Genomic DNA, 72,089 nt, shown 5'->3' with positions numbered 1-72,089 from the left:
TAAAAGTTCCTACGCCATGATAGGTTCCAAAAATAGGTTCCGTGCATGCTAAAATGCATTGGATTTGAAATATAAGTATTCAATTATTCAAAATATTTTTACAGAGCGAAGTTCTATCAAGGCAAGATAGTACACGTCAAACTAAACTAAATTGTACGTTAAATATTGAAATTTGAAATCTTATATGTTTTCAAACAGAATTCTTCTTTTTCAACACCTGTTAAAAAGACCAAAATTGTTTTGAATTTCTAATATTAACCGGATAAATTGGTTTTTCAAAATTGTGCGTAAAGTCAAAAGAAGAGGAGCTACAAGGCCATAAAGTCGCACTTGTAATGTCGCATAAATCTGACCGTCTCCTTCTGTCTACTTAACTGTGAGAATAGATTCTTGCACAATTTTTTTATCTATAACTTTGAGCACTTTGCACTTTAGACTTATCAAAATTACCTGTACTCAGTGCTCGCTTCAGTTCAAATTTGCAAGTAACACAGTGAGAACGACAAAACAGTTCTGTTTTCGTCGTTTTTTATCTAAAAATGTCGCTCAATTGTTGCACAATATATTAGTTAGAACTTGTTGCAACATTTATTATTTAGAACTTGTTGCAAAATGTATTATTTAGAACTTGTTTAAGTAAAAAATATAAAATTTTGACCTCTGCAGTTTAAAGAATTTGAAATTGATTGCAACCCGCCTCTCTTAAGGTCTTTAAGAGATGAGAAATGAATATAAATATTCCTAAGTAAGAACTTTATATGACAGATACTGGATATGGTATATGTAGATGCACGTTATACAAAATACAGGTGTCATGTATACCGGACAGATAAGTCGATGTTAAACAGGAAATCTTTGTGTTTTGGTTGTTAAATGGAATTTGAAAACATTTAATAACAATTGTTGAGTAATCATATTGTGTGCTTTTTATTATTAAATATCATACTCTAAGTATTTTGTGTTTATTTAATATTCATAATTCAATTTTTAAAGGGACAGACCGGCTATGTAAGGTAGTTAAACTGAGTATGCAGTGTTGTGGACAATTTCATTAGGATTCATTTGAGACATATAAAACTTTTTCACGATGTATAATTACTGAGTTTGAGTGCATAGTCGACGTTCAAAACCATGAATTTGGGTGGGTACATTTTCAGAATCGGTTTTTTTTAAATTATTAAATAACGACGACGTAAAATAAAGTAAAAAGTATACAGTAAACTAATTTGATGGTTATAAGGAACATATTTCTCAAAAGAAATTATAAATAAAACAATGCTCGAAACAATTATTTTGTTTTTCATCAAAGCATTATATTGAGCTTTTTACTTTCTATGAATTTATTCGCAGATTTCTACAATTTCTTCAAATGTCGTCATTTCAATAAAAAATCAGGAAAATCTGCAGAAAATCTTTGTGAAAAATGAGAAACTAGAATAATGAAAAGTAGAAACCAATATGTGAACAAGATTACTTATTTTCGATGATAAGATTAATTTTCATTTTCTCAACCTGTTCCTAAACAACTAATTAGTTTGCTGTAGAGTTTTGTTAACATTTTTGTCGTCGTTATTTAATAATTAAAAAAAAAACAATTCTAAAAATGTATTCACCCAAAAGTACGATTTTGAACGTCGACTGAAGCTCAGGATTTACAGATCTTTAAAAAGTTTTATACGTCTCAAATGATTCTTAAAGAATTTTTCCACAACACTGCATACTCAGTTTAACTACCTTACATAGCCGGTTTAAGATAAAATGACAATACTGTGTTTAACGAAAAAATATCGAGATCAAGTGTTCAATTAACTAAACTCCACACAAATGTTTCGACCTGCACAGAATTGGCTTTATAGCAATATTTTCATAAAGCTTTTAAAACTTTTTAGAAAAATTAGTAAATGCTGATTTATGATTTCAGATTTATGAAAAATGCAAAAGCTAGTTGTAAGTACAGTTGGGTTTTTCCTTCTCATATTATTAGGTGAGTATTCCATTTTGTTTCATCATGTAATTTTGTTTGATCAAAAGTAAAAAATTTCGGGATAACTTTTTATCTTTCTACAGGGTGTCCCAATAAACATGGGAATTCAGAAACGAATTCGATATCGTCTTTTTAAATATTTCTTTGAGTTTCGTCTGCTATGTTCACATTTTGTTTGTTTTTGTTTTGACTGCATACGGTTGTACTTAGTAAAACATGATAATTGCAGTATACAAACAGAGTAAACTTGTCCGTCTTCACTGTTCATCTTGCAGAGACATTATAGACACACCTTTACAGTCTTTTACAGATAAACAGAATGTTTGTTTAGTTGAGGGAAATCCTAGACAAACGTCATCAGAGGACAAACTTTTTGATTTAAAACAAGCAGGTTTAGTAGGTAAGAAAAGTCTGCATGAATATTAGAAATCATATGCTCACACTTTCGTGTAGTTAAACCCCTGGTTAGGATTGTATTTCAACTCCTGTGGCTGAATTTAATGAATTTGAGCGGCGCTTTAAATTTAAGCCGCGGTTTAAATATGGTTGACTCCAATTAAAATTGTATTAAATGTTTCAAGATTTAAGCCGGCGCTTAATTTAAACCGGATTTTGGCGGATTTAAACCGCGGCTCAAATTCTTTAAATTCCATCTCGGAGCGAAAAAAGTAAATCAATAGACTCTCCCCAAAGGTCGGCTTGTGCAAAACTGAGTTCAAAAATGCTAAAAAGGGCCGTTTTCTTTTTTTAAAATTAAATAAATTTTTACACATTGATCTAAATTGACTAAAGTGGTGCAAAAGATTTCAATTTTTTTGGGAACTCCCAAAATCCGTTAACATTAAATAAAACAGTATCACCCTTATTTAAATGTTGAATAAGACATTTTATGCTAAAAAAGGATTTACATTTTTGTCAGTTTTACACGTTAAAAGTATCCCGGAGCACATTCATCTAAAGTTTATTAAAGGGACTGCAGTAGACTTAATTTAAGTGATTTCCCATTTAATAAGTGGTATGCTCGGTTTGTAATGGTACCCTTTAAACCTTTATTCGAGTCAGGAGGGTGTAGTTATCCTTATTCTTATAGCAGACATGAGAGTTCCAAGAGACTTATGGTTAAAGTGTACTCTTGTGTTGAACGGTCGCTAATTTCCTTACTTATATATGGATTAAATAGGTTTAAAGAATTTAAATAAAGAAAATAAATAATTTAAAGAAAATCCCAAAGCACCCCTTTCAAGTATGGAAACAATTCTTCTTATCTTATACTCTTTCTTTTAAATGTATTAAACCAGTTCTTAATTCTGATTTGAGTCAGTTCTTAATTCTGATTTGAGCCAGTTCTTAATTTTTTTTGAGCTAGTTCTTATTGATTTATAATTTCAGGAATTGAAGTTTATGAATCCTTGATAGAAGATTTGTCTGAGGAGTTTACTATCGGAGGAATAACTATCTCCCCCTCGCTAGTTTACATAGGAACAGTACTCCCGGAGAATGTTATAATTCACTTGATACAGAACGCTTTCAACTTTATTACATCTTCAATAGCTTGGGTTGCACTCATGGTGGTTACACAGGTAAAAAGATTGCCCACCATTTTGAAAACACAAGTATTACCCAGTTTATAAAATTCTGTGTAAATGATGCCCAAACCTCACAGAGTAAGAAAAGGGTGTTTGAAAATAAATTTCGGTCTGGGTTGACCCTCTTCAGTTCTTGAGATTTGTTAAGAACTCAAAACAAATTCAATACCCAATATTTCCGGAAGTTGTCATACAGCTGAATGTTCAATGCTGTTTGCAAAAAAAATCGCAAAGCTTTAACTTGTGAATATCTAAGTTTCTATGTAAATCGATTGAAACTTGAAAAGTTTGCACAATAGTTTTTGTGATTGAACATAGAAGATTCTGGGATAAATCTGATCTGTGTAGATTGCGAAAGGAAATGAGTTCTCTCTTAAACTCTGATTTTTTAATCTAATCCATATAATGTTCATAACACGATATCAAACTACAGGCCTTTGATATATCTGTACATATAGGTCTGAAAAAACAAAGGTTTTAAAATCAGATTGAAAAGATGTAGGAATTACAAAATTAGATTTAAAAGCAAACACTTTTTATTATTTCTTTTATTTTTATTCCATTTGATACTTTTAATGACTCTAATATTATATTGCTATGTATTAAAAGAACCTTTGTTTTATGGATTTTGCAAACGCATAATCTGATGTAAAGATATTTAAAACTCTGTTTGTTAAAGAAATAAAAATACTAACTCTAGGACAATTGAACCAGTTTCATACTATAAAATTCATGATTCGTTTATGGGATATTTCGTTTTAAATGTCGGTGAAATTTTTTTGAAAGACTTTTTTTATGAAAGTTCACATACAAGAAAATGCATTGAAGATCTTATATAAAAGTGATTTTGTTTAAATGGAACCCGGTTTTCATGAAAAAAAATGTATATCTGGAAAACTTTCAAATTATTTAAAAATCAGATCTTATATTAAATCTAGAAAAAATTATTATGAGGTTTATTTGCAAAAAGAATTATTTTCTATAAAATAATTCTTGAAAATCATACAAAGCATTCTCGGAAAGTGTAATAATTTCTTTCCTTTGAAATATTGACAAATCCATTATGATATCAAATCTAAAATTCAATGCTGAGAAGAGAAAAAACCAATATCGAAAATTAATAAATCATTTTTAATAAAAAATGGTTTTTAATGGTTCAATTGTTATAAGAATATTTTTAATAATTGGTTTGACTCAATCTAATATTTTTACTTTTTGATTTGATTAATTTGGCCAGATTCAATTTCATTCAACAAATCGATTTTATTAATTTCAATGTATATATTTTCTTAATTAATATGTAAACTAAAACAGACAATCACAATAAACAAATTTAGTTGTCATACATAATCTTCATGGTTTCCAATAGAATCCGTAAAATTAAGAATTCTTCTGTTAGGTTTTATCTAGGGAGTGTATTAATAAGATATGAAAGTTTCAACGATGGAATTCTTTATTAGATGGACCCCCACCACCATTTTATACTCATACATATCAACAGTTGTTTTTAATCTCCATGACAGAACCAATCTCTAGGAATAATAATTGTCTTAAAACATTCTTTAAAAAGTGAATTTGCAAATTATCTTTTTTCCATCTCATGATATGAGTTCGTTTCCCTTTTCTCCATTTGACGGCCCATTTTTTTAAAATAATCTTTTAGTATCTTTTTCTTGTGGTTTTTAACATTTTTTTATTTTCGATTTGAATGGTTATCGTTAGAACTGACGAGGGTCAACCCAAACCGATATCTATTTTCAATAAAATGTGGAACTAAAATCTACTTTATTTACTCTACGGAGGTTTGGTCCATACCATCATCGAATTTTAAATAAGATGACGAAACTGGTTTGGAAGTTAAACAATACGAAAAGGTTAATTTGCGAAATAAATGAAGATATAAAAATAAATTTTTCAGTAAGTAAATTGGTTTAATGATATACATGTATTCGCCGTGCTATTTTAGTAAATATGTTGGCTAATATTAAAGATAACAGGTTTAAAGTACCCGGTTTATCCATTCTCAATATTTTAAGTTTCCCCGCCTGGTTAATGGTGATGGTGTATACCTTATCCAAACTGCGGTCACATTGTCACTTTCATTTAATCAGTAATTTGAACTTAATCCATTTTAAACATTTGAAAACTTAATTGCTCCTTATGTCAAGTATTGGGCTACTTAGAGACTAATGATAAAATCTAAACAACTTTTTTTCCGTTTTTTAGACACCTTGAAGAAAACAGTAGTCGCAGATAAGATAACAAGAATTGACCATAGAGAAAGGAAACGAAGAGGTAAAGCTTACCTCAGATGCACACAACCTCCCTGTTTATTACTTAATAGAGTGATCGGTTGTATACATTATAACGATATGTTTGTTCACTTGTATAATGAGTGGTCGTATTCTAAGGGGGATTTTATGGAATTGATAATTTTTTAGATTTTCTTTCTTTATATCAAGATAATTCGAGAATGCTGACGAGGATGTTTATCCACTGCAAACTTTTGACAAATTTCAAATATCTTCATTTTAACAAAAAGAAATACGATCACTCTATATAAAAGTTTTCAGTGTTTGATACGGAAACATATCGTAATGTACACAACCGACCATCTCTATTAATTAATTAATAGGGAGGTCGGTTTTGTACATCTGAGGTAAGCTTTACCTCTTCGTTTCCTTTCACCTATGGTCAATGCCATTCTGCCTATTATTTAAATCAGGGGTCAATCTAATCATTTTTAGAATCAAATTTGAGAAACAAGTTCTGAAACATTTTAAAATTGATTTAAATGTTGACTTTTAGAGAGGAAAATGTTCCAAGAAGTTGTAACTCATGCAATGATTATTTTAAGAGAGAAAAGATTTTGAAGATTGATTTAATTGATTTCTACGTGAGCTCGTGAGCGGGTGTTCGAGAAGTATAAAAGCATGCAACATGGACGCTAGGGGAGGAACGTGTCTCAGATACAGTCCGGAGATACGAGAACTCAAATTCTTTATCAGACCTTGAGAAATAGTAGAGTCCTTGTTTTGTACTTTTCTATCAAGGCACGGCATGGTACTGCATGGTACAACATGGTACTGCATGGTACAACATGGTACTGCACGTTACTACATGGTACTGAACGGTACAACATGGTACTACTTGGTATAACACGATGCTATATAGTACAACATAGTTCTGCATGGTACAACATGGCACTGCATGGTAATGCATGGTACTGCATTGTACAACATGGTACTGTAAGGTACAACATGGTGCTCCATGGTACAAATTGGTACTGCATGGTACAAAATGGCACTACATGGTACTGCATGGTATACTTTATGGTACAACATGGTACTGCATGTTAATACATGATAATACATGGTATAACATGGTACTGCATGGTACTGCATGGTAATGCATGGCACTGCATGGTACAACATGGTACTGCATGGTAAAACATGGTACTGCATGGTACAGCTGTTCTGCGGGATAAATCAACTTGTATAATCAAAATAGAATTGAGAGGTTTCGTGACCTAATCTTACGGTACAAAGTTGACAAAGTAATTCAAGCTTTCACTAATTTACTACGCGCAGAATATCGCATAGTTTTTAAAATGTTACTAATGAGTGTATGGCCGAAAAAATAGAATCTGTATTGTCTAACTGAAAGACAAAATAAACTTAAGACACATATCTGGTGTTTTATTTTATTTGCAGCATTACTATTTCAAGCTATCCCGCATTTTAAAACTCATTGTTTCTCAAAACCTCCTGAGAGGGTTTAAGTCCCAGAACGACAACATGGTACAACACGGTACTGAATGTTACTACATGGTACTGCATGGTACAACATGGTACTGCATGTTACTAAATGATACTGCATGAAAATACATGGTAATACATGGTACAACATGGTGCATCATGGTACAACATGGTACAACATGGTACAACTGGTACTGCATGTTACTACATAATACTGCATGATAATACATGGTAATACATGGTAATACATGGTGCAACATGGTAAAACATGGTTATGCATGGTACAACATGAAAACTGCATTGTACAACATAGTACTGCATGATAATACATGGTAATACATGGTAATACATGGTGCAACATGGTACAACATGGTTCTGTATGGTACAACATGAAAACTGCATTGTAAAACCTAATACTGCATGGTACCACATGGTACTGCATGGTACTGCATGGTACTGCATGGTACTGCATGGTACTGCATTGTACTGCATGGTACTTTACACAGAAGATTTCACCTGGATCTGTAATCAGAAATCAGAAAAAATGGATGATCTTACAACAGGAACAACAAAATTGTTGAATTAGAAGACGACATTTAAGCAATCGTATATGTATTTTGTTATTAACAAAAAAGTTTAAAATCACATCTTGAGTCTAACAGTCGTCTTGTTATTCCACAGTTGTATGGGTCTCACTGTATTATATATACAGTATATCCACGTGGGTCAATTCATCAAAAAGTGATTTAAATATAATACACTTCATTTTCTTGATAAGTAGGAATTAGTAACTCTAAGTTTGTTCTCAAGCCACTGAAAACATGCCTCAAATGCTGATTTTTTAACTCTTATCTTATCTTTGCAACAGATTGATGAAGAGTAAAGATTTGGTCTTGATTTTAGTTCATTTTGTAAAACTATTCTTGCTGAGATTATAAATCATTTTAAAGACACAGAGTTGCTCACAAGGGATGAGATTTCAGAGAGGCTCAGTTTCATTTGCCATAATATCTTTGCCATAATTACACTTGCCATAATATCTTTGCTATAAGTAACACTTGCCATAAGTTACGCTTGCCATAAGTCACACTTGCCATAAGTTACACTTGCCATAATGGTTACACTTGCCATAATTACACTTGCCATAATTACTTTTGTCATAATTTTCTAATTTTTAAAAAGATATAAATCTCTCTTTTTTATTGCAAATGCGGGAAATTTTACGATGAAAATTCCCAACTTTAGTTTTCTCATTGTTTTAAAACAGACTAGTTGACTCAAGTTCAGCTCCATATTTCCTCACAATGGAGGACCGTTGAGACCACAAGTAAGGGTAAACCAATAGTTCGAGACAACAACAACTACACCTATGTAGACAATGCCTTGTCTACAGAAGTAAATTATTGGAAATGTTCGGCTAAAATGTGCTAAAATACAATTCGACCCCGAATTCGAACTGTCTCTGAATTAGATTGTAATTTGTATTTAATTTGTAATTAAAAAATATATATCTATATGTTTGTTAATTCTAACCAAATTTTAATTATGGCAAGTGTAATTATAGCAAGTGTAATTATGGCAAGTGTAACCATTATGGATAGTGTAACATATGGCAAGTGTAATTTATGGCAAGTGTTACTTATGGCAAATGTATTATGCCAAATGTAATTATGGCAAAAGTATTTATGGCAAAAGTATTATGGCAAATGAAACTGAGCCTTCAGAGACACCTGTACTGTTCTCTTTCCTTATGTTCATGATTCCCTGAAACTTTAAACTTCCTTTTTATTTGCAAATTATTAAATAAGCCATTTAAAGACCAGATTCAACGCAGAAGACTCAATTTAAACTTGGGATCGTCTTATCTTATCTTATCTTACCAAATTTGTAAACCAATTTTGTCATTTTGTTTTCTGTTCATTGTTTTTCATTATAAAATACAGTCAACAAGAGTGTAAAAACTAATTTAAAGTTTTAGGATTAAACTTTAACATTTCGTTGTGTTGTGTTTAATGTAGCATTTTTAAAGAGGAGTGGGGGGATGGGGGGTATAAGTGGGAAAGGGAGGGGAGGATGAGGGAAATGAGGGATGTGGGATGAGGGATGAGGTATGATCAGAAAAACGTTAAAAATCTGCATATCTCTGGAATGTTAAAAAATATAAAACTATGGTGACCAGTAATGATGTTTTCCATTACAAAAACTATCTAATCGATGGTCAAATTCTACAGGGTGTCTCGAAAACAATTTCTCATTTAAGAATTTCTTAAAAACTTCAAACATATTAACTTCTGTAAAATTTCTCAAAGATTCGTAGAAATCAGGTTTTCATATAAAGGCTACACACTACCCAGCACCGTCACACGGACCTTTATATATAATAAATTAAGAGGTCCGTGACAAGTTTTTGAGAAGATTTGGGAGGAAAGTGATTTATCCAGGAAAAAGGAATGGGAAAGGGGGGGGCTTCAAGTTGTAAAGATTAAAATAATAATGTCTATTCGATAAAACTTTTTAATTAAACAACAATTTTAGAACTTGTATCCTGTATATTAGAACTCCCTGTATCCTGTATTTTAGAACCATCAGTATTCTGTATATTATCTCCTTGCATCCTGTATATTGGAACCCTCAGTATCCTGTATATTAGAACTTGTATCTTGTATATTATATCTAAGCTGGCCTTTCCGGAACCAAATTGATTCGGAAAAAATGTTCAAACCCTGCCACTAATTATGTATATTTAGGGAACTACTAAACGACGAAAAAGACGATCCATCGCCGATTATGTGGCCGGACCTTACGTAATAGATGATAAGGTATTTATTTATTTTAAAACTTTATTTCAGGAAACTTTAAAATTTTAATATATATATATTTTTTCATACTTTTCACAGGGTGCTTAAAAAGTGGAAAATGTTTTCTTCTATTAATTGTGAAACGCTGCCAAGGATTTTAATAAACTGTTTCTAAAAATGGGCTCTGAGCTGAGAACTTTAGAATGAGATATCCCTAATCCCGATTACTTAATCTGAGTATCCAATGGACACACTTTTGATTTTCTTCTTAAATCATTCTTTCTTGGATATAGTAGAGAAAAATTAAAAACCGGTTTTTTTAAATTAGAGAGTTCCCCCCGTTTCTGTATATTTATCTTAAATGGCGCGCAAAATTTCAAATTTATCGGCTTCATATACGCGGCTCTGATCGGTTGAATTTTATACACTTTTCAGGATACAAGTACAAGATTAGGTTAGTCTCGATATTAAGAAAAAAAGAGGATCAAGCATTAATCTCGATATCCGCCATTCTAAAGTTTTCAGCTCATGACATTTAAGAATATATTTACAAGAATTAAAACCAAAATATCCTCAGCAAAATATAAAGTATAAGAAATATTGAAGACGACATTTAATCCAAAGTTTTTTGTATCATACAGTGGTAGTCGATTATATCAAAACAATAAAGACGACTTTTTTATTTTCAATTGATACAAGCTTTTTTTAACAGCAAGATTACAAGTTTAAAAGCTTGATATAAATCAAAATTGAAATCGAAAGTCGTCTTCATTGTACTGATACATGCGACGACGACTGTAGTTTTTTTTTAACTATTTCTGAAAATTCAAAACAAATGAAGAACTTAAAGATTTACATGAAAACAAACAAGACTGAAAAAAAAAACTGCCGAAGCCAAAGAAAAAATTTTGGAAAACAGAAAAAAAATAAAATGAAAACATTTTTAAAATTTGTTTTACAAAAACACACTTCATCATTATTTTATTTATTTTTTTAAACATATATTTTAGACTGAGACAGTTTTGGATTCGATAAATGTAGATGGTGATACAGTTGCCTGGGTTCTAAGGAGATTTGCAGACACGGCTGAACACTATAAAAGGTCAGAAATAAATATCTTATTTAGGGGAGAGTGGATTGGTGACCCCCCCTCCCCCCTCCCCCCCTAAAAACCTTAGAAGGACGTCCCCAGCCCCCCCCCCTAAATGCTTTAAACACGCCTAGGCCGATAACTTTAAAGAACCAAAATCTTAAAATGACGTTTGCTTTGCGTCTTTATCAAATTTCTTTTTTCGAAATACTTAGAAATTTAACTTTTCTTTTAAAATCAGATCTTTATTTTTCTATTTAACTTGTTTAAGATTATATTTTATATATAAAATATAATCCAAACTAAAATTATCTGTTTTTAGGTTGAATGACGAACTTTGAGAAGTCCTGACATTTTCCTAGGTCATTTGTATATATCATAAACAAATCAAACTCGAATCTCTCAATCAAACCAACATCAATCAAACCAACATCAATCGATCGACCCATTAAACTTGAAAAATGAGTTTTTATCTGTAAATACGTCAATTTAATATTACTTAAATGTACAGTAATCCTGCTTTTATAAGGTCGGATTTGATATTTTCATGCTCTGAATGCCAACTTTGAATATCGTCTTAGAAATGTCAAATACTGACAATTTAAAGCTGTGTGTGGTATTTTCACATAGTTCAGGTTTTTTATTTAAACAATTTTAAATTTTTACTGTGTTCAAATATAAGTCCTTAAATCTTTAAACATTATCTAATGATTTCAAAGATCGGGCATTTTTTAAATTTAAATTTTTCAATTTTGCGGAAGAATATATTTCGGAAGATGTCATATAAAGTTGTAATTTTTATCGGACCAAATGAGTATACTGCAGGTAGTTTCAATATAAACATGGAGATATGAGTATACTGGTTGTTGCCGGCTAGAAAACGAGATTCTCAAGATGAAATGATAATAGGCCCACTGGAATCAGTCGTTGAAGGATATATATTTCCCAACAATATTTCCTGATTGCGACAGCAGACGCACAACCCCCGTCTCAAAAATGATAACAAAAATTCTCTTTATTTCCTGAAAAAATTACATATATTGATAACGTGTACAAATGTTCTAATGAATGTTTATAATGAAAAAATCCTTACGATCTATTTTCGGGTGATAAAGGGTTAACAATGGTTGAACAGTACTAAAATAAGATGACAATTGATTATTAATGAAAGTCACTGATTCTTGATATGAAATTATTCTTTGTTTAACTTTTGAAAATGGATTCCAAATACGCGAGGTTTTGTTTATGACTCCGTCAGGGAGAACAAAGAAAAGGGGGTTAAAATTGTTTGGTTTGGTGTCTCTGAGAGGGGACCTAAGTTAAAGACGACTTTACACGGAGACCTATTGTTAATGGTTGAAACTGGTTGTTTCAATAAACATGGAGATATGAGTAAACTGGTAGTTATAATAAAAATGGAGATATGAGTATACTGGTAGTTTCAATAAACATGGAGATATGAGTATGCTGGTAGTTTCAATAAACATGGAGATATGAGTATACTGGTAGTTTCTATAAACATGGAGATACGAGTATACTGGTAGTTTCTATAAACATGGAGATATGAGTATACTGGTAGTTTCTATAAACATGGAGAAATGAGTATACTGGTAGTTTAAATAAACATGGAGATATGAGTATACTGGTAGTTTCAATAAACATGGAGATATGAGTATACTGGTAGTTTCTATAAACATGGAGATATGAGTATACTGGTAGTTTCTATAAACATGGAGAAATGAGTATACTGGTAGTTTAAATAAACATGGAGATATGAGTATACTGGTAGTTTCAATAAACATGGAGATATGAGTATACTGGTAGTTTCCATAAACATGGAGATATGAGTATACTGGTAGTTTCTATAAACATGGAAAAATGAGTATACTGGTAGTTTAAATAAACATGGAGATATGAGTATACTGGTAGTTTAAATAAACATGGAGATATGAGTATACTGGTAGTTTAAATAAACATGGAGATATGAGTATACTGGTAGTTTCTATAAACATGGAGATATGAGTATACTGGTAGTTTCTATAAACATGGAGATATGAGTATACTGGTAGTTTCTATAAACATGGAGATATGAGTATACTGGTAGTTTCTATAAACATGGAGATATGAGTATACTGGTAGTTTCTATAAACATGGAGATATGAGTATACTGGTAGTTTCTATAAACATGGAGATATGAGTATACTGGTAGTTTCTATAAACATGGAGATATGAGTATACTGGTAGTTTCTATAAACATGGAGATATGAGTATACCGGTAGTTTAAATAAACTTGGAGATATGAGTATACTGGTAGTTTAAATAAACATGGAGATATGAGTATACTGGTAGTTTAAATAAACATGGAGACGGCAATTAAAACAAAACCATTGGTAATTGAAGTTTTTCCAGATTAAAAAAATATGTTTTTATGATTATTAAAATGTATAAGGACACAATTGAGCGGCGGAGAGATGAAAGCAAATAAATGGTCGTCATCATGTTTACTGAAACTAACTGAAGATAAAAGGGATAGAAAAGATATTGAAAATGTATCTATTTGTTGAGTGTTTTTGTATAACCTGTTGTGCACTTTGTTATGATTAAAAAGAAATTTTATTTTATTTTTGTAGTTTTTCGAGCAATATTCCCATGCATATCATTGTATAATATGGCAATTCAATACAAATGTAAAAAGGTTTCATTCCTTTTTTTGTTACTATGTATTTACCTGGTAAAAGAGAAAAATATTAATGAACACAAATGCTCTAAAATGTAAAATGTCTCTTAACATTTCTTTAAAATGGCTTCAAATTCTATAATTTCTGCAAATTTCATCTACAGAATTTTATCAAAACTTCTCTAAAACCTCTCTAACAATGGTTCAAAGATGGTTGAAAAATGGCTCAAAAAATTCTCTAAAATGTCTTAAAGTCTAGAAAAACATGTAAAACTTGAAATTTTTCGCTTGGATGAAAAACTAAAAGAAGCTCTTCACAAAAAAGGGCACTTTCTCTTGAAATTGAATCTAAAATTGATCCTGTAAGCTTAATCTTTTTATAAAAGAGCAACTATTTTTAAGCCCACAGCGAAACAGGTAGAATTCATTGTCAATTTAGAATCAGCTGTGCAGGTCAAAACAATCTTGACTTGTAAATGTCAATTTTATGATGACATGAATTCCTTGTAAAAATTGTTTCGTCTAACCTTTGTGATTTGTGATCAAAGGTTACATAAATTATTGTGAGAAAAATCCACCTTAATATTTAATATTTAAAGAAATTAAACTTTTATTTCAAATTTATTGACATTATTTTAAATACTTAAAGTATTATTGTTTTCTAATAGTATGTAAAATGTATGAATGTGTATATATATATTTTTATGAATAAATTTATTAAGTACTCTGTTAAAAATGGGAAGAAATCAGTCCAAGAACGATTATGCAAATTTGAAATTGCAATATTGTAAAATTCAAATTTGTGCAGATTTAAATCTTTCTTTAATATCGGACAAAATGGCTTCAGTGAAAAATTGTTTTTTTCTAAAATATAAAGAAAATAATACTTTCTCTGTTTTTCATAGTTTTTATGTTCAATTCTTGATTTTGTTAGTATATTCTTGATCTTTCCCATTTTCAATCTTTTTTAAATTCTTGATTATTTTCATAATCTTGATCATTTTCATAATCTTGATCTTTTTCACTGTCTAGATATTTACAGTTTTCTTCATGTTTTAGATACATTTTATAATCTATTTCTGTTACATGTTTTAATGTTTTTCATATTCTTTATAATTTTTATGATCTTGATGTCTTTTATTTTCTTTTTTTATTATGTGCTATGTAGGTAATTCGTATAATAGAAGATTTTCGAAATTCCAATGGTCTTGAATATTCGCTAATGTTTTCAAAATATATTAATTTTTCTGCCATATCCCCCCCCCCCAAATTTTATTCTTGATCTGGTTCCATGGATCCATTATTGGTTCAGTTTTTCCGATTCCTTTCCGTTTCTCTACCTCATATTTCGGTTTCTGTCTCTTTTTCAATTTTTGTTTCTTTAAGTTACTTTTCCAATTCTTATCTTTAAGTTCCTGGCCATTATTTCTAGAAGTTACTCCATTAAAAAGTTAGAAGCTCAACTTTCACTGTAAACATACAAAAAAAAGTGTACTTAAAAAATAGTCTTAACAATATAAACACTGCATAGTGTGTATACTGTAGCAAACACAGAAGCTAGTGTTTACTACAGTATAAACACAGAAACTAGTATTTACAATATAAACACAGAAACTAGTGTTTACAATATAAACACAGAAACTAGTGTTTACAATGTAAACACCGAAACTAGTATTTACAATATAAACACCGAAACTAGTATTTACAATATAAACACAGAAACTAGTGTTTACAATATAAACACAGAAACTAGTGTTTACAATATAAACACAGAAACTAGTGTTTAAAATGTAAACACCGAAACTAGTATTTACAATGTAAACACAGAAACTTGTGTTTACAATATAAACACAGAAACTAGTGTTTACAATATTAACACCGAAACTAGTATTTACAATATAAGCACAGAAATTAGTGTTTACAATATAAACACAGAAACTAGTGTTTACAATATGAACACAGAAACTAGTATTTACAATATAAACACAGAACCTAGTGTTTACAATATAAACACATCAAATACTGATTACAATATAAACACATCAAATACTGATTACAATATAAACACAGAAACTAGTGTTTACAATATAAACACATAAACTAGTATTTACAATATAAACACAGAAACTAGTGTTTACAATATAAACACAAAAAATTATGTTCACAATTTAAACACAGAAAATGGTTTTAAAAATCTAAACACATAATAAACGCACACAAAAAGTGCTTCATATAAATATTTTATTTCAGTAATTTATATATTTGTCAAATAATAGTATCTACATTATTTAGCTACAATATATATATATAAAGGGTTAAAATCTAAAACCTAGGAATGGAGAAACCAAATTCTAAGTAAAATTAATTCGGGGTTTCAAGCATCCTTTTTTTAATATTTTGATTAAAATTACATTTTTCTTGAATATTAAAGATGGCAATTGAGCTCATCATTATTCATTAAGATCTAATTCATAATTCATTATTCATTATTCATCAGTCTTTATAATAACTTTTACATATCATCTAAAATGCAATTCTGTATGCATACATTTTTTATTTAATTTTGACTATTTTAGCTGCTTTTTTAAATCATTTTTATTCCTTGTAAAGAAACTTAAAAGTTTCAAAGTCAGTGCTTTCTGCTTGTGTTGTGAATCCTGGGGTCAAGCATTGATATCTCCAGTTTTTGCAAATCTTCGAATTGATCTAATTTCTCTTAGATATCCCATTTTTGTCATTCCCTGAAGGACAATAACTCTAATTGAAGGATCTATTAAACTAAAAGTTTCCATATTGCATATCGAGATCAAACTTTTAAGATTAACCATACTCTAAATTCTAAAAGTTCCGATTTCTAGCTGCGCACATATGTTAATGTAATGATAAAATATATATGCCAATTAGATACTGTTGTGTTTTTAATATTTTTTTTTACATTTTTAACATTCTAAAATATCTGATTGTTATTTGCTAATAATAGATAATATAAGCTAAAACTTTAATAATAAAACAAACACCTAGCTATAACCTATATGATCAAATTAACAAATATTTTAAGCATAATATCACAGCTAATCGTAAATATACATGACACAATGTTAATTTTTTTCTTTTCTGTTCGGTTGAAATTTAAATTTACAATCATAACTAGATTGAATATTTCTTATTTTATGTATTTCGTTCAATGAACTGTAGATAGAAAAATGCCGTCCTTTCTTTTTATTAAATCTAGAATGATGTTAACAATCCGTTGCGTGTCCGATGTACTTTTAGAACAAAAAAATCTTCATAAAGTTCCATTTTTTCAACTTTTTCTTTTATTGTTTTTAACAAAAAATGCCTCACATGTTTAGGACAAATCATCATTAGGTAATGGCTTTTTTAAATGTTTTTTTTTTTACTAAAAGGGACTGTACGCATTAGTTCTAGTGAGAAGAGACACAATATGCAAAGACGGCGACTGCCCAATTTACAAATACCCTTTTAATTTTTAACTGATCATCTAGGGCGGAGTACTCCGTTTGTTTATCTCTAAAAATGTGTTAAAATTGCCATTATTTTTGAATGCGCATTTCTTAAAGTTTTGTAATGAGAATAGGGGGGAGGTACAACTAACATAATTGTCCTATATATTTCAAGATTATATAAATGAGGGTAAAAAAGCTACTTTATAAGTTCTATAAATTTATCACTTAGGACTTTTATCTTATCATTATTCTACATCACGTTTTCTTGATTAATCACTTTTCACAATTTATTTTGTTTTATTGCGATTTCTTTTTAAAAGCTTCTTCTTTTTCAATATCAGCTGATGTAAGGCCTCCAGACCTTTCAGAAAAAAAATACTTTTTATAAAAAAAATTTTGGTTTTTCTTGGGAAAAATTGACTGTATTTCAAAAATACAGGATGAGTAAAAAAAAATAGGGATTATCGATGCTTTGGACATTTTCAACATTTTTGTTTTTTTTCAGATTTAATGCATTAAAACGATCAAATGCGCAGAAAAAAACAAATTCAAAAATATCATTGGAACACTGAAAAAAACCTAAAACATTGTTAAGCAAATGTTAACTTTATTGTCTTCAAAAATTTCATAAAAATTCATTAAAAATTTAATAAAAAAAACTCTACAATAAGTGGTGAGTGAAAATTCGCAGTAAATATTATCTAATAACCTTAAAACTGTTATTACCTCAAAAATGAAAGTAATTGGCGGTCATTTTTCGTTATATCTCATTCAATTTTCGATGATTTTTTTTAAAACTTCTTTAAACAATGAAAAAACCATTTTCCCAACAATTTGTTCAAAAAAATTTGGTTTCGTGGCTTTTTTTTTAATGTTACAAACACATTTTTGAATTTATTTCTTTTATGCCTTAAATACGAACAAATCAAAAAATTTGAAGATTTTGTCCAAAACATCGATAATCCTTCTTTTTTTACTCACCCTGTATATTATTGTTAAATATAAGTATATTTTCCTGTATCTAATCCCTCTCCAGTAATACTACATGTAGGCTCAACCTTCAAACACAAATTTTAAAATTAAACAATTCCAATCTATTCCATTACAAACTATTTTATTCCAAACTATTCCATTACAAACTATTCCATTTCAAACTCTACCATTCCAGACTATGCCATTCCATGCTATACCATTCAAAACTATACAATTTCAAACTATACCATGCCAAACTAGGCCATTCCAAACTATTCCATTCCAAACTTTACCATTCCAAACTATACAATTTCAAACTATACCATGCCAAACTAGGCCATTCCAAACTATTCCATTCCAAACTATACCATTCCAAACTATACCATTCAAAACCATACAATTCCAAACTATACAATTCCAATCTATACCATTCCAAACTATACCATTCCAAACTATACAATTCTAAACTATACCATTCCAAACTACACCATTCAAAACCATACAATTCCAAACTATACCATTCCAATCAATACCATTCCAAACTATACAATTCCAAACTATACCATTCCAATCTATAAAATTCCAAACTGTACCATTCCAGACTATGCCATTCCATGCTATACCATTCCAAACTATACCATTCCAAACTATTCCATTCCAAACTATACCATTCCAAACTATACAATTTCAAACTATACCATTCCAACTATACAATTCTAAACTATACCATTCCAAACTATACCATTCCAAACTAAACCATTCCAAACTATACCATTCCAAACTATTCAATTCCAAACTATACCATTCCAAACTATTCCATTCCAAACTATACCATTCCAAACTATTCAATTCCAAACTATAGCATTCCAAACTATTCCATTCCAAACTAGGCCATTCCAAACTATTCCATTCCAAACTATACCATTCAAAACTATACCATTCCAATCTAATCCATTCCAACCAATACCATTCCAACCTATACCATTCCAAACTAAACCATTTCAAACTATTCAATTCCAAACTATAGCATTCCAAGCTATTCCATTCCAAACTTACCATTCCAAACAATGTGAGAAAAAGATTTTAAATATTTTTTGTGATCGCAGCAAATTTTTTCGAAAAATTTTAAAGAACTAAACCTGCCACAGTGAACTATTGAGGTCTCTTAACCCTAGCACCTCTTCGATCTAGGATATTATTGTTATTATTGTTACTATTTTAATTATCAATATTATAATTAGTAGTAGAAGGAGTAATATTATTATTATTCTTATTATTATTATTATTATTATTATTATTATTATTGTCATAATGAGTTTATCCAATAAAAAGATTAACTGCTGACCTGGTGAGCGGAGACAGCTGATGTAAGATCCTGTTTGTTTGCCAGGACTAGCAGAGGAACTGATGAGTTATCCTAGAATATCAATTATTTGTCAAATACTTATTTCTAGACCCACTTCACGCCATCTTTGATTTAAACTTTTAATTAATGCTTTTTCTCAATTTGTTTCATGGATTTTTAATAAATTAATTTTTTTAATGCAATTTTGTTCCATTTTTTCATCCATGAACCTTCCCTGGGATTATTTAGGTCCGATCAATTCAGCCGTATTAACTTTTAACGGTTAAAAATAAACAAACGAATAGACAATTATTTTTCAAATATCAACTATCTGTCAAATATCAACTATTTGTCAAATATAAATTATTTGTCAAATATGAATTATTTGTCAAATATCAATTATTTGCCAAAGATCAATTATTTGTCAAATATCAATTTTGTCAAATATCAATTTTTTGTCAAATATCAATTATTTGTCAAATATCAATTATTTGTCAAATATCAATTATTTGTAAAATATCAATTATTTGTCAAATATAAATTATTTTTCAAATATAAATTATTTGTCAAATATCAATTATTAGTCAAATATCAATTATTTGTCAAATATCAATTATTTTTGAAATATCAATTATTTGTCAAATATAAATTTTTTGTCAAATTTTACAATATAAATATTTTATTGCAAAGCGTTTTGAAAAATAAAACTATTATATGTACAATTATTTGGGAAGAATTTTTTCTTTTTCTCAATTTTTACAATGCTAGTCTTTTTTGTTTAGTTGTGTACACTGTGCACAGACAAAGGTCTATATTTAGTAGAAATAAAATATACATGTAATGTTACTAAGAATAAAGAAAATAAATATTTTCTGTATTCAATAGAATATCATCTTGATTTGTCAGGTCATTAATATACAATAAGAAAGATATCTTTGTACTTTTTAACCTTTATCCTCTTCCCATCTATTCATACCCTACAGGGTTATTAACAAAAAAAGGCTTTCAAGACGGTTTTACGACATTTTTTCTTTTCTTTTTTTTTATTCATGTATTCTACTTTAAAAATGAATTTAGATTTAATTTTGTCATATTTAAATAAACTAAAGGGACTGTACGCGTTATTTCAAGTGAACCTCCATGCAAAGACGACAATGCCCGATTCACAACCTGTATCTGATAAAAATGAGGAAGATATTGTTGTTTCTCGAGATTTAAAAGGGTTTATTTCTGATAACTTCATGAGTATGTTTTACTGCAATAGAAATGCTCAAGTCACTCATGTAAAGAACCCCTGTCAAATTGAAAACAAACAGTTCTCAAAATTTGAAACAATTAGATCTAATTTATATTAATCAGACAAAGCTTTTTAGGACATTATTGTGAACCGGGAATTGCCATCTTTGAATTACACTTACAGTCCCTTTAAGTCTCATACCCCGGAATTTCCTATGATACAAAAAAAAATTTGGCAGCGTACATCAGACTTTCAGAGAAGCAACAACTGGGTATGGCTCAGCGCTTCTAAAAGTACTTAGAGATACAGGGTGAGAGAAAAAAATGGCAAAGCAAGAGAAACTTTAGCCAGGGATGTATATCCCCCGTTAACACCGCTCCACACAAATGAAAAAAAGGCCTGCAATAATCTTTAACCTGGAGAATGGAGGTTTTTTACCTTGCTGCTTCCAGATTTAGCTACTGGAAGCTTTTAATATACTCCTTAATAGCTGTTTTTAAGTATCCAAACTCATTGGAAAGATGTCAATTCTTTTGATTGAATCTGGTTCTATGTGTAAGCATCAAGGGAGCTTAGAACAGTCTGGTTCTTATAAAACGCTGTTCAGTTTCTAGTGGCTGAACAGAACCCTGTGTGGAATAACATGGCAGTACACCCTACTTGGAAAAAAAAGAAAATAATAGTGCAGAGAAGGAGGGGTTTCTCTTTGCTTCTCTTCCCCTTCCCTCTTGCCAGAAACAAGGAAAATGGAAACATAGAAAGTAGAATTCTGATAGGTTTTGCAACATGCACTATGATACCAGTTTAAACTCTGCCAGCTGCAAGGAAAAGATTGCTGTAGACAAGGCCGTATTCTGTCCAAGATGAACTTACAATAATCAAGAATTATTTTCTCGAAAATATCCAATCTATTCAACCTTTCTTATCCCATTATGAAGGCGGAATTCTGACAATGGATATCCTCAGAATTTTCAAACCCCGCTTAGTGCAGAGACTTTATTTTTCAACCTGTAAGAATTTTGAGGAAATTATGTACTAAGCTAACTTTCAACAGTTGCTGAGTCAGACATTCCTGGGTCAGAAAACAATACTGAAAACTGCAAATACATCTGATATCTACTCACGTACAGTAACTTTCTTTTATACTTAATTTGATATTTCTGGCGCCAAGATACCAAATAAAAGAATAGTATGAAAAAGAAAGTTTGCCAAAAGGGAGCTGCAGCTCTGGGAAAATGCAGAATATTAGGGAGAAACAAAAGCCGAAATTTGTGTCAAAATGCATATTTCCTTTGTCTATAAAGGATTCGAATGCGTAGATCAACAAAAGAGGAACAGAAAACAGATGTATGATCAGATAAAAAGAAGATACAGCAATCGGAGAAAAAAATCGCTGCACTTTTCTTTAAATTTTGTTAAAAAAAAAGAATTTTATTTAAAAATAAATTGTTAAAAAAAGAAATTTTTGGTTTTCTCCTGTGTTAATCCAAGTGAATCAGGATGCCAGTCTGCTGTCGTGCATATATCCTCATCCTACAACCCCCCTCCCCTCTATCTCCCCCCCCCTCCCCCCCTCTTCCCCAATAATCCTACTACCCCCCCCAACCCATCCATAAATTTCCCCAACACCCTTTACTTTTCTTATTTTGAAATCGCGCAAAAAGATTTTACACTTCTAACTGATATTTCGGGGGCGGATCAAAAACACAGAAAAGAAACGTAACTAATTAATGATTAATGATATAAGTCAGCTAGCCATGTTGGAGATAGCGAGTAAAAGATTATATTCCTTGTGACGTCATTTCCGGGAAACTTCAAAATACTAAAAACATGGCGTCAGGTGAATAATCAGTTGTGTGTGGGAGGGGGTCATAAAATATATTATTTGTTCTAAGATCAGATTTAATAACTCATGAGATGTAGTTAAAATAGTTAAGGCTAGTTGAATAATTCAACTTTCCGCACCGAGCTCACCTAATTCTCACAATATCTTAGTTTTAATCGCTTCACCCAATCAAAATTCACGACTATTTATACAGTTATAAAAGAATATATATTTTCATCTGGAAAATAATTGTTAAGATTTGAACCGAGTGAAATCTGATCTGTTCGTTTAAAGAATACAAAGCTACAATGTTTAATCAGCACTTGTAGATAAAATTGAGAGGATGATCTTTTATATTTTAATATTTGAATTCTGATCAATTCATATATAATGTTTTAATTGGTTGGAATAAGATTTTATATTATAACATTTTGTATAAAATATTATTATGTATGTTTCGTAATAATGCAATTTAACTTTGAGTAAAAATTTTAAACTTGAGCACTGAAAATCAAACAATAAAAATGAGGGGAAAAGAGAGAGGCATATTGAAATAAATGAAGCGGTAATTTCCGTCTGTTTGTTTGTATATCATAACTCAGAAACCCCTTTGTCGGTTTGCCCCACACCACTTTGATTTGGTAAATTTGCTCAGTGTTTAAAAAACGAAATTGAGTAGGCTGACATTTAGTTTCCAAGCATAGCTATAAGCAAGTTCATAATGCAAGGAAAGTTATTACAGAGGTGTATCTTTTGTTCTGAAGTGTACTGTCTCTGAGACTCGGGGCGGACGTCGAAGCCTGACATGGGATCCATCTTTCGCATAAAAAAAATCAATGAAATATTCTGGCCATAAAAAACTATTATGTGAATTATCAATATTATCAAAAATTAATGCTAAACACTTCCTCGGATACTAAACGAAAACTGATGCATCAATTCTTGTTTACAAATTCCACCAAGAGAGAACTGGTTTCAATATGTACGCGGAGTATACGCAACTTCAATTAACTTTCCTTGCATTATAACCTTGGCTAGAAGGAACTGAACCACATTAATATCAATAGGAGGTAGTCATTAATTTGACGTACTGTCCCTTTTTGCTTCCTATAGTCTGTATTTGTACTGTACTGCTTGCTCTGGCTAGTTGAAATTCGGCCCGGTACATGAAATAAACTGGATTGTACTCAAATAGATCATCAAGTACGATAGGTGGCAACATATAAATGAACCAATTATACACAACGTCACAAGAGTCAAATATAACAAGGAAAACGAAATTGTCTCACATTTGTTGACATGTTTTCCAAGATTAAAAAAAAGTGTTAAAACAGAGACTAAAGAACACATTAAATTGCACTTATTACACTGTAAGAAAAGCACTTTAATCTAAAATTATCACTATTATTGATGATTTTGTCGGACACAAAAACTGAATTGACACTTGTGACGACAGAATACAACTGTACTGTGAGTGTGCAAATTCTACGTTGCCATCTATTGTACTAGAATCTTTTTGATTGTACTCCAATTTTCTATGATATAGTATCCCTTTGATATTATGTTAGAGAAGAAAGTCAAAGTTAAAAATATGACAGATCTACGCCATCAGGTTTCAAAGATATGGAAAATAGAAAATTGGAGTTTGGCACCGGTGTTTTGTTCCTCTTTAGAATGTTTATTGTTTTTACTTTTCATGTATTGGACACACTTTTTGTAAGATAAAAAATAATAGTTTAGAGCTTTGTACATATTAACTTTTGTTTAACAGAGCTGGGAACTTTTGTATTGTGGATATCGAGATCAATGCTTGATCTTGATATTTTGTTAATCTCAGCCTAATTGCACCTTTATTCGATTATCTGCACGGTTCTTGTGCCTAGTCAAGGGTTGAAGGGAGGAATAACTAAAATGTAGATACGGAGAGGTAAAGTTTTTAAAGATACTTAAATTAATAGTGCCCACAATAGTGGATATCGAGATCAAGTGATCGGGTTTATGTGTAACCAACAAATAATCCAAGCTCAGGCATATGCTCGAAAGTGTATCATCATTAGCTAGAAGCTTTCAAACTTTATCCTTCCTAGCTCAGCGTATGTAAATGTTTATTGTATACTACATACAGTCTACAGGGTGTCCCTAATAATGCGGGAATTGAAGGACGGCTCAAATGTTGCCATATTTTTCAAAATTAATTCTAGCTTTCAAATGTTTCTTTTTACTACACTCTTTTCCTTCTTACACCAAAATCGCAGATTCTCCTGTTTTCACTGTTTGATTTCCAAAATTTTCAAAATGTTAAAATTGTTTGAGGTAAGATTTATAAATTCTGCCCCACAAAAAACCTTCCCTGAAGTCATTTAAACGTTCACAACAAACCTGGGGTTCATCCGCTTGGTGTTCATTACAGACCACATTTTGAAAATCCCAAGACTACAATTTTTGGTATTATATACATATAAAATGAGTTTAACAAGAAGGAGAATATTCATCTGGTGTACTGTCCTGGTTTGCTATACATAATCTGTAATTGAACTATACACCTTGCTCTAGCTGGTGTTGATCCGGTACTTGAAAATGAACCGGAGTTTACAGTGATATAGATGGCTCCAATAATTAAGTAAACTTTTTCCCATGGAAATCACTCGATATAAATTTTTTGGGGACACCCTGTATATTAAACTTTATAAGGATATACGAGGACATAAAAATAAGATTGGCTATGTTTCTACTGCATAGTCTTCTTAGATAGATAGATAGATAGATAGATAGATAGATAGATAGATAGATAGATAGATAGATAGATAGATAGATAGATAGATAGATAGATGGATAGATAGATAGAAACCGACCTGATATCTCATTGTTCTAAAAAGTTCCATTTTTGCTTCCTCGAAAGAATCTGAGTTTGCAGAATCCACAACAAACACTATTCCGTCCGTACACCTGTACAGTATAAAATATAAACACTATTCCGTACGTACACCTGTACAGTGTAAAATATAAACATTATTCCGTCCGTACACATGTACAGTGTAAAATATAAACACTATTCCGTCCGTACACCTGTACAGTGTAAAATATAAACATTATTCCGTCCGTACACCTGTACAGTGTAAAATATAAACACTATTCCGTCCGTACACCTGTACAGTGTAAAATATAAACATTATTCCGTCCGTACACATGTACAGTGTAAAATATAAACACTATTCCGTCCGTACACCTGTACCGTGTAAAATATAAATACTATTCCGACCGTACACCTGTACAGTGTAAAATATAAACACTATTCCGTCCGTACACATGTACAGTGTTAAATATAAACACTATTCTGTCCGTACACCTGTACCGTGTAAAATATAAACACTATTCCGTCCGTAAACCTGTACAGTGTAAAATATAAACACTTTTCCGTCCGTACACCTGTACAATGTAAAATATAAACACTATTTCGTCCGTACACCTGTACAGTGTAAAATATAAACACTTTTTCGTCCGTACACCTGTAAACTGTTAACAATATAAACACTATTTCGTCCGTACACCTGTACAGCGTAAAATATAAACACTATTCCGTCCGTACATCTGTACAGTGTAAAATATAAACACTATTCCGTCCGTACACCTGTACAGTGTAAAATATAAACACTATTCCGTCCGTACACCTGTACAGTGTAAAATATAAACATTATTCCGTCCGTACACCTGTACATTGTAAAATATAAACACTATTTCGTCCGTACACCTGTACAGTGTAAAATATAAACACTATTTCGTCCGTAAACCTGTACAGTGAAAAATATAAACACTATTCCGTCCGTACAGCTGTACAGTGTAAAATATAAACACTTTTTCGTCCGTACACCTGTAAACTGTTAACTATAAACACTATTTCGTCCGTACACCTGTACAGTGTAAAATATAAACACTATTCCGTCCGTACACCTGTACAGTGTAAAATATAAACACTATTCTGTCCGTACACCTGTACAGTGTAAAATATAAACACTATTCTGTTCGTACACCTGTACAGTGTAAAATATAAACACTATTCCGTCCGTACACCTGTACATTGTAAAATATAAACACTATTTCGTCCGTACATCTGTACAGTGTAAAATATAAACACTATTCCGTCCGTACACCTGCACAGTGTAAAATATAAACACTATTCCGTCCGTACACCTGCACAGTGTAAAATATAAACACTATTTCGTCCGTACACATGTACATTGTAAAATATAAACACTATTCTGTCCGTACACCTGTATAGTGTAAAATTTAAACACTATTTCGTCCGTACACCTGTACAGTGTAAAATATAATCCGTACATTTTTACAGTGTATAATATAAACTTTATCTGTACATCTGTACATCTGTACATTTTACATTATATACTATATTTGTGCATCTGTACAGTGCACAGTACAAACTATATCTTTACATCTGTGCAGTGCACATTAGCTGTGTACTATATAAGGTATATCCGTACATCTGCACAGTTTACAATATAAACTATATCTGTACATCTGAACATCTTTATATCTGTATATCTGTACTGTGTACAATATTAACTATATATGTACATCTGTACAGTGTATATCATAATCTTTACATCTGTAAAGTGTACAATATAATCCGTACAGCTGTAGAGCATTTAATATAATCTGTTAAGTGTAGTGCAAAATATAAACTATATCTGTATATTTGTATAGTGTACAATATAAACCATATCTGTACATCTGAACAGTGTACACTATAAACTATTTATGTACAGTTGCACAGTTTACAATATAAACTATATCTATACATCTGTACACTGTACAATATAAACTGTATCTGTACATCTGTTCAGCTTACAATATAAACTATATCTGTACATATGTACCGTGTTCAATATAAACTATATCAGTACATCTGTACAGTGTACTATTTAACTACATATGTACTTATGTACAGTTTACACTATAAACTATATATGTACATTTGTACATTGTTAAATATAACTCCATATGTACGTACAAACGTACTTACATACAGTGTGCAATATTAACTTATTTTTATATCCCTACAAGAACAGTAAAATGAGTTACAATAATAATAAAAATCCATAAAAAAGAAGGAAAATAAAATCTTATTATTTCCCTTCTTGTTAGCGTTGTTATTCTTGTAAGTGTGTACATTATTGGTAATATTGCCTTTCCACGACTTACGAGTTACAAAAATATTATCTATTTCTAATCTTTGCCAATAAATATATATTGACTAGGACCGCCATCTTTACAGCGTCAAATCTGCGTACTGCAGTGGGAGGAGATCAAAACAAAGAATCCAGGGGCAAAACTTATGGGGGGGGGGGCTATGAAGATCATGAGACTTAAAATCGTGAAAATTTAAGCTTTCAATGAAGGAAAGAGGAATATAACTAACAAAAACAAAATTCAAAATGATTTATTGGGATATTTATATATACTGTCAAAACGCAACTTAAAAATTATGGCTGGTATTTCTTAAGCACCAATTGGTTTGTTACATCGCTCCCAGAGAGTTGTTTTTGAAAAAAAACCTGTTGAAAAATACTCAACTTTGGTTAGAATCTATATAAGAAAGTCACAGGAAAAAAACCTCTGGAAAAAAAAACCTGGAAATAGAAACGTTGGTACAAAGTCTCAATTTTCTGAAGTCCTAGGACAAAATGTCACTGAAAATAAAGTCCTGGGAATTTTTTTGCCAAAAAAGTCTTTAGAAATAAGATTACAGAAATTAAAGTCCTGAAGAAAATTAATCAGAAGAAAGAAAACCAAGAAAAAAGTCTTTAGTCTTGAGAAAATGAGGTCAAGTCTGAGATGTTTTCATTAAAAGGACTTTTTTCCAATGCATCTGTATATTGAATATAGCCAGGGGTGTTTTTGATATCTTAAGCCGCTTTTTCCATGATTGTAAACACCCCTTGTTCCCATGCATTTTCCACTATTTATGAGCACTTTTTTCCAGGGACTTTATTGCTTAAAATCATACTGAAACCAGAAAATAGTCATAGAAAATAAGGTCTCAAAATAGTAGAACTTTATTTCCCGGGACTTTTTATTTTAAGGTCTTTTTTCACAGGACTTTTTTGGTGCCAAAATTTAGGACTTAATTTTTCCAAAAACTTTTTTTAATAATGAATATTTCAAGCTACAAAACGACTGTTATCAGATAAATAAAATTACAATTTTTGAAACTCGTTTTTCAATATAACTAGATATGTCTTATGTTTCATAATCTCCTTCTTTTTGTTGCGTCATTACATTTCAGATACAGACATGCAAATCAGACATGCAAATCAATTCTGAACCATTTTATCTACATCCCAAAAAAAGACCAGATCTTAAAACATTTACAAAATAGATATATGTACATTTTTAGAAAAGAAATCTTTTACAATAATCAAATAATTAAACAAGTTTTGGTTTCTGATATTAATATTTCATAATAGAAGTTTCAGTGTGATTTTTCAAATTTTAAATAAGTTTTGAGTAGTATTAAGTCTCAAAATATATTTGTTCCATGTGATAAAATGAAAAATTGATTCATTTAAAATCACGATATTTTACACCATGTGAGTTACTTTTGCATAAATATTTTCTCAAGTGGCAACTTACCAATTGAGCAGCTTCCAAAGTCTGTCCTAGCCGCAGCGCACGCCCTCCCCCCCTAGCGTAATATAGCAGCACCGCTTGGTCCCATAGCGCATCATAGCCGCAGCGCTCGGCTTCGTTGCAGCAGCTGAGGCGCCTCAGTCGGCCTAACTCGCCTAACCTAACCTTGGGAAGTCACGATGTCATTTAATGCCAACCTTGGCCACCAATTGAATAAAGTTTCTAGCCTACCTAGTGTATGATCTCCAGAGTGGGCGTATCTTCTCCTGCCCGCCCACATCCCAGATAAGAAAGGTTAAGCCTCTAGTTTTACCCAGTGTACCCCTGTAAAGACCAGCTAGTCGAGTTTACTACAAAATCTTTAATTATCTGTCTATCAAGTGTCTAGCCATAGGAGAAAGGAAACGAAGAGGTGAAGCTTACCTCAGATGTACACAACCGACCTCCCTATTAATTAACTAATAGAGTGGTCGGTTGTGTACATTACGATATGTTTACGTTTCCAACACTGTACACTGTACACATAGAGTAACTAACCTTCGTCCACTTATTTTACGATTGTTTGGGTCTCGATGTATTTGTCTAGATGAATTTTGTTAACTTTCTAGTGAACTAGCTTTCTAGTTAATAACTTACGAAGCGGGCAATTACAGCTGCCTTGTTTTTGTATTTCTAGATGTTTAGAAAACTAAATGTTTACTTGTCTAGTTCTCTAAATACCTATCTATTTTTCTTATAGTGGTGAATCTGTTTAGTTCTCTAAATACCTATCTATCTATCTGTGTAGTGGTGAATCTGTCTAGTTATCTAGTTGTTTGTCTTGTTGTTTAGTTGTGAAGATGACAATGTTATATTTGTCTAATTAATTGTCTAACTTTATTATTGTCTATTTGTCTAACTGTATAGTTGTATTGATATCTTGCTGTCTAAGTGCCAACCTTTTTAGCTGTCTAATTGTCTTGTTGTCTAGCTTAATAGCTTTCTTGTTGTGTAGCAATATAGTTCTCTAGCTGTTTGTATAGATGTAAAACTGTCTGTCTAGCTGTAGATCTGTCTTTAAATTAGCTATTTAATTGTCTGGCCGTCTAGGTTTATTTTTGTCTAGTTGTCTAGCTGTCTAGCTTTATTATTGTCTAAATTTTTAGCTAGTTGAACTAGTTAGCTAACTGTTTGTGTAGCTTGTGTGTGTCTAACTATCTAGTTTTCTATTCGTCTAGTTGTCCAGTTTTCTATTCCTCTTGTTGAACAATTTTCTATTCTTCTAGTTGTCTAGTTTTTTATTCGTCTAGTTGTCCAGTTTTCTATTCGTCTGGTTTTTGCTAGTTTACTATTCCTCTAGTTGTCTAGTTTTCTATTCGTCTAGTTGTCTAGTTTTCTATTCGTCTAGTTGTCAAGTTTTATATTTGTCTAGTTGTCTAGTTTTCTATTCGTATGGTTGTCTAGTTTTCTATTTGCCTAGTTGTCTAGTTTTCTATTCGTCTGGTTGTTTAGTTTTTTATTCTTCTAGTTTTCCAGTTTTCTATTTATCTAGTTGTTTAGTTTTCTATTTATCTAGTTGTTTATTTTTCTATTGGTCTAATTGTGTAATTATTTAGTTGTCTAGTTGTCTAACTTTCTAGTTGTCTAGTTGTCTTAATGTCAAACTTTATGAACTGTTGAACTTTCTATATCTGTCAATTTGCTTAAAAGATATTTTCCAACCTTTGAGATGAAACAGATATGTTTTAATTTGAAAGGTAACCCATGACTGACTTTGACTTTCTGTCAAAAATTTCTTTTAACAGGGCGACCTAGAAAATATTATTATTGCTTGAGGGCTTTTAGATTTCCGGGAGAAGATTGAAACCTTTCTCTGACATGAAATTTTATTATATCAACTGATATTAACCATTAACAGAGAACGACTTTTTTTTCGAAAATTTAGTGACAAGAACTTAAAACCCCAAATTTACACCTTTAAGGACCTTTACACGTTAATTTTGATTAAAAAGATTAACGAGATTAGCTGCCTTATTCTTTCACAGTTAAATCCAATCGTTGGAACAGTATTTATGTACTGATTGAACTTCATCCTGTACAGTGCAGTACTCTTCCCAGCTCCATCCAACCCTGTAATTATATTTATGTACTGATTGAACTTCATCCTGTACAGTGCATTACTCTTCCCAGCTCCATCCAACCCTGTAATTATATTTATGTACTGATTGAACTTCATCCTGTACAGTGCAATACTCTTCCCAGCTCCATCCAACCCTGTAATTATATGTATGTACTGATTGAACTACGGTGGTAGGCGAATTTATTGATATAAAGAAGACGAATTTTTATTTAAGTTTTTATTGTTAACAACTTTTTTCGAATTGTAAGTTTACTAGCTTAATTAATTAAAAGCTTCTCTTTTTCCATGTTTTCAGGTATCCATGCTGTTCATAGCTTGATTTAAATCAAAATTTAAATCGAAAGTCGTCTTCATTATATTAATAAAATCGTGTACCACCGTATGATGTATATTAACAATAGATAAATATATAGATAGAAAGATAAATATATATGGTATTACCTGTCCTAACATAATAATATAAAATTTTTAAAAAACCCATCATTTCACACATTTTTTCTCACAAATAATACATTTTTGTCCATTTAGTCCTAACATCCTAGTAGACATTTATACTATTAATTTCATTATGATGATCAGGTAATAATTAAGAGAAAGTTTTTTAAAAACTTTGTATTATCATGATTACAAGATAAAGTATATTTACTACTGTATCACGACAATACAAAGTATATTTACTGACCTATCATGACAATATTAAATATATTTACTGACCTATCATGACAATCTGAAGTATATGTACTGACCTATCATGACAATATTAAATATATTTACTGACCTATCATGACAATCTGAAGTATATGTACTGACCTATCATGACAATATAAAGTATATTTACTGATCTATCATGACAATATAAAGTATATTTACTGACTTATCATGACAATATAAAGTTTATTTACTGACTTATCATGACAATATGAAGTATATTTACTGACCTATCATGACAATATGAAGTATATTTACTGACCTATCATGACAATATAAAGTTATTTACTGACTTATCATGACAATTTGAAGTATATTTACTGACCTATCATGACAAAATAAAGTATATGTACTGACCTATCATGATAATATGAAGTATATTTACTGACCTATCATGATAATATAAAGTATATATATACTGACCTATCATGACAATATAAAGTATATTTACTGACCTATCATGACAATATAAAGTATATGTACTGACCTATCATGATAATATAAAGGATATTTACTGACCTATCATGACAATATGAAGTTTATTTACTGACCTATCATGACAATATAAAATGTGTTTACTGAACTATCATGACATTATAAACAATATTTACTAACCTATCATGACAATATAAAGTATATCTACTGACCTATCATGACAATATAAAGTATATGTCCTGATCTATCATGACAATATAAAGTATATTTACTGACCTATCATGATAATATAAAGTATATTTACTGACCTATCATGACGATATAAAGTATATTTACTGACCTATAATGACAATATGAAGTAAATTTACTGACCTATCATGACGATATAAAGTATATTTACTGACCTATCATGACAATATAAAGTATATTTACTGACTTATCATGACGATATAAAGTATATTTACTGACCTATAATGACAATATGAAGTAAATTTACTGACCTATCATGACGATATAAAGTATATTTACTGACCTATCATGTCAATACAAAGTATATGTACTGACCTATCATACCAATATAAAGTATATGTACTGACCTATCATAACAATATAAAGTATATTTACTGACCTATCATGATAATATAAAGTATATTTACTGACCTATCATGACGATATAAAGTATATTTACTGACCTATCATAACAATATGAAGTATATGTACTGACCTATCATGACAATATAAAGTATATGCACTGACCTATCAAGACAATATAAAGTATATGTACTGACTTATCATGACAATATAAAGTATATTTACTGACCTATCATAACAATATGAAAATCCTCTTTGGAAAGGTTGGGTAGAGTGTCCAGTAAAGCAGTTGTACCTTTTCCAGCCTTCAGTATGTAGGGACCAAAATCAATTTTATTCAAAAAAGTATTTTCGTCACAAAAAAGGGTTATTTTTGGTAGAAACTAATCAACTATTTGAATTTTGAATTTTGAAGACAATTTGAAGTGAAGTAAGCTCGTAAAAAGTCTTTTAAAGTCGACTTAATGTCGGAAATATGTCGACTGTTAGATACTAGTCATGAACTCGGCATCAGAAACTCATATTAAGCTTTGGCTAAGTTTGAACAAAACTGATATAATACCGTAATACGTCGAGAATATATCGGCTTTTAAATACCAGTTCTGAACCAGTCATGAACTTGGAACAAATAATCGTAAAAAATCAAGTTTTTAATTCATGTTTTGGCCAAGTTTGAACTGGGAACAAAACGAGTAAATTATTTCAAGAATATCTCGAGTTTAGAATACCAGTGCTGAACTAGTCGTAAACTTAAATTTTAACATTTTGAATTTTGAAGACTTTGTAGTCAGGTTTAAGCCGAGTAATTATAGTAAGGAATTAGAATTGAACATCTTGTGTTTGATCTGCATAATTCCCTGATTAATCTAATCTTGGAAACCAACTCAAGCCATGTCAAACCAATGATATTGATTTTATTCTTGTTGAAGCAATTAAAAAAAATCTTTTTAAAAATACGGAAATTTCCTAGCATACGATTTTTGGATACACCCCCCTCCCCCCACCCCTCCTATCAAGGATCTTGTATGTAAGACATGGATATAATTGACCATGTGGCCGTAGCGCCCGGCTCCCTAGCATGTCCTAGCCGCAGCGCTCGGCCCCAAAATTATCTTAACCTAACCATACCCTAAAATAATAACTTAAAATTAATGGTCATGTAAAAAATTGAAAGGAGAAGGGGGGATGGGAGAGGTCCAAAAAAACAACTTTGAAGAGAGGAATTGTTATTGAATTCTCAAAGATGTCAAAGGGAATTTTCTCAACCTAATAACCTAAAAATGAAAAAAAGCATTTTTAAAGTTTTTTTTGGACTTTATCCATTTTGGTTTAATAAACACTTTTGGTTGATTTGGTTGCAGATTAGGGTTATTATAATTTTCTTGAATAGTCCCTTTCCTTGTTAACCATCCAAGACATAAAGGATTTGACGCAACTAGGAACAGCTGGAGGTTTGGTTTGGTTTAGATTCGCGTAGCTCGGTTCATCAGCACTCATACTACAGCAGCCAGCAGTCCGTTCATCTTTACCCCCTAGACAAAAGATTAGCTGGGTTTATTTGCACTCATACTACAGCAGCCAGCAGTCCATTCATCTTTACCCCCTAGACAATAAATTAGCTGGGTTCATTAGCACTCTATACTACAGTAGCCAGCAGTCCGTTCATCTTTATTAGCTGGGTTCATTAGCACTCTATACTACAGTAGCCAGCAGTCCGTTCATCTTTACCCCCTAGACAATAGATTAGCTGGGTTCATTAGCAATATATACTACAGCAGTCTGTTCATCTTTACCCCCTAGACAATCGATTAGCTGGGTTTAATTGCACTCATACTACAGCAGCCAGCAGTCCGTTCATCTTTACCACCTAGACAATAGATGAGCTGAATTTATTGGCACTCATACTACAGTAGCCAGCAGTCCGTTCGTCTTTACCCCCTAGACAATAGATTAGCTGGGTTTAACAGTGATCTCGTAGATCCTCTAGTTTTGTATTTTAAGCACAAGTATGGAGGATTAAAATTAAAAGAATATAAAAATAATTCAGAATATTATTGTTAATTTGAGGAAATATATCTGTTCCTATTCATTTACAATCCCTTTAAGCATCGTGGTATTCTGAGGAAATTCTATTCAGTGCCTGCATATTTTCATACATACATAATTAATGCTGGGTGCAGTAACAACATGAAAACAGAAACTTTATTCATCTGTGGAAAACGTTTAATCATTTGATTTATCTTGACAGTATTTATTGTTCAATTTTAATTTTTTTTTAACTTTTTGAACCTTTTTTCCAGAAATTCACTGATTAAAATAAAAGTATTTTAAAACCCAAGTTTGCTTAAAGGAAGTGTTTAAGATTTAGTCATAAATCCTTATCTAATATTAGAAACAGTTCAAATACAAGTAATAACGAGAACACAGAAATGTGTACAAAATATTTTCTTTGTCATTTCCGCTAAAATCACAAGTTTTGATAAGGTTCAGATGGTCTGTTGAAATTTAAGTTTTTATAAACTTTTGAAATATGTACCTGCACTCTCCTCATAGTGGTAACTGTGGCCTACAAATTATGAAAAAATAAATATTGATATTTTGTATTTTGAAAATATTTTGATCAGCTGTAGGTATGAAGGAAGTTTTTCAGGAAGTTTTTCATCTTTAAATATATTTTAACGTATTTTACAGCATAAAGTACTGATCTCTGTTTTATATCTAATCTAAGATTGGGTGAATCAGTCTGTATGATGTTTTATCTATGGTTGAAAATATAATTCCTCCGTTTGATATATAATCTTTGGTCAAGTAGTTGAGTTAGTCTCAGTATGATTTTTAATCTATATACAGTATGTAAGTTAGTCTGAGCATGATGATTAATCTTTAGGTGAGTAACTGAGTTAGTCGGTGTTTGATATTTAATCCATGGCTGAATATTTAAATTAGTCTGTAATTGATATTAAATCTATGGTTCTATCTATATAATCAATATAAGTTTGAGTCTGTAAAAATCAGTCTATCTGATAATTAATCTATGAGTTACCCTGTGAATTTAACGAGTTCTATGATATAAGATAGATCTCTCTGAACCCTTTGTTTACGACTTGAAACTTTGTTTAAAACCCAGCAGGGAAGTGAGGGGGGAGGATTGGGCAGGATTTATCCATTTGGTTCAATAAATACTAGTTTAGGATAACCATGTAATTAACCATGTAATTAACCATGTAGTTATGATGCAAACTAAAAATCTTAATCCCATTGTGTTAGTGGATAAGGGAGTGCTATTTTATTGAATAACCCTCTGTATTACAATATGCATGATTTATGAATACCCCTGTATTCCAAGTTGTATTAATTGCCCCCGCCCCCTGTATTCCGAGGTGCATGAATAATAAACCCCCTGTATTTCAAGATGCATGAATAATGAACCCCCCTGTATTCCAAGATGCATGAATAATGAACCCCCTGTATTCCAAGGTGCATGAATAATAAACCCCCTGTATTCCAAGGTGCATGAATAATAAACCCCCTGTATTTCAAGATGCATGAATAATGAACCCCCTGTATTCCAAGGTGCATGAATAATGAACCCCCTGTATTCCAAGGTGTATGAAAAATGAACCTTCCTGTATTCCAAGGTGCATGAATAGTGAACCCCCTGTATTCCAAGGTGCATGAATAATGAACCCCCTGTATTCCAAGGTGCATGAATAGTGAACCCCCCCCCCCAGTCATTTCGAAGTGCATAAATAATAAGTCCCCTGTATTCTAAGGAGCATGAAAAATTAAACCCCCTGTATTCCAAAGTGAATGAAAATGAATGTACATACCTGGTGATGATGGTTCAGATTTTGGATTAGATTTCATCTCCCTAAAATATAAATACTATCTATTAAAACAATATTTATTTATATATATGTATATAAATATTTACAAGCTATGTTCGATGTCTTTACGGTTTTATATTTGGTACTTAAGAAACTTATTTAAGTATCTTTAATTCTTTTAATAGGTGGGATTTTAATAACATCATTAAAAATATGGTAATGTAGCGATAAATAAAGGACCAAACAAACGAATTGAGGTAAATATTTTATATCAAATATATTTGGTTTGGTTAGTTGAGCTTCATGACTGGAAGAAGATATCTACGGATCTAAACAGGAGTCCCCCCAGCATCGAGGTAATGAACTAGATGAGGAACTTGATGCTTATTTCGAAATTCTCTTAATGGGTTCCGACAAACTAGGAGAGTGGTAGAATGCTGAGGTGAGAAACGAATTCATTTCTCTTCATCCTCATGGCTCTCTGGAGAGGTATTGGAGAGTCTGGAGTCAACAAAGCCAGAGTCAACAGAGCTGGAGACAAAGGAGTTCGGATCAACAGTGTAGGAGCCAACGAAGGTCTTCCATTTTAGGGAGGTTGTTGAGAGATTACAGGTTGATCAAAGAAAACAGGTTTAAGCCGGTCCACGGTAACGGAGTCAGACTTGGAACCTATTTGAATTTGGAAATACTTCGGATTTTGGGAGAGAACTAGGTAGGGTCCTCTGTACAGCGGAAAAATAATTGGTTTAGATGAATCTTCCCTGATGAAAACATGTGAATAGGATGTTAAACTGGAAGGAATCTGATCTGGTTTTAGGACTGGAACTGCAGAATGATGAGAAAGAACTGTTGTGTTGTTCTTTTGGATTTATTGGATACTCCGACGCTGGCAGCTCCAGACTATCCAGAAACTCTCTGGGTAGAACCAGCGGAGAACCAAAAAGAGCTTTGGAGTGGAGAAAGCAGAATCCTCTCTAGGAAAACTCCAGAGACCAAGTAACACCAGGGGTAGATGATTGAACCAGTCTGTTCCAGACGATCGAGCTCTCAGAGACACTTAATATGACAAAGGTGGAACCTCTCCACCAAGCCATTGGACTGTGGAAAGATGTGGTTGGAGAGTGTGTGATTCCAAGGAACCAGCAGTGATTAATCCAGATAGAGCTTGTGAACTGTGCTCCATGATCTGAGGTGATCACAGATGGAATTCCAAAGGTTGGGATCCAGGACCAAGAGTAAAACCTTGGCACATTCTTCTGCTGTTGTAGACTGGAGAGGAATTGCTTCAGGCCATCTACTTGTTCTATCAACTATGGTAAACAGGAATGTATGTCCACAGGATTGAGGAAGAGGACCAACCAGATCTATGTGAATATGTATAAGAAAATCTGTCCAGGAACCGGTATCTGTTGGATGGGAGACTTGATATGGGTTTGAATCTTGCTCTGTTGGCAATCTAGACAGGACTGAGACCATAAATTGACATCTTTGGAGAGCCTTCCCAAACAAAACTTCTTGAAATTAGTCTTCTAGAAGTTCTAGAAGTGTATAGATCTGAACTGTAGTTGGATGAGTTAGATGAAATGGCGGGTATAGATTCAAGGCTTGAGGAGTCAAGTAGGCGGGAACCTGCAACATCGACCAGGAGATGGTTGTAGCATAGGAAATCTGAACCCAGGATTGGCATAGAATGGCAGGAATCATAAGTGTTCATAGGGGAACTGTCAATGGTTCTCATTGGATACCAGAACCTGAAGCTGAAGGTGAGCAGGGTAGGCGAGGGAAAACAGACACGCATTCTCCTGTATCCACAAGGAACTTGGCGGAACTCAGCTGTTCTTGAGGAACAACAGGGGTGAGGACGAAGATTCAACAAGGTGATCTGTACTTGTTAGCCTGGTTTCCCCATTTGCGATGGTACCAACACTCTGATGATGAAGAGGAGGATGTTGATGAACCTGGACTGCTGGTTCTATTGGGACTAGAAGAGGCTTTTGTTCTGGAACCTTGAGACATGAGAAATAAATCTTCAGCATTCCTGAGATCCTAAGAAGAGAGGAATTGCAATGTGTTAACTCTTCCTCATACTGTCCAGAGCTCATCTGCTCCGTTAGCCATTCCTCTAGGATCAGCAATCAACTCTGTCAGGAGATGGGAACAAATATCTGCAGATGATCCATAAAAAGTCCTAAGAAGAAGAAACCTGGCTTCTCGTCTTCAGGGAGGAGAACCAACATCTTATCAATCAGCTCCAATGGTCTCTGATCTGTTAGAACTGGGATACTCTGGAAGGCCTGGTACCTTGCTCATGGTATACATTTAAACAAAGTGGGATCTCAGGGTCTCGTAGGGTTCTGCTGGAGGACTGTGAACCAAATTTATAAGGCAAGTGACAATATCCTGGGGCAGGGATGCAACTCAGTGATGAAACTTTGTTAGGGAGGTCGTCATGTGTTTGATTGCAAACTGTGACTCGGCCTGGAAGAACCATACCTCTGGATAATCAGTCTAGAATGTGGTCAACTTGATGAAGAGGGTTGTGAGGTAGACCTGGCATGAGGGTGAGAAGGAACCTCATCTGTGGTCGATATCGCTACGTTTGTCGAAAAAGAGACAGAACGTCTTGATCATCGGAAATCCTACTTTGGTATTTGAGTATAAAAAGAGCAGGGACTTGGTAGAAACCAATTTCAGCTACCTCAACAAGAGGAATTATTTCCGAAAAAAAATATCACACTGGGGTTACCAAAATGTAGTGACAAATAAAGGACCAAATAAACGAACTGAGTTTTATATTTTATCTAACTTACATCATGGTTTTTAAGTACTATATCAAATGAATTTGGATTGGTTATGTGAGGTTAGATGATATCTACGGACAGGGGCGGATACAGGATTTAAGTGAGGGGGGGCAAGATTTTTTAGGAACAAAAAAATTAATATTTAGAAACAAAAAATCGTGCCACAGGCGAAATTTTTTTATGACTTAAAAGGCTCAAAAAGAGTCGAAATTAATGTCTAAAGACAAAAAAACTAGATTTTTAACTTTAAGGAACAAAATTAACGGATTAGGACAGGAATTTAGGAACAATTAAAAGATTGTTCAGGAATTAGGAACAAAAATAAATGGATTGGGACAGGGATTTAGGAACAATAAAAAGATTGTTCAGGAATTAGGAACAAAAATAATGGATTAGGACAGGGATTAAGGAACAATAAAAAGATTGTTCAGGAATTAGGAACAAAAATATTGGATTAGGACAGGGATTTAAGTTGGGTCGGACACAGTATTAGGAACAGGAACAATAATAGGAACATTAGCAATTTAAAAACAAAAAGAAATTACTAGTTATACTTAAATGCATCAAAATTAGGACCAATATTACAATTTTGATAAATGAGTATTGATTAAGGAACATTACTAGATATGAACAATATTATAACTTAAGTCTAGTTTCTTACAAATTTCTAATTCTAAATTTATCGTTAACAATAACATTTACTTGTTGTCGTTGATTTTTAAATTAAACTGAAGAAAAGAAAGTCAAGATTTCCATTAAATAAAAAAAGCTTGAAATTGAAAAACACATACGATTTATAAAATTGGGAACATTTTTTGCCTCGAAATCTCAGGGAGGGACTACGCCCCTCCCTGAATCTGTCAGGGGGTGGCGAATATCCCCCCGCCACCCCCCTGTATCCGCCCCTGTCTACGGATCCCACAGTAAAATACTTTGCCATTTCCCATTTTTACAATTTTTTCACAATTTTTGACAACTATAAAGAAGTGTCTAATATGAAAATATAAACTTGTAATCAAAATTTGGCAGTAAAAATTTGAAAGCACCCAAATCATAATGACAAAAAAATCGAATGTATTTTACAAAAAATCGCTTATTCTTATTTTGGAGCAAAAATTGGATGACGGCCAAATAAGCGACTTTTTGTTGAATATAAAAGCTACATTTTTGCTAAAAATTAGTTGTTTCTTTCTATCTAAATTTCGAGTGCACTTACCTGTGTCTCAGGGTTGGAGTAGGATGACAGGAAAGGCTGCTGAACCTCTCCTCTCCTGAGAGCATTCTATCCAAGGACCCGGAGGTTCGAGAAGACCTCGAGGCTGACCTGTCCAGGGTAGAGGCTGCCGAGGTTGAGGAGACGTTGGATCTCTCCAAACTAGAGAGTTGAGAGAGTACAGAGATACGATCCAAACCTAGATTAAAATGTACTTTTCCAACCATAAACTACTAAGTCACCCACAACGGATATGACTCTAATGACGACCTTAAACTCTAAAATTATAATGATCTAAATGTTGTTACTTGCCATGAATATGTTTTTGTAAAGAAGCAAACAATAATTCTGATTTTGCATTAAGCCAATTTATGTAAATTCTGTAGTCGTCTCTAAAGTCTCATTTTTTCTGGGTAACCCTGTATCAAGTATTTTTGAGGCCATATAAGTTACAACATCCAAAATAACTTTTTTCATAATGATTAATTCCTGAAAATAATTTCCCAAGTAAAATACATTATATTAAATCTGGCAACAAATCAGCATCATTGGAGTACCATCTGAGACCCCTTATATCGGAGTCCCCCCCCCCTGCTACTTTTAGACGTACCCCCCGATTTTCATTGTAGACCCTAAGGATTCAACATTAATAACAAAAGTTCCATTGGAGACCCCTGAAAGTCATCGTAAGCCACACGGACAAATTGAATCTTCTCTTCGATAAAAATTTAGGGTTTCCTACAGCAATGTTTCTTTAAAAATCAGTCTAGAATAGAAAAAAAGGGTCTACAGAAAAATCTTGGCATTCTCTGAAGAAAATACCTAACCTGCTACTTTTCTAGCCTCCTACTTTTCTACCCTCCTACTTTTCTACCCACCTACTTTTCTACCCTCCTAATTTTCTACCCTCCTACTTTTCTACCCACCTAATTTTCTACCCTCCTAATTTTCTACCCTCCTACTTTTCTACCCTCCTACTTTTCTACCCTCCTACTTTTCTACTCTCCTAATTTTCTACCCTTCTACCCTCCTACCCTCCTACCTGATATAAGACTGAACCTATCCATATCCTGTGTTGGATCTGAACTAGAGGATACGGATCCTCCTCTAGATCTCCTACTCCGGGTAGGGGTGGAGTGCATCCTACATCCTCCAGGAGCTGGAGCACAACTAGTTCTAAACGTCTGTACTCCTCCTTCTCCTCCTCCTCCTCCTACTGTGTCCAGCTCCTGACTGTAACTATGCTTTCGAGGATGTTTATACAGCTGTGGAGGTTGTTGTGGAGGCTGTTGAGGTAGTTGTTGCAGGTGGTGGAGTTGATGGGGAGGATAATGATGATGTTGAGGTTGAGGAAGCTGTTGATGAATATGATGAAGAGATTGATATTGAAGATGTAATTCCTTCACACAGTTAGGACTTTAATTTCTATACTAATACATTTCATAAAGTATAGTCCTTTTTTTAAAGTGACATTTTTGACATGATATTTTCCTACGGTGTAATAACAGTTAATTTATCAAAGGGAGTGTTCGTGAAAATGAAAAGGGGGTGTTAAATTTAATATTTTTTTATTTGAGATAATATATGGAATAATTGTTTTATTAGATGGATCATCTCAAAAAAACTTAAATTTGAAAAATCACATTTGAAAATTCCACACTTGGTTTAAAGATATTAAAGAATATATAAAATCTTTTTCCTGAAATTGTTGATGAAGCCTGGCATATTCTAAGGAGGGAACATAAAGCCCTGAAATAAGATCATAATTTAATTTGTTACAACTTAACTCTAAAATTGATTGATTTTTTACAACTTAACTCTAGAATTGATTGATTTTTTGGTCTTGATGAGACTGTCGTGTAATTTCATCTAAAGATGAACATGTCCGATTAATTATGGTACTCTAGTGCAATGATGTTAAATTGACATATTTTTTAGGTTCAAAAGTGTTTGATTCTATTAATTCCTACATTTGTTTTTCTGCAGTACAAATTCGCAGATCAATTTTTAAAAAGAAAACAATAGTTTGTGAAGTTGTAAACATAGATGTCTACTTTATTCTAAATAAAAAAAAAACGATCAATAAAAAAGGTCAAGCATTTGAATTTTCTGTTATTGAAAAAACTTTGACAAAATAAGATTTTTAAATTCAGATTCTTGAGGAACACCTAAAATCATGCTAAAAACCTTAAAATGTTTTTAAAAGAAAACAGTGCTGTCCGTAGGACTGTATTTTAAAGCTGTATAATGTAGGTTTTGTGATCATGTGACACACAAAACATAATAGTTTCTTGATGTAATCCACTATCAGACAAGTTGATCTGATTTTAATGCCGCGTAGTAATGTGTACATCAGTTTCAAATTGCAATATCGCACAATATATCAAAATTCTAAGATAACGATAAAACATTTAACAAAAATTAAAACACTACAAATAATTTTTCTTTAATTCATACCTTTCGATGTTCACAATTGTAAACAGTGTCTTATGACGATTCTTAACGTTACTCATAACGAAAAACCCATTGTTTTATGGGACTGTTAGCGTAATTTCAAGGAACCCTGTATGCAAAGATAGCAATTCCCGATTCACAACGATACCCTTGAAACCTTAACCGGATCAATATAGTGGAAGATATTGACGGATTTCTATTTATGATTTATTTATTTATTTATTTATTTATTTATTTATGATAACTCCCATATGTTTTACTACAGCAAAAATCACCTGCACGATTAAAAATGATCAGTTTTCAAAATTATAAACATTGATATATAATTCATACTTCACCAGATAAAACTTTTAAGGGTACCGTTGTGAATCAAGCATTGCTATCTTTGCATGGAAGGTTACTTAAAATTACGCTTACAGTTCTTTTAATTATACATCATAAGTTAGGGAAATTGACTCAAGAACTCATAATAAATATATTACTTCTAAAAGAAAAGATAGTGCTCTTCGTAAAATTATGCATATTTTCTTTGATTTAATTCTAATACTTGAATTCCCTGCTATGTATGTATATAGGATAAGATTAAACGAAAGTTATAAATTAGCATATTAATAGTTTTCTGATTTAGCAGAACTTCAAATCAAATTAAGAAGTTAAGTATGAAAGTTTAACTTAGATTCGTGCATACTGATTGGACTAAAATTATAAATATTGTTTAATTAGAAATTGTTTTTCTTTCATCGTATTGTGATATGATACTCTTGGAAAAAATGTCCGAGAAAATGCTGAGTAAATCTCCGATTTTTTTTGTAATTTTCTTGTATCTATATTTTTCACGGACCATAATGTCCTATCTATGTAATGTCATTGTCCTATATATGCAATATTATTGTCCTATCTCTTTATTATCATTGTCCTATCTATGTGATATTACGATCCTGTCTAAGTGATATTACTATCCTGTCTAAATGATATTATTGTTCTATCTATGAAATATTATTGATCCTATATAGTGTTCTGTCTAAGTAATATTATTGATCCTATATAGTGGTCTATCTATGTAATATTATTGTCCTTGTCCTAAATATGTAATATTTTTGTCCTATCTATGCAATCTGTATCTGTATATTTGTATCCTCAGGGAATAAATAAATGTAATATAATCTCTTCTGAGCAATTAATTTCAAGAATAAGAATCTTGGCAGAAGTCATTCAGTCCTCTGCACCATATTCTGCAGATTATATACAGACCATATTCTGCAGATTATATACAGACCATATTCTGCAGATTATATACAGATTATTAATGGACCTCTTTAGATAAGAGTTGGCTTGGCAGTTGCATTTATTTCGCTCATCTATCTTCATCATAACATCAGATTTATTCAAATATTCTGGGACAAGATTTAATAAATAATAGAACCTCTTAAGCGTGACCCGGTCATTCTACACTATTCCTTCGGCCAGGATACTGCAGATCGCTGCAGTACACACCGGAAGCTTAGTTTATGGTTGAACCAGCGGTATGTAGTTTAACTATTACTTGCTATTCATAAAATCTAGCCCATGGACGAGTTTTCTATCTTTTTTTTAGTTACTATTTTTTTTATTAATGTACACAACTACCATGGTTAATTCACATTCACAACGAAACCCTTTAAACCTTTACTTGAGTAATATTAAGGAAGATATCGTTGTTTTCCTGAGAAAGTGTATGTGATCAATCTTTGTATCTGTTATATAAATCCTCAAACACACAATGTAAACAGTCAATTTTTAAACGGAAAAACAAGAATCCTTGATCGGACGAAGGTTTAAATGGCACCATTGTGAATCGTTATGTACCCTTTTGTATAGAGTCCTTTCAAAAATACGTTTATAAAATAATAGTAGCGGAGTTTTGAGGGGAGATTTTAAATTATGTAAAATTCGAAGCTTTAATATGTTTGGTTCAAAAATTAATAAATAACAAAAAATGTATCAAACCAAAAATACGCTTTTTATTCTAAACTTTCATTTTGTTCCTTCTCCTTTGGGAAACTTGATTTAAGTTTATCATTTTGTTTTTGAATAATTTTAACCACGAGCAGTTTTAAGAAACCTCCCGCTTTAAAATGTGTTAAAATATCATAACAAAGTTGAAAGTTTCAATTCCTCTAAAAGATTAATAATTTAAACTTATTGTCAAATTGTTTTGGTTTCGCTAGAAACCATTTCTGGGAATAAATAATGAATTTGTAAATGTTTTTTTCTCGCTATTTTTGAATGACTTTATTAATAGAAGTTAGAAGTTATAAGCGTTCTTAAAGAAGTTTCAGGATTAAGACTTCAGGATTTGGTCACACTATAGTTTCATGTAGTAGTAAATATGTCAATTTAGTGTATAGCGCCGATATAAGAATTTATCTCTAATTGGATAATGAGCTAGATAAAAAGATAGATGTTACCACCATACTATTTCTATTGGTTTAGAATAGACTCCAAACACATGACTGAACCCTGATTGGATCAGGCGCTAATGGATCGGCATACAAGAGTGCTGTTTGGAAAACTAGTTTTCTCAATTAAACCAGCTTAAAAAAAACTAATGAAAACTATATTTAGATCGAGTATCTTTTAGGTCACTATGGAATTGAGTGTTTGCCATAAAATAAAGTTTTCTATAATTCCTTTATCTTTTCAACTTTATGGCTTAGATTAATTGATCTCAGAGAAATCATAGTTTAAAATATCTCATATCTACGACATTGGGTTCCAAAGACATCAAGGGATCAGAGTTTGTGGCAAAGAATCAATTCATTCTTGCGAACTGAATGATTTTCACCTGTCTGTATATAATGAAAGTTGTAATCCTACCCCTTTTCCCTGGCGTGATATATTCCTTGATGCGGATGTGCATGAAGATAGAGAATTGCAAGTTGCAAGGTTTCAAATGCATTTTGCTTTCTCTGAATCCCCCGGACTTGGCTTGCAGTACTAATCAGTTCCCAGGTTCTTAGTTAATTGCATTTTAATCGGTCAGCTCATCATATAGGATATTGATTAACACTTAGTTAACATATCAAATATTAAGATAGATAGATAGATGGATAAGTAGATAGAAATAGATATAGATAGATAGATAGATAGATAGATAGATAGGATATTGATTAACACTTAGTTAACATATCAAATATTTAGATAGATAGATAGATAGATGGATAAGTAGATAGAAATAGATATAGATAGATAGATAGAAGATAGATAGATAGATAGATAGATAGATAGATAGATAGATAGATAAATAGATAGCTAGATAAATAGATATATATATAAATAGCTATAGATATATAGATAGATAAATAGATAGATAGATAGCTAGATAAAAAGATATATAGACATGTATAGATAGATATATAGATAGATAGATAGGTAAATAGATAGATAGATAGTTGTATTTTTTTGTTTTCAGGCCAAGCTGGGACCCCAAGCAGGTATAAATATAGTCTTATGATATAAATAAATGTAGATACAGATGTCGAATATAGATATATCTAACATATATATATTTAATGTATGTATTTACTTTTATCAAGTTATTCTTTGAATATATTCCTGAATTAATATTTATAGAACTAGCTGCAAGGCCCGGAGTTGCCCGTAAAAATTCTAAAAAGAAATGTGGAGAAAATAAAATTCACATTTTTTTTAGTCTATTACATGAGTGTCCAAAAAAGTTTCAGCCCATTCGGTCCAGCCGTTTGGCCGGCTAGGCAACATATATATATATACGAATGTCTTGTTTTATTATATAGATAATGCATATATAAATACATCCTGGAGGATAATTTTTCTTAAATTTTTCTTATATATTGCTTACAAATTGTACATCATTGATTTTAAATTTTTTTCGTTCAAAGGGTTAAATAAAAATCCAAAAAACGTTGAATATCTTTGATTTAATAAAATTTTTAAAAAATGAATTACCACCTTAAGGAATTTATCTATTTATTATTTATTTCACTGAATTTGACCAGATAAACTTTCCTGGAATTATCTCTCCGTCTTTCAGAACAATCGTTGTCTTGGTGAAGTCTCTGCTCCGCCCCGCTAGTATCCGCCCCCCGCCCCCTCCAGTAGGGTTGTCTAGGATGAGTATCCGGAGTATGGTTACGTCTTCCTGGAGATCTGAATTAAGAATCCTTCATCAAAACCTGCTCTTTCTCAGGGTATAAAGTTCATGGGTATATTTATACTCACATAGAACGAGGGAATTAAAAACTCATTTAACAAAGAAACCCATGAAAATTTAGAACTAAAAAAAATCATTTTTTGGCGCTTCACATAAATCCATATTGTTAGAAGATGGTGATGATTTAAGTAAAACGTGTTTTAAAGTTTCTGTTTAATCGTTCTTGAAATATTTATCTGCCCAAGAATGCGTGGGATATCTTTCATGTTCTCTTACTAAATCAATAATTTCTTTAAACCATTAAAAACTACGATATTTGCAAAATTCGGTGATGGTGATGGACCAAACCTCTTTAGAGTGAATAACATAGTTGTTAGTCCAACATTTTATTGAAAATATATTTCGGTCTGGGTTGACCCTCGTCAGTTCTTGAGATTGTTTCCGTCAGGAAGATTAAAAACATATCTTTCACAATATTTGAACCGATAAAAGTTGAAATTATAACGGCAATCCCTTTCAGAACAGCAACTCACCGTTAATTAATTGTTTGTTAATATAAACTTTGAGAATTAATCAGCTATCCTTTCAACAGGGCAGACCTTTCTACAGTTCCAACTTGTACTAAAGTTCTAAACTTAAATCATCCTAGAAGTTTACTCCTCCCCCCCCTAAAACTAATTTCCGTTTCCAAACCAAACCAAAATCAAACTGATCACCAAACCTAGCCAAGTTAAAACTGGTTTCAAAACCACTCCAAAATAAAAACGATCACCAAACCATACCAAACTCGAACTGGTTTTCAAACCAATCCAAGCTAAGACTGGTTTTCAAACCATACCAAGCTCAGACTGGTTTCCAAACCAATATCAAACTGATCACCAAACTTAGCCAAGTTAAAACTGGTTTCAAAACCACTCCAAAATAAAAACGATCACCAAACTCGAACTGGTTTTCAAACCAATCCAAGCTCAAACTGGTTTTCAAACCATACCAAGCTCAGACTGGTTTCCTAACCAAACCAAGTTCAAACTGGCTGTCAAACCAAACCAAGAAAAAACAGGTTCCTACACCAAACTAAGCTCAAAGTAATCAGCAACCAAACCAAGATCAAACTAGTTTTCAAATCAAATCTTAATCAAACTGATCACCAAACCAAACTTAAACAAGTTTTCAAACCAACCCAATTTTAAACCAGCTTCCAAACCAACCCAAATAAAACCCGGTTTTCAAACCTAACTAATCTCAAACCGGTTTTCAACCCAAGCGAATCTCAAACCAGTTTCCCAACCAAAATAATCTCGAACCGGTTTCGAAACCAAATTAATCTCAAACCGGTTTCCAAACCAAACTAATCTCAAACCGGGCTTCAGACCAAACTAATCTTAAACCGGTTTGTTATCTGTGCAAATTGTGTGTGGTTGATGAATGAATTCCTTGTTTGTTGATTGATTGATTGATTGATTGTCAATTTGCTGACAGCTGAACAGTCACTAGCGTGACAGCAGGAATGTACATCTTGGAAGCTATTGTCAGCTGTTATCCTGCAACAAAAAAGAAGAATTGGAAAATGTTCGTCAAAATGATTCTTTTTCATATTGTCTAATCACAAATTTTACTCGAGTACTTCGAGCTTTCCCAAATGTAATCTGCTTCAACTTTTGTATTAAAAAGTTTGATGCTCATAGATTTATTAAACATTCGGGATAGATCAAATAATATACAGACCACATATTTTTTTAAAGAAAATTTAACAGTAAAAATTGTGTATTTTTTATCTAAAAATGTTAAATGTATATATGATATATATATTACGAATATATGTTTCCTTTAAACTATGAATATATTAACCTTATAAACAAGATATATAGTAGATTATTATAAGAATTTATAGGGATATAAAAGCATTCTCAGGAGAAGGGTTTTATCATCCCCATTCTCTTCCACAGTTATTGTTGCAAATGCCTACATGAAGGAAAGAAGCCCTTGCAATAAGAAAATTTAAAGAAAACTCCTTGAGAAACCTAGTTCTCTTGCTTCAGTTATCTCCTTGAGAAACCAATTCTCCTGCTTCAGTTATCTCCTTGAGAAACCTAGTTCTCCTGCTTCAGTTAGCTCCTTGAGAAACCTAGTTTTCCTGATTCAGTTAGCTTCTTGAGAAACCTACTTCTCCTGCTTCAGTTAGCTCCTTGAGAAACCTAGTTTTCCTGATTCAGCTAGCTCCTTGAGAAACCTAGTTCTCCTGCTAGGTCCTTGAGAAACCTAGTTCTCCTTCTTCAGTTAGCTCCTTGAGAAACCTAGTTCTCCTCCTAGGTCCTTGAGAAACCTAGTTCTCCTGCTTCAGTTAACTCCTTGAGAAACCTAGTTCTTCTACTATGTTTACTACCTTCAGAAATAAAGTTCTCCTACTATGTTTACTACCTTCAGAAATAAAGTTCTTCTACTGTGTTTACTACCTTCAGAAACAAAGTTCTACTACTATGATTACTACCTTCAGAAATAAAATTCTTCTACTATGTTTACTACCTTCAGAAATAAAGTTCTTCTACTATGTTTACTACCTTCAGAAATAAAGCTCCTTGAGAAACATAATTCTCCTACTATGACTACCTCGATCCTTAAGAAACATAGTTCTACTACTATGATTACTACTTTGAGAATTTTAATTCTCCTAATATGTTTATTACCTTCAGAAATAAAGTTTTCCTACTATGACTGGCTCCTTGAGAATCATAATTTTCCTACTATTTTACTACTTTCAGAAATAAAGGTTTCCTACTATGTTCACTACCTTCAGGAATAAAGTTCTTCTACTATGTTTACTACCTTCAGAAATAAAGTTCTCCTATAACTATGACTAGCTCCTTAAAAACATAGTTCTACTACTATGATTACTACTTTGAGAAACACAGTTTTCCTACTATGATTACTTCCTTGAGAATCATAGCTTTCCTACAATGATTACTACCTGAAGAAAAACTATTTTTGCTACTCTCTTCCTTGAGGGCTATAATTCTACTAATATAATCTTGAGACATACAGTTCTCTTATAACTTATTTTGTACCTTGAGTTTAATCTCCCTCCCTGAGATTGAATCCAGTTTTCCTCCATGTTTGTTGATCAATGATAAATCTTGAATTTTAACTTTTTTCTAAATCTTCACTTTTTAACTTTTAAATATAAATTCCTACTTCATTTGCACAAGTCATAAAACATTATTTCACTTAGATTTAAATATAATTTCATTTCTGACACTCTTCGTAATGCAATTGGTTCTGAATATATACAGCAGTTAGAACATTAGTCCACTTGAATCTATTCTGAATATGTAATGCAGTTAGAACATTACTCCACTGGAATCTATTCTGAATATGTAAACTGCAGTTAGAACATTACTCCACTGCAATCTATTCTGAATATGTACTGCAGTTAGAACATTACTCCAATGCAATCTATTCTGAATATGTACTGCAGTTAGAACATTACTTCACTGTAATCTATTCTGAATATGTACTGCAGTTATACAACTTATTTGTAATCAGATCTATATAGTAAAGCAGTTTGAACTAAGTCTACTGTAGTAATCACTATGTACAGGGTTTCCCCTCCTCTAATCTACAATGATGAAGTTACATTATTATTATCTGAAAAAGATAAATCTAACAATCTAGAATTTACTGCAGTGCGGCGGTAGAAAGAATATAAATAGGTTAAAACACATTATGTCAACCAAAACTAGGCCCAAAACAGTTGAAGCAAATTTTGCAAAAAAACGAATTTTCTGCAATATTTCCAAAAATAATTTTTAAAAGTAAATAACGGGAAAAAAATACGCCAAGGTTTTTTCAAAAATCTTTCCCCCAGGCCACGGCAGAAAACTAAATATTTTAGAAGGTGACAGAAGGCAAACATTGATGCAATATTACAGTGGAACCCGATCTAATGTTACATTGCAATCCTGAAACATTTCAACCCTAGAGATGCCACGTTACATCGCAACCCAAGAGATGAAATGTTAAATTTCAACCCTGCAGATAGCAGAGATTCAAATCAAATCAAATCAAATCAAATCAAATATATATATTTGTCCCAAGCCAAAAACATAGAAAATATCATATTTTAAAACATATTTGTAGACTTGAGACGGGGAGGCATTGATTGCCAGGGGCTGTTTAACACGCAGCCTCCCACTGGAGAGTCAGTTTTTGCAATGATGCTGACTTGAAGAAGAGGTGCTGCTGGATGTCATGCTGCTCATGGGATGGAGGGAGCTGGAGCCACTGGAGAGGATACTGTTCATAAACGTACAGGAATCCGTCAAGGAGAGGTCGGGTACCTTCATTCTCAGGGTGGAACACATAAAAATAAATGAGAGTTAAAGGGAGGAGCAAGAATTACAAAATAGTTTTTCACATTGAAAATCTTTAAGATTATCGAGAAGTTTGGCTTTTAACGATTGTTTAGAAATGGATTTTTGAGCTATTTCTTTAAATTCAGACGAAAGAAAATTCCATGCAGTGGGAAATGAGTAAAAAGGAAATCGTCTAAGAAATTCTGTTCTTACTCCCGGCACATAAAAGTCATTTAAATTTCTCATAAAATAAAGGTTTCCATAAAGTGAAGCATTTCTTACAAATAATTCATCAAAAGAACTAGGCAATAGAGAATGATTGAACAAATGCATAAATTGAAGTTTTTGCTGTAAGATCAGCTCAGGTAAAGGTAAAATACCTGTGCTATAAAATAAAGGCTGTGTATGAGCATTATATTTAGACTTGGTTATCAATCTAATAGCTAATTTTTGTTTCTTAAATAAAAGATTTACATTTTTCTGGCTAGTACAAGATATAATTGGTAAACAATACAAGAAATGAGGATGAATTAAAGCATAGTAAAGATATTTAAGGGCTGATGAAGTCAATATATGTTAGATTCAATGTTACCTGGCAGCCCTGAAAGCTGAAATCAATGTTACATTGCAAATCTGCATTTCGGGGTTGCAGTTTCAATATTAGGGATTTAATAGCATACAAATTTTGTTTAAAAGCTAGAACAGAATACATTTTACCAATCAATTAATAATTTCAATATGCGCGCTGCTTCCTTTTCCCACTTTATTTTTGCGAACTCTCCCTTTTATCAAAAACATTCATTCTCGGTTCTATGCATCTTAACTACTGTGCATCAATATTTTCATCGATTTTTTAGCTTACAAAATCTGAGGCTTTACACAAATATTAGAAGTGCAAGAGAATGTAAAATTGTAAAAAAATAGAGTCTTTGCTATAAACTCTGATTTTCTTATTCCTATATCTTTGCAACCTTTAATGTTTAAAACTATAAATTCCGTTAGATCGAATAATATATAATTTAAGTTTGAGATATCAAAGGTCTCCACCATTAGATTGCAAAGATATTAGGGAATGTTAAGATTGTGATTAAAACTAAACTACTTTGTAAAACTATACAATATAGGATAAAAACGTTCAGTCAGTCTAATGTTGTTATAAAACAAATAAATAGTTTCATAAGTAGCTTCGACATCTTAATTAAGTAAATAGGGTCCGTGCACTTTGCTGTTTGGTTCATTGAACTATCTAAAATCACTTTTTTGAGGATAACAGTCGTCTTCTTATTCTAGAGTTTTATGGTTTCCTTGGCCTACTGTTTCTATAGGCTTGGATGTAATATGTTTGTCTATGTATAATATGACTCTGCCCTTGAACTGATCTTGTATCCCTAGAATATCAGATTTCTTCTTATACTCGTCTTCATGCAATCCGTGTAATAATGCAATAAATTTTTTCCAACAATCTTAAAATTGATAATCCCATCATCTTTGCAACCTTTGATTTGTCAAGCTTCAAGGATTATAAAATCAGAGTTTGTTACAAAAACTCAGTTTCTTTAACCCTATCCCTGCTGGGGTACTTGAAAACCAGGATACGCTGGGGGGGGGGGTCAATTTGCCCCCCCCCCCTCTAAATCCCATGTTTTATGTCCAAATATGACAAATGATACATCATTAGAAAGGTCTTGTGCTCTACTTTTAGAATCTGCAAAAAAATTTGCAAATTTTCAGCAGGAATAGGGTTAAATATTTATAGATATATATACTCTGTTTGTTTGGGTCCCAAAACGTCAAAACAACTGAACTTTTTGGTAGCAGCTCACATGACCCCAGCGAAAGTTTATTGATTGTTAAAGGGAGTGACCGGCAACGTATGGTAGTTGAACTGAGAATGTAGTATTGTGAATATATTTTTTAGGATTCATCAATATATAATAATATATTAAACGTTTTAAGGATATATTACTATACTGAGTTTGGGAGCAAATTCGACGTTCAAAATGATCCATTTGGGTGGTTACGTTTTGAGAATCGATTTTTTAACATTATTATATTTAGATTCTGATTCTTTGTTTCCATGTTTCTTTTCAATACTTCAAATGTCGTCTTTTCAATAAAATTACAGTAAATCTACAGAAAATGCCAAAAATGTTAATAAACCTTCTTGGTGGTTATTTCAAGCCTGGTTGGCTCAGTCGTGTTCAATTTTTTTGGACACTGACACAAACACAGACTTACAGACAAACAAAGAAGCATTTCTTACAAATAATTCATCAAAAGAACTAGGCAATAGAGAATGATTGAACAAATGCATAAATTGAAGTTTTTGCTGTAAGATCAGCTCAGGTAAAGGTAAAATACCTGTGCTATAAAATAAAGGCTGTGTATGAGCATTATATTTAGACTTGGTTATCAATCTAATAGCTAATTTTTTTTTCTTAAATAAAACATTTACATTTTTCTGGCTAGTGCAAGATATAAATGGTAAACAATACAAGAAATGAGGATGAATTAAAGCATAGTAAAGATATTTAAGGGCTGATGAAGTCAATATATGTTAAGCATTTTTTAATGAGAACAAAGACTTTTCAGCGTATCCTGGTTTTCAAGTACCCCAGCAGGGATAGGGTTAAATTTCTAATTTCTACGCAATTATCAAGATTAAAAAGTGCAATCAAAATAATAATCTAAATAATTGAACAACTGTTTATCTTTGCAACGACTCGGGCCTGAGTAAAAAAAGATTTTAGGAAAAATTTAAATATTCAAATAAATTTTGTAAAAGATAGCAGAGACACTAATATTATATATACAACACTAAAACAATTTTCTGAACACGATCTTTTTCTTCTGCAAAATATGTCTCTGAGCTGTCACCTGAGAAGCATTAATTACGTTTAATATTTGTTCTTTTTCGGAGAGCTTTTTAAAATAATATGTCAAAGCCTAATGAATTATGTTTTTACTACTTAAAATACATGTTTTCTACGTCTTTGTTAAATGGACTGTTGGCTTAATTTCTGCGTGAAAAAGTTGTCGGCATCAAACATTATAGAAATCCAACGTATAGAAATCGTTAGGTATACAACAAGGCGTATTTTCCGGGAGAATTTTTTTTTATATTTTTGAGAAATTAAACGTTTTTGTGAAACATTGCAGCTTATCATTATTTCTATTTTTTAACATGCCCTAAACACTATACAACTAAAAAGATTAATATGTACATTTGTACTGCACTTTCTATTGTGTTAAAAATCCCCCCAGATTTTTTTATGTAAATGAATGATTTATATGGTTGCATAAAATTGCGTGTTACTATTAAAAAAAAACTATTTTATGAAAATGATATGTACAGTTTTATTTTTACAAATAAAAATTCTCAAAAATATAAAAAAACGTTCTCCAGTAAGCTAATATGATTTCATAAAATTCTGTGTTACCATTTAAATAAAAGGTTTTATGAAAATTATATCTATACTTTACAATGAATATTTAATTTCTCAAAATACGCCTTGTTGCAATTTCTTAACCGTTGGAATTCTATAAGGTTTAAAGCCATAGTTGTCAACCCTTTGTCTTAGATTTTATTTTGGAAAAGAGATCAATTCTGTCAATGTATTCCTTGTATAAGAGCTGCATAATACCGCCGTGGTCATTTAATCTGAGAAAACGAAAATTGAAAATTGTCAGATAAATAATTCATAAGGAACAATTTATTTTAAAAATTTGATTAAATCAACAAAACCTTTGGTTAAAAAAGCGCCAATAATTCTAAAGTTCTTTATTTCTATCGGAGAATGATGGAACAACTGAAAAATGTACGTTTTCCCAAAACTTAATTCAATTGTTTACAATTCTCCCATCCCGCACACATACACAATAATATATAAACAATACAAGCAAATTAAATCATGTTCAACCAAAATATCTTTTATTCCTTAAAGACTCGGTCGTTTTATTTTTAAATAAACTCCCATTCAAAGAGGGGCATGTCCGATTAACAACGGTACTTTTCAACCCTTTTTAGGATCAATAATGAAAAGTGCAAGATTCTTAACATTTTCTGTCATTGTCTACTTATGAAAAGAAACCGCACTTTTAAATGATAACAATCTTGTTCCTTCTTGATCAGACACAGGTTTTAATGGTACTATTGTGAATCAAACTTGACACTCTAAGTACCATTTTGAATCGAACTTGACACTCTAGTTACCATTGTGAATCGAACTTAACACTCTAGGTACTATTGTGAATTACGTAAATTATGTAGATTAAAGGGAGGGGGAAAAAAATGTTTATAAACCTTCTTATATGTAATTATTACCATTTTGTCTTAATTTGTTCAGTTTCTAGAACCTCAGAAAACATGAAAGGTCTTTAACAGCCTAGATTACTCTTTTTAAAATAGTATTTGTAATTAAAGTGATTCCAATTTTTAATATTGAGATTCTTTCAAAAATAATTTTTTAGTAACAATAATCACAAGAATGGCCGTACAGCTGTTCAAATTGTGCATCAACTATTGTGACCACACACTTTGAAGTCCTCGACTCTTGGTTTGGCATAAAATTAGTAGCTCTGTGTTGAAAGAGTTATTAGCAAAATTCACATATATTTTCATTTCAGAAGTTTTACATTTCAGTTCACAGAGAATTAAATCTTTTGTAAACAGTTCTGTTTTTAATAAAATTTACAAGTGGTATGGTTCTAGTTTCTAGGTTCTAGGATCTAGGATCTAGATTCTAGGTTCTTGGTTCTAGTTTCTTGGTTCTCAGATCTAGGATCTAGGTTCTAGGTTCTAAATTCTAGGTCCTAGGTTCTAGATTCTAGGTTTTAGGTTCTAGATTATAGGTTTTAGGTTCTAGGTTCTAGGTCAAGGTTATATGTTCTAGGTTCTAGTTTCTAAATTTTAGGTTCTAGGTTCTAGGTTCTAAGATTTAGGTTCTAGGTTTTGGGTTCTAGGTTCTAGGTTCTAATTTCTAGGTTCTAGGTTCTTGGATCTAGATTCTAGGTTCTAAATTATAGGTCCTAAGATTTAGGTTCTAGGTTCTAGGATCTAGGTTCTAGGTTCTCGGTTCTAGGTTCTAGGAACTAGATTTAGGAGCTCATTTCATATTTCATATTTTTATTCAACTTCAAAGCATGAGATATTACAATTAAGCAATAACAATTTACTATGCAGTTTGGACCCGTCTAACCAGGGTAGGTTGTTTTGAGTGATTGGCCATAAGTTAGTGAACGATACTGAATATAATCTAAATATTTTTGCAGATTTAGTTTCTTTAAGGTCAATTTCAATTGTATACCACAATTTAGGCTCTAATTTCTAGGTTCTAGGTTTTAGATTTAGGAGCTTATTGGTTCTAGTTTCTAGTTTCTAGATTCTAGTTTCTAGTTTCTAGTATCTAGGTTATAGGTTCTAGATTATAGGTTCTAGGTTCTAGGTTCTTGGTTCTAGGATCTAGGTTCTTGGTTCTAGATTATTAGTTTTAGGTTCTAGGTTCTAGGTCCAAGGTTCTAATTTCTAGGTTCTATGTTCTAAATTCTAGGTTCTAGGTTCTAGGTTCTAGGTTCTAGGTTCTAGGTTCTAGGTTCTAGGTTCTAGGTTCTTAGTTCTAGGTTCTAGTCTCTAGGTTCTAGTCTCTAGGTTCTAGTCTCTAGGTTCTAGTCTCTAGGTTCTAGTCTCTAGGTTCTAGTCTCTAGGTTCTGGTCTCTAGGTTCTAGATTCTAGGTTCTAGGTTCTCTGTTCTAGGTTCTAGTCTCTAGGTTCTAGTCTCTAGGTTCTAGTCTCTAGGTTCTAGTCTCTAGGTTCTAGTCTCTAGGTTCTAGTCTCTAGGTTCTAGTGTCTAGGTTCTGGTCTCTAGGTTCTAGATTCTAGGTTCTAGGTTCTCTGTTCTAGGTTCTAGGAACTTGGTTCTAGTTTCTAGATTCTTGGTTTTAGGTTCTAGATTCTAGATTTTAATTTCGATATTCTAGGTTCTAAGTTCTAAGATTTAGGTTCTAGGTTCTAGGTTCTAGGTTCTAGGTCATAGGTTTTACGTTCTAGGTTCTTGGTTCTAAATTCTAGGTTCTAGGTTCTAAGTTCTAGGATTTAGGTTCTAGGAACTAGGTTCTGGGCTCTAAGTTCTAGATTCTAGTTTCTAGGTTCTAGGTTCTAGTTTCTAGGTTCTAGGTTCTAGGTTCTAGTTTCTAGTTTCTAGGTTCTAGGTTCTAGATTGTAGGTTGTAGATTCTAGGTACAACTTTCTAGGATCTAGGATCTAGGATCTAGGATCTTGGTTCTAGATTAAAGGTTTTAGGTTCCAGATTCTAGGTCCTAGATTCTAAGTTCTAGGTTCTAAGATCTAGGTTCCAGGTTCTAAGTTCTAGGTTTTAGATATTAGATTCTAGATTCTAGATTCTAGATTTTAATTTCTAGATTCTAGGTTCTAAGTTCTAGGATTTAGGTTCAAGGTTCTAAGTTCTAGGTTTTAGGTTCCAGGTTCTAGGTTCTAAAATTTAGGTTCTAGGTTCTAGATTCTAGTTTCAAATTTTTGAATTTAATTCTCTATTTTCTATACTTTGTTTTCTCAGGTATTATGTTTTAGGTTCTAATTTCCTGGTATACTGGTATATAAGGTGAACCTAGAATACAATATTCAAATCATCAATTCTCTACACAACCATACATTCTTCGTTTACAGATATACAAGGACAAATTCACTGGGAGGCATCTTTAACAAAGTAAAACATAGTTAAGATGGAGTGAGGGGAGAAGGAGTAAGCTTAAGGGACAAAAAAGGGGAATTAAATCCCAATCCCTGCGTTTAGTGAAAATAGGGTGTTTTGAATAGATTGTTAATTACAATAGATGGCAACGTAGTATTTGTACACTCTCAGTACAGTTGTATTCTTACATCACAAGTGTCAACTCAGTATTGTGTCCGACAAAATTATTAATAATATAGTGATAATTTTAGAATAAAGAGCTTATCTTACAGGGAAAAAGGTGCAATTTTATGTCTTATTTATTTTCTGCTTGTACACTTTTTTATTTATTCTTAAAAAACATGTCAAATAATGTGAGAAAATTTTGTTTCCTTTTTTATATTTGACACTTGTGACGTCATGTATAATTGATCCATTTCTCTGTTGCCACCTATTGTACTTGATAATCTATTTGGGGTGTTTCAGGGAAGGAGGGAATGCAAGGGAGGAGGAGGGAAAAGGGAAGCAATTGTTTAACCTGTCATGAGTAGATAGTTATTGAAGTAATATATTAATTACAAATTATTGAATAGATTAAATCATCATAAATATTTTAAATTTTGTCATTTTTTATTTAATGGCCTGTATATAATTCTCATTTATATTTTACATAAATTACTATCATTAGCATTTAGTTGATTGTCTGTTTCTTAATTAATTGTTTCTATTTAACAGAAAGCTTTTATATATATTTTTTATACAGTGTTCATCACAAGGGATGAGACAAGGGATGAGACTATCTGTAGTCATATCATATCTTAAACTAATAAATCTAAAACTTTTCTTATGAAATCTTAATTTTGCATTTTTAACTTTTTATCAACTATCTTTTTATCTTTATAATAAAACAAGACATTCATATATATTACATATGCTGCGTATAGCCGGCGAAACGACTAAACCGATTGGGTTGAAATTTTTTGTGGACACTCATGTGTGGCCGGGGAGTGTTTTAGGCTAAAAAAAATCGAAAATATTTTTTTCAGAATTTTTTTTTTCTTTTAAAGTTTTTTTTCCTCCGAGCAACGCCGGGCCCTTCAGCTTGTATTCATTAATTTTAAATATTCAACTTTTAAGAGTTTCAAAGATTTTTCTTTAGGGCCTAAGGAGTACCAACGGAGTACCAAAGGAGTACCAAAGGAGTACCAAAGAAGTACCAAAAAAATGAAAATAAAAAATGCTTAATAATACCATACTAAAGAATTGCATAATAAAGGGAAGATTTTGCACCAGACGCCGTTAATCACATTTTTTACTTATTTTTTTTTGTATTTCTTTAGTTTTAGGATTGGCAACAAATATAATGTATCTAAGTGTATGATATAAAGCAAATATGTTAGGGCTGAAGGCAGAAATGCAAAATTCGGGTTTCATTAAATTTCGCAGTTCTCAATTTTAGTATTTTTGCTCTTTTGTACTTTGCACAGTAACTCAATACTTATGTTTTTCATTGCTTTTTATGATTCACATTGTTTGTTGCTTATACTTTTAGAGATTAAAGTTCGTAGAATTCGTAGAATTTTGAAAAAAAAACAAATTTATTTAATTCCGTGATCTTTTAATTTTTTGAATTAGTTGACACTTCATTTTTTACTTCATTTTGCTTAAATGCCAGGACCTCGAGTTGCTTCAAAGGAACTGTAAACGTAATTTCAAGTCAGTCTTCATTTAAACATAAACCCTCCTGATTCACACCGATACCCATTAAATCTTTGTCTGGGAAACGATGGGGAAGACAACATCTTTTTCCATCTTAAATTCTGTTAATTGTGCTCGTTGTTTCTGCAGCACAAAATCCACAAGTCAGAATACCCTGCACTTTAATTTGCAACACTTGTAATAACGTCTAGAGTCCCTACGCCCTACAGCCCCTGAGAGAAAATTTAAATTTAAAATAATTGCAGGTGACGAACCAACTAAATGCAACAATCCCGTGGGTTTTCTCAACCCTGTTAGAAGTTAGAACTGGGATCTTCAGAGATAAGCTTCCGGGAGTAGTGGTTCTACAATAAGCCATTACAACCAAAGTATTTGCGATTAATTTTGAAGCTCTTAATTGGGTTAGATCAGTCACGTGATAATTAAAATAGTGGTATGAAAGAAGACTTATCAAAGGAATAAAACTAAACTATAATGTAAAACTTCACATTTCACCAATAACACAATAAAGATTTCTATAATAATTTCTAATTTAATATATTTCCACCCAATGTCCTAGTCACTCCTAGACCTTAGATATTTCATAGTCTACGTTTGAAATATCAAAGTTGTACAACATCAGGTTGCAAAGATATAGGGATTAGAAAACTTTAGTTTGTGGCAAAGACTCAATTCATTTAAGTCCTCTACATTTGATCAATGTGATATGACACATCCCTTCCATCTAGATGACAATAACCTCGGGCCCCCCTCCAGCGGTACAGGGTTAAATCCCCTCACCACCACCCTTTACCTTAAAAGCAGGGGAAATAATTTAATTTGATGGCCCTGGCTACTGCATTGCTTACTAAAGAGTTGAGAGCCTCAAATGGGACAAAGTTCGGATAATCTTAAACTTAAACAATTCTCATATAAACTTGGTTTAAGTTCTAGAAAACTGGAATATTAAATATATTTTATAGCTTTAAAGATATTTGTCTTGGTGTTAGAAACAATGTTACACGCACCTCTGCCTTTTTGGTAAAAGTAAATTCAGCCTATATGAAGGATAAAGTCTGACCGCGTCAACCTTGCTCCACCGGCTAGTTCTGTCAATAGAGCTAGGTACAGTACAAACTGGGGCCGGAAAGGTTGACCCGGCTCACTAATTCAAATGTAATACGGCTGCCCGTGGTTATGTCATATATGTAATTGTGGACATAATATATTAGACAAATAAAATGTAAGTGGTCAATCATTTCATATTGATTCATAAACATTAAATAACAAAAGATATCTTTTGTGTGGCATTTATTTGCGTTAAATGTTTTTTTATGATTTTTCTAAGGCGCAAACCACCCTGTGCTAACAGTCCCTAATTCGAAACTTTATTCACTTATAAAGAAATAAGTATGGTTTAGAATTAGGTAGCATTACATTAATCAATGAAAAAATAAATAAAGAATAAATAAATAATGCCGGATAGTGAGAATATTAAGATTCATTAAGTTGCATTTATACAATCATTAAAACTCTGCAAAATAAAGATATAAATTCCGATATTAAGTATTGATCACTTTGTATTCGTGTTAACACTTGAGGATTCAAGGTTTAGGTTGAGTTTAGCTCCGAATAATAGTTCACACTAGCTCCGTCCAGGACAGAGGTTTCTCCAACACTGGGACCCGGAGATTCTAGATTCTAGACAGCTTCTCCTCTCAACCCTACTCCCATCCCCATCCTACTCCCATCTCGACCCTACTTCCATCCCCATCCTACTCCAATCCCCATCCTACCACCCTTTCATCCCCAGTCCCATCGCGACCCTAATCCCATCCCGACCCTAATCCCATCCCCATCCTACTCCCATCCCCATACTACTCCCATCTCGACCCTACTCGCATCGCGACCCTACTCCCATCCCGACCCTAATCCCATCCCCATCCTACTCCCATCCCGACCATACTCCCATTTCCATCCTACTTTTCTAATTACAATCCAAGACACTAAAAGTAAACTATTAATCCCGATAACATATAATAACAAATTAGTCCCAACCTTGCACACGTCTAATCCCAATTTTCAACTTTTCTTTCTGTCTGATCCCAGGTATCTTTCTCCTGTCTTATTAACCTCAAGTAAACACTTTGCTCCTGTCTGATCCCAGGTGTCTTTCTCCTGTCTTATTAACCTCAAGAAAACACTTTGCTTCTGTCTGATCCCAGGTATCTTTCTCCTGTCTTATTAACCTCAAGTGAACACTTTGCTCCTGTCTGATCCCAGGTATCTTTCTCCTGTCTTATTAACCTCAAGTGAACACTTTTCTCCTGTCTGATCCCAGGTATCTTTCTCCTGTCTTATGAAGCTCAAGTGAACACTTTGCTCCTGTCTGATCCCAGGTATCTTTCTCCTGTCTTATTAACCTCAAGTGAACACTTTTCTCCTGTCTGATCCCAGGTATCTTTCTCCTGTCTTATGAAGCTCAAGTGAACACTTTGCTCCTGTCTGATCCCAGAAATCTTTATCCTGTCTTATTAACCTCAAGTGAACACTGTGCTCCTGTCTGTTTCCAAGTTCCAACTCTTTGCTTCTGTCTGTTCCCAAGTTCCATCTATTTGCTCCTGTCTGTTCCCAAGTTCCATCTCATTGCTCCTGTCTGTTCCCAAGTTCCATCTCTTTGCTCCTGTCTGTTACCAAGTTCCATCTCTTTGCTTCTGCCTGATCCCAAGTACGTCCCTATTTCACTCTAGTATAATCTAAAGTTCCAAATTTGCTCCTGTTTAATCCATATTACCAAATACCATCTGACTAAGCTCGATAGTTCCATCCCAATTTACAATTTCTATCCCACCAACTTCCCTATAATAGTACAATCCCAAGTCAAAACTTCGAAACCGCGATATACCAAGTTACTAGATATTTAAACTCAAAATTTCTTTCATCCCATCCAAAGTCCTCTTAAATCTCAAGTCCAAATTTTACTTAGATTTTCTCTCCAAAGTCCCAAGTTTGGTCCGGTGTAGTCCAAATTCCGTCTTATACTGTATTGTGACATTTACTTAAGTTTCATTCAGTCCCAAGTCCCGACTTTACTTCCTTTTAGTCTGCTCTTATATTTTATTATATGGTTTGTGGAATCCTATTTATTTATTCAAGATCAATTCACAAGATGAAACAAAAGAACCACGTCAACAGATTATAAATCAAATCTTATAACGTCAAATAAATCATGAAAGTTTATAAATATTAAATTTAAAGTTAGATCTATATATAACTATTTTTTATTTGCAAAATATTGGTTAATTAAAAATAAACATGTCAGCCACTAAGAAAATTGAATGTTGTATATAAGAAGATACAATCCAGAGATGATTTCAAGGATGTACAAGGATTGGAAGATTTTAAGTCTCAAAAACTTACTAGAAGAAATTTTGCGCCAATTCGTTTTTCGAAGTGCATTATTTATTCAATAAAAAACAGTTTAATTGGACATTGCCATCTTTCCATGAGGGGTCACTTGAAATTGCGCTTACAGTCCCTTTAAATAAACATCTTAATCTATTTATCTGCCTCCCCAGGGGCAAGACTTAGATATCTTTTATCGCAAATATCTTTCTACTAATTAAAACTGTTGAGGAAAGAATGGATTTCTGATTCTTAAGCTCAAAGTTTTAAAATTTTCTAAGACAGGAGAATAAACTCCGTGATTTAGACTTGTTTGCTGTAAAACGTATTGTTTTTAAACAATACAAATATTAATGGTTGCTTTGGGATAAAAATATTTTGCTTTGTTTAACTATAATCTTACAGGGATTGTTTACCTATTTGTTAAATGTCACTGCTTTTTATTCAATACTTTTGAATATAGCAAACTAGACTTCAGGACGCTGTACAGTTCGTTTTCAAGTAAAAATATTAAGTAAAAAAGTGTTTTTTTAAGTCACCATGTTTTTTTCGTCCATTGTCCAATTTAACATTTCGCTGATTTCCTGTTAGCATTGCAGATAGAATTCCAAAAATATATTAAATCGCCATTTATTAAGCCAAAATTGTTCAATTTCGACTGGCACTAAACCTGTAGTAAACGCCTACTCCATAACAAGTCCTCGAAACGTCTATCCAGGTACAACCCGTACACTATGAAAGCCAGCCAGAACACGATCCACACGGCTACAATCCCATTAACTATCAACGCCACTACCACTGGGCACGATCTCGCGATCTTGTTAGCTATCGGTTTCAATACGGACACTAGCTATTAATCAAGCTCTAAATGCTACACAGGGACACACGGAGTTATATGTATTTACGCACATTGAATGATTTACTTATTTAATTAATGGGCAAGATTTCTACAATGTAGAAGCTCCCCCCCCAACCCCCCCGTCATCTTATGTTTTATATGTAATAGAACTTTTATAGGTTTTCAGCTAATCTTGATAAATAGATAGATAACGTTTTTAAGCCTGGACAAAGAGTCCCAATAAACATAGACAAAACATTATTTTTTTTTAATCCGAGCATTTTAGTCTCCCATTTTTTTAATGGTTGCATGAAAAAAAGATGTCACAAATATTTTTCTAATCTATTAAACATAATTAAAGAAAAATTCTCTTCAAATTATGTATACGCGTATTAGAGAAATAGATAGATATATAGAAAGTTAGACAGAGTCACATTTTAGACATTTTGAATGTTATTTAGTTTTTTATTTGACTATAGCTTGGAAACCCAGCATTGCCTGGAGTTTTCCCTATTAAGTTATGATCGGGCATCCGAATAGACAAACATATAAATTACTACTTTGGATTAATTAGTTGATAGATGAAAGGAAATTTAGATTTTCAATTTATTTCAATATTTATCGGAACTCTCTGTATGTTCAATCCTGCCTGAACAGTTCAATATTGTTTAATGTTTATTTTGTCTGGGATTTTGTTTGTTTGTTCTAGTTCAGTCTATAATATGTTTTCAGTGGTCATCAGCATCTTTGAAAAAGAGTCCTGGGAAAAATGTTTTACTTTGATTTCAGATTTTTCAACAAGCTGAAAATTGTAAATGAAAAGTGAAAATTGTAAATGAAAAGTGATTCATATTAGTAAAAATTTCGTAAATTGGCTTGATAAGAAAGTGTCCCAATAGTTCCAGTAGAAGTAAATATTTCCTATTTGAAAGCTCTTATGCTGTACTTTTAGAATCTGCAAAAAATTGAAAATTTGCAAAACTTGAATTTTTTTGCAAAGACCAGTTATAAAGTAAAAATGTTTGCAAAAAAAATTCCAAAAAATGATAAAATTTACTTTTTAAAAAGCCCTTGACCATTCCATTTCAAATATGCAAAAATTTGTGCAAAATTTAAATGACATGATGTGTAATTAAAGGGAGAGACCAGCTATGTAACATATTCGAACTGAGAATGTAGTATTGTGTAGGAAATTCTTAAATAACATGGACAAAACGTGTAACAAATAATATTCTTCAAACTAGTTGCATGTGTACAAACAGATTGAAAAAAAATGAACATTTAATATTTGGAAATAAGTTATTAAAATAAATTTTAAAATCTCGCAGGTTTATGCAAATTCTTTCAGCTAGAGTCGCTTATTGGTTTCTTTATTTTAATTATGAAGACGACATTTTGAAGAAATCTGAGGGAAAAATTTTAGAAACAGCAAAGGTAATAGTGATAGTGAAATTATCGATTCTACGGTTCTTCTTTGGCTTTCATCGATAATTTCTTTTAAAAAATTTGTTCCTGAACAGCAAATTAATTTTTGAATTAATTTTTTTACATGTTTTGTCTTGGTTATTAAATAATTGTAAGATATGTTTCTTCTGCTGGCCGAAACAACTGGTGAAATATTAAATACGACTGTAGGCTCTTATTTAAAATTTGTACACCGTAAAAATGGCTCTTGGTGTTAACTGAATCCCAAAGTTTTTCTCTAAAATACTGCACTTTTAGCTCAAATATGTTCCTTTGAGAAAAACTAAAAATGTGCAAATTTTTTTTGAGTGATTGTATGCAATCTGCTTCCTTATGTCATAGGCTTTCCAAAAAGTTAAAAGTTATCAAAATCCGACAACTGAAAATGGGTCAAAACAAAGGTTTAGTTTGTTATAGGAAAAAGTAGTTAGTATAAAAGCCTGGTTTTAGACCTTAAGGAAGGGCTATGAGTATTAAGGAAAAGTCAGAAAATTTCAACAGCCTCAGACCAATATTTTTTGAGTTATGTAAAAAAATTGACCTCCCCCCCAGCAGGAATAAGGTTAAAATGATAAATTAGTTAGTATGCGACATGGCCCAACCCCCAATAACTCAATGGGAAATATATTTTTATATCAGAGTAATAAATAGTAGTTATTTTCTTCTCTACTCTACTGATTAATTCACCTAGTATACATTTATACAATCTATATCCTACACAGTATACAATTTATACATTCTATATCCTACACAGTATACATTTATACATTCTATATCCTACACAGTATACATTTATACATTCTATATCCTACACTGTATACATTTATACATTCTATATCCTAAACATTATACATTTATACATTCTATATTCTACACAGTATACATTTATACATTCTATATCCTACACAGTATACACATTTATACATTCTATATCCTACACAGTATACATTTATACATTCTATATCCTACCCAGTATACATTTATACATTCTATATTCTGTAACAGTGCACCATACATCCCCCAAATTGTAATATTTCTTAAACCTGTGATATTGATTTTTATTAAGTACATGAATATTTTATAAACCTGAAAAACGAACATTATTTTTACATCAATAATAATATTACAAAACATGTTTTCCTAGATAAATTTTGAAAATTATAAAAATTTTGTTATCTTCAAGTTCAACAGGAGCTAGAAGCAGTAAATGATTTATAAATAAAAAATACAATTATGAGGTTTAAAAATTCTAATTTAGAAGATGGCGATTATACTTTTTTGGTTTTATTTCTGTGGGATAAAGTTCCTTAAGTTTATAAGTTTATTTTTGGAAAGAAACAATGGAATCCTAAGATATGACATTTAAAACTGTATTCTTTGTTTACATTGATATTTTAATTAACATAATTAGTATTTGCACAAACCATAATGTTTCTCGGTGATATAACGGCATATTACAGGGAGAACAATTTAACATAGTTATTATTTGAAAAGTTTAGTCAGAGGGCAAAACCTTCGTGTGAGATAGCGCTAATCTACAACTATTTAACTCGATCCACCAACTTTTGAAAATGAGGAATAAGTGCTTGATCTCACAATTTTTAGTTATCCCTGCTGCAGATCCTACCACGGGATATCCCTGCTCCATATCCTACCATGGAATATCACTGATGCAGATCCTAATCCCTGCTGCAGATCCTACCACGAGATATCCATGCTGCAGATCCTACCACGGGATATCCATGCTCCATATCCTATCACGAGATATCCCTGCTGCAGATCCTACCACGGGATATCCCTGCTCCAGATCCTACCACGGGATATCCATGCTGCAAATCCTACCACGGGCTATCCCTGCTGCAGATCCTATTACGGGATATCCCTGCTCCAGATCCAACCACGGGATATCCCTGCTCCAGATCCTACCACAGGATATTCATGCTGCAGATCCTACCACGGGATATCCCTGCTGCAGATCCTATTACGAGATATCACTGCTGCAGATCCTACCACGGGATATCCCTACTCCAGATCCTATTACGGGATATCCCTGCTGAAGATCCTATTACGTGATATCCCTGCTGCACCTCCTATAACTGGATATCCCTGCAGCAGATCCTACCACGGGATATCCCTACTCCAGATCCTACCACGGGATATCCCTGCTGCAGATCCTACCACGGGATAGCCCTGCTGCATATCTTATTACGGGATATCCCTGCTGAAGATCCTATTACGGGTTATCCCTGCTCTGCAGATCCTACCACGGGATATCCCTGCTCCAGATCCTACCACGGGATATCCCTGCTGCAGATCCTACCACCGGATATCCCTGCTGCAGATCCTATTACGGGATATCCCTGCTGAAGATCCTATTACGGGATATCCCTGCTCCAGATCCTACCACGGGATATCCCTGCTGCAGATCCTATTACGGGATATCCCTGCTGAAGATCCTATTACGTGATATCCCTGCTGCACCTCCTATAACTGGATATCCCTGCAGCAGATCCTACCACGGGATATCCCTACTCCAGATCCTACCACGGGATATCCCTGCTGCAGATCCTACTACGGGATATCCCTGCTGCAGATCCTATTACGGGATATCCCTGCTGCAGATCCTAGTACGGGATATCCCTGCTGCAAATCCTATTACGGGATATCCCTGCTGCAGATCCTATTACGGGATATCCCTGCTCCAGATCCTACCACGGGATATCCCTGCTGCAGATCCTATTACGGGATATCCCGACCACGGGATGTACAAAAGAAATTAAAGAATAAAACCTCATGGACGATAAAAGATATGGATAACTGTTAATATCGTGAAAGTTGTGACCTCTGAGGATATCATAAATGCATGCTTAATTCCATTCATTTTAGTTATCACTGCAGGGTATGCCCACCACGGGATTTCAAGGAGGAATGCTTGATAATCGAACCCGAGATTCGTAGCAATAATGTTCTGACTTTTGTTTTTTTTTTATTCTTGATTAATGAAAACGTACTAGAAGTTCAAATTTTATTCCTCAGTAAAGTCTAGTTATAATTGGTAATCTCTTCACACAAATTTAATTTAAATACCGTTTAAATGATATTTTGTGCAAATATTGTTAAGGCGTTAAATTCATCTCTATTTAATTCTTTGTTCAGAAAGATAAAGTTTCCCTAGATATTTCTCCCCCCCCCCTCCCTCTTTCTTTTCTTTACCCTTCATCTTCTTCGTTTCTCTCTTCCTTCTTCTTTCTCCTCTCCCTCTTTTTCTTCTTCTTTCCCCTTTCAACCTCCAGCAACGCCCCATACCTTCCTACTTTTCTCCCCCCCCCTCCCACCTGCAGTGCAGATCACACCTTCCCCCTTAGTCCTCATTTCTTCCTAGAATTTGACCTCATGACACGCTAGATTTCCCCCGACTGAAAATTTTTAAAACATTTTTTAATTTTTTGCTCCCGATGAGTAACCCAACAATATACCCCTCACACCTCCCCCCCCCCTCACTCTCTACATTCCGTCCTCTAGATTTCATGTCCCCTACTTTCCTCTATAATAAGACAGACGGGAGACAGATTATTTAACATATTTTGATAAACATCATGTCGACGTATTAGCGACATATGATCAGAACTAGCAACATATTTGGCTTCTAAAACAACATATTTGAGACTTGTTAAAGGGACTGTAGACAATATTAACGTGGCACACTCTCCACTAGGCGCTTCTATGTATTCGTTCAGTGTAGTATTGCATATTACTGCAGAACGCACCGAAAGCTTAGTTGAGGATGGGCCCGTCTGATCCACAAAGGTACCAGACATGCATGGTTCGACTAGGCCTTTGATTTTACCTCTTCAATACTTTTTGTAGCCCTAAACATGTACATTTTGTAACTGAAGGCACTTGTTTCTAACTTTAGTTTTAAAGCAGCGATTGGCAAACTTTTCATCAATTTTTGAGTAAGAGTTTGCAACCTTTTATTCACTGTGCGAAGAATATCTATTAAAAAATTGGTAAGAGGAAACTTGAAAAAAATCAGATTTCAACTGAAAAAAGCACAGTTCATTTATTCTTATAAAAACAAATTTTAAAGGGGTTCCATATTGTGAATTGGACGTACAAAATCATTTTATTGTAACTAAACAACACATTCAACTCATCAAACGACATATTTGACTTACTATACAACATATTTGACTTATTAGACAATATATTTGACTTATTTCACAATATATTTGACTTTTTCACAACAAATTTGACTTATTAAACAACATATTTGACTTATTTCACAACATATTTGACTCATTACACAACATACTTGACTTATTACACAACATATTTGACTTATTACACAACATACTTGACTTATTACAAAACATATTTGAACTATTTCACAACATATTTCACTTATTACACAACATATTTGACTCATTACACAAATATTGACTTATTTCACAATATATTTTACTTATTTCAAAATATATTTAACTTATTACGCAACATTTTTGACTCATTACACAACATACAACTCATCAAACGAAATATTCGACTTATTACATTTGACTTTTTATTTACACAACATATTTGACTTATTACACAACATATTTCACTGATTTCACAACACATTTGACTTATTACACAACACATTTGACTTATTACACAGCATATCATCTTATTACAATATATTGACTTATTTCCCAACATATTTGCCTTAATAAACAACATATTTGCCTTATTACACAACATATTTGATTCATTAAACAACATATTTGACTCATTGCCGAATATATTTGACACATATATTATACAATATATTTGAGTCATTATACAATATATTTGAGTCATTATACAATTTATTTGAGTCATTATACAATATATTTGAGTCATTATACAATATATTTGAGTCATTATACAATATATTTGAGTCATTATACAATATATTTGAGTCATTATACAATATATTTGAGTCATTATACAATATATTTGAGTCATTATACAATATATTTGAGTCATTATACAATATATTTGAGTCATTATACAATATATTTGAGTCATTATACAATATATTTGAGTCATTATACAATATATTTGAGTCNGTTGGGGAAAGTGGGGGGGCACGAACGTGTAAAATTGATCGGGAAAATCAAGGAAAGAAAGGGATAAGAAGAAAATGTGATGAGGGGTTTAGGAGAAAAAGAAAAAAAGAAGGAAAAGAGAGAAAATGTTGATGAGTGAGAGGGAGAAGGGAAAATATGTGGATGGTAAGAAGAAGGAGAGCAACAAGATAACTGGGGGGAAACAAGAGGAGGAGAGTGGGAGAGGGAAATAAGAAGATAAACGAGGGGAAGGAGAAAAGAGGGAGGGATAAAGGAGAAAAGAGGGAGGGATAAAGGAGAAAAGAGGGGGGATAAATGGGAAAAAAGAGGGAAAAGAAAAAAGAAAGTGCATTTGTAAGGTATTAGAGAAAAGAGACAGTTTAATCAAAAAATGGGAAACTATATGGGAAACTATATGGGAAACTATATGGGAAACTATATGAAAACATATATGGGAAATGGGTTGAGATCTTTTTAATTGTAAAAAGAAAATATGTCTATCCGAGAATTTATGTGGGATAAATGGGTTGATAGAATTTTGTTATTAAAATTTTATTTGTCAAGTATAGAGGACTGATGATAGGAGGAGGAGGAGGATATAAATTACTTTTATGAGATTTCCACATGAGGTTTTTACAGAATTCTCTACAGTTGGATAAACTGCACTGCACTGTTAGAAATATTTTAATGTTTTATCGTAATATCGAACTATCCGAAAGCATTTTGATCAAAAATCCATTAAAGGAATTAAGTCATTTTCAACTATCAATTATGTTAGAACAAATAATCTTATTTTGAAACATCAAGGGTATGCACCATCAGGTTGCAAATATATAGATAATAGAGATTAGAA

The 72,089-nt window shown here is 32.3% G+C and overlaps 2 protein-coding genes across 4 annotated transcripts; one reads left to right on the top strand and one right to left on the bottom strand.

Annotated features, from left to right (window-relative positions):
* Window positions 1-1,919: 1,919 nt before the first annotated feature.
* On the top strand, window positions 1,920-14,512 carry LOC111708199 (uncharacterized). 3 transcript variants are annotated; one of them, XM_023481501.1, is made up of 7 exons: window positions 1,920-1,984; window positions 2,316-2,384; window positions 3,374-3,564; window positions 10,076-10,147; window positions 11,137-11,228; window positions 11,539-11,578; window positions 13,666-14,512. In XM_023481501.1, exons 1-6 carry the CDS (start codon window positions 1,933-1,935, stop codon window positions 11,555-11,557), a joined length of 495 nt encoding a protein of 164 aa, XP_023337269.1. In that variant the 5' UTR covers window positions 1,920-1,932; the 3' UTR covers window positions 11,558-11,578; window positions 13,666-14,512. The 3 variants fall into 3 exon arrangements, with proteins under 3 accessions (XP_023337269.1, XP_023337270.1, XP_023337268.1); XM_023481502.1 differs by having other exon boundaries at window positions 12,065-14,512; XM_023481500.1 differs by having other exon boundaries at window positions 11,539-14,512.
* Window positions 14,513-16,498: 1,986 nt separating this feature from the next.
* Window positions 16,499-42,871, bottom strand: LOC111708197 (ADP-ribosylation factor-like protein 4A). The gene is made up of 14 exons (XM_023481497.1): window positions 42,778-42,871; window positions 42,121-42,478; window positions 41,082-41,277; window positions 37,068-37,108; window positions 35,774-35,803; window positions 34,636-34,769; window positions 33,467-33,542; window positions 31,394-31,493; window positions 29,616-29,708; window positions 25,592-25,685; window positions 19,678-19,749; window positions 19,472-19,519; window positions 18,376-18,418; window positions 16,499-17,721 (listed from the first exon to the last, which is right to left on the bottom strand). Exons 2-14 carry the CDS (start codon window positions 42,218-42,220, stop codon window positions 17,648-17,650), a joined length of 1,101 nt encoding a protein of 366 aa, XP_023337265.1. The 5' UTR covers window positions 42,221-42,478; window positions 42,778-42,871; the 3' UTR covers window positions 16,499-17,647.
* Between the last annotated feature and the right edge of the window lie 29,218 nt (window positions 42,872-72,089).

The sequence above is a fragment of the Eurytemora carolleeae genome, unplaced genomic scaffold (assembly GCF_000591075.1).
Source record: "Eurytemora carolleeae unplaced genomic scaffold, Eaff_2.0 scaffold864, whole genome shotgun sequence".
In the NCBI taxonomy this organism is placed as follows: Eukaryota; Metazoa; Arthropoda; class Copepoda; order Calanoida; family Temoridae; genus Eurytemora; species Eurytemora carolleeae.
The sequence above is the reverse complement of the archived record's forward strand: the minus strand, read 5'-3'. Positions and strand labels throughout refer to the sequence as shown.

What these genes read in the sequence shown, in the direction of transcription:
- LOC111708197 (XM_023481497.1), bottom strand. Translation starts at nt 42,220, where the DNA reads ATGCACTCCACCCCTACCCGGAGTAGGAGATCTAGAGGAGGATCCGTA. An exon ending in TTAGAACAATGAGATATCAG is followed by an intron (nt 19,750 to 25,591) that starts GTCGGTTTCTAT and finishes TTGATATTCTAG; the next exon opens with GATAACTCATCAGTTCCTCT. An exon ending in TGGAGAGGGATTAGATACAG is followed by an intron (nt 17,722 to 18,375) that starts GAAAATATACTT and finishes TTTTTCTGAAAG; the next exon opens with GTCTGGAGGCCTTACATCAG.
- LOC111708199 (XM_023481501.1), top strand. Translation starts at nt 1,933, where the DNA reads ATGCAAAAGCTAGTTGTAAGTACAGTTGGGTTTTTCCTTCTCATATTA. An exon ending in TTTCCTTCTCATATTATTAG is followed by an intron (nt 1,985 to 2,315) that starts GTGAGTATTCCA and finishes ATGTTTGTTTAG; the next exon opens with TTGAGGGAAATCCTAGACAA. An exon ending in CACTCATGGTGGTTACACAG is followed by an intron (nt 3,565 to 10,075) that starts GTAAAAAGATTG and finishes ATGTATATTTAG; the next exon opens with GGAACTACTAAACGACGAAA.